At 40.9% G+C, this 64,646-nt stretch overlaps 1 protein-coding gene and 1 pseudogene across 2 annotated transcripts; one reads left to right on the plus strand and one right to left on the minus strand.

Moving 5' to 3' along the window:
* Window positions 1–28,738: 28,738 nt before the first annotated feature.
* Window positions 28,739–33,384, minus strand: LOC147452340 (F-box/kelch-repeat protein At1g16250-like). 2 transcript variants are annotated; one of them, XM_086518065.1, is made up of 5 exons: window positions 33,164–33,384; window positions 31,473–31,566; window positions 31,163–31,391; window positions 30,075–30,460; window positions 28,739–29,669 (listed from the first exon to the last, which is right to left on the minus strand). In XM_086518065.1, the coding sequence occupies exons 1-5, from the start codon at window positions 33,289–33,291 to the stop codon at window positions 29,304–29,306; spliced, it is 1,203 nt and encodes a 400-aa protein (XP_086374191.1). In that variant the 5' UTR covers window positions 33,292–33,384; the 3' UTR covers window positions 28,739–29,303. The 2 variants fall into 2 exon arrangements, with proteins under 2 accessions (XP_086374191.1, XP_086374190.1); XM_086518064.1 differs by having other exon boundaries at window positions 31,473–31,796; window positions 33,164–33,329.
* A 9,776-nt stretch (window positions 33,385–43,160) lies between these two features.
* LOC147452341 (uncharacterized) lies at window positions 43,161–48,665 on the plus strand (annotated as a pseudogene).
* The last annotated feature ends 15,981 nt before the right edge of the window (window positions 48,666–64,646 follow it).

Genomic DNA, 64,646 nt, shown 5'->3' on the forward strand with positions numbered 1-64,646 from the left:
ATAAAAAGTGGTATAGAAACATAATTTTGTAGCAGGAATATGAGTTGTAGCACCAATAAAAAGTGCTAAAAAAATTATCAATTACATGAGGCTCCTCAAGAAGGTGGATTGGATGCTTTACATATGAACATCTAGCTAGTCTCTTACTGCAAACATCTTTCTTGTTGGGGGACACCCTCGTGTCAACCGTCCAAAATTGAAAGACTATGTCTTTAACAGTTTGAGTGATGTGAGTTCTCCGTGCATCATCTCTATGACACGCAGATGCAGGGAACGAACCATCGGATTCACTTGACACTATTAAGTGATGTTTGGCTAAATATAAGTTTCTTTTGTGGATCCCCATAAGCTTGGCAGCTTGTGGTATGCTCATGTCAGTGTTTTGCTCCTTGCTTCCACCATTCACCAACATCATCATTGCTGATTTCTTCCCAAAAAACTCGTCTGAAGATCTTGGGACCTTCACATGATTCAAAGTGTTGCAGATGTTTCTCAGTATAATTGCTTCCAACTCTTTGGATTTACTCTGCATAGTAAGGAAGCAAGGATGTTGAAGAAGTTCATCAAAGACCACTTGCATCCATTCCCACGGTTAATGTATCAAAGTGTTGTACCATAGATTGACATATCCTTCGTTTCTTTCTTTCATCCATCTCCCCCGTATTGCTTTCCGTCACAAAGTTGACCGTTGCTTTCGTTTCTGAGCAGCCCAATATTCCCTCATTAATTTTCTACGCTGAAGTTGAGCTTCTCTACTTAATGAAGATGAGCTGATAGACAGTTCTTCACTGTGCTCCATTGTTGCAGTACTTTCAAAGGATTGCTCTACAAGAAATACAATACAAATCATAACTACACGCTATACTTTTAATTAATACATGGCACTTCTTGCACTAATTAGCAAGATACTAACAAAGCATAATAAGTGTTTACATACCTCAAGAATCATCAAGTAGAAGAGGAACCTATAGAGATAGAGTTCGTGAGAGAGAGAGAGAGAGAGAGAGAGAGAGATGAGCGCGAGCTCAGACACAAGAGGAGCCATGCTTAGAGAGAGAAAGAGAGAGAGAGGGGGGGCTGAGCGATACAAAAATCTCAGCAAGAGCTCTGTGAGAGAGAGACATAGAGGAGCTAGATAGAGCTCCAAGAGAGATCTCATAGACAAAGAAAGCTCAGACAGGTTGTAGCAGGAAAGAAGCGGCGGACAATAACCCAGCGTTCAGCAGTAAATTCCATTTAGTCTCATTAATTGTGGTACGTTGGGAGACTTAATTGACGTACCTTAGGAGAGTGATATTCTTTTTGAGATTTGAAGCACTTTTAAAACACCCACTTTTAAGCGCAAAAAATCAATGTCCTTGACATTACTTTCCAGGCCACCTATACATGCTTTCACCCTTTCCCATTTCACACAAGGTCAACCTTGCAAAGAAGGTCACAAATGAAGGCGTGCTCTTGCATTGGGGCATATCTGCACATTGATGACACAATGTCTGCTTCACGTTATGCTTCATGTATACAAAAGACAAGGGGAAAATCTAGGCAAAACTCCATAAGATCTTTGGAGAAGGGCTTTTCTTACACAATGTGGAATAATATATTTGTGGACCTCAAAAGGCTTTAGAAATCTATGCTTAGATTCTATGAGTTACCTGAAGAAGGTGACACACTATACTTATTACTTTTGGTTGTATTTTTGTTATCATAGACTGTGATGTCTAAGGTCTTGTCTCTACTTGTTTTGCAGTGCTTGGCACAAAGGTCTCTTTTGTGTTGAAACTCGATGAGTGCCAAATAGTGAAAGGTTGAAGGCTATAGAGGTTAAGTGTCACTCTAATGAATGAAGCCCTATTGCAAACAAAGTGAAGGGACTCAATCGAGCCATCTCCGTTGTTGTGGTTGCTTGAGCTGTATGTGTGGTGATGGGCGGCATCTCTTGTTTTAGTAGCAAAACTCGGTATTTTTCTTCACTTGTTTGTGTTTCTTGGTTGGCTCTTTGTAGAGATGAGAGTGTTGGGACATCCGATAGAGATGTGTGGTAAACATGACTTAATGGTGAAACATCACAAAAAAATTGGTGCATGGTGCTTTTATCCTCCCGATTCAAAGGTTGGGAAGGTTATTGGGCATTTGGAGCGGGTTGTAGTGTTGGGCTATCCACATGTAGTTGAGGTTGTGGATTTGAAGCGGTGGATTCAACATGAGCTTATGGTTATAGATTTACTATGGTGTGAGTGGTGATGGTGCCATTGGTGTGCATATTGGTTTGATATTGTGTATCATTCATCTGGTGCAAGATATGAGTGCGTACTCGTTTGTGCTTAAAAGGATCTCCTAGAACCTGTGTGAGAAATGGACTTCAAGTTGTAAGCATGAAGCACTCAAAGTTTTTAAAATTTTTAAAAAACTTGAATTTTTTTGAAAACTTAACAAAACTAAGTAAAAACTCAAAAAGCTTCAAAAGAGATGAAACTTCACGCTGTCAAAAAAATCACTTGGTATAACAATGCATGTTTACCATATTGAAATGATTAGTGTAAAATTTATCATTTTTCAATCCAATGCACATCATTTCATCACCTTTTCTAATCATTGCCAAAAACAATCTTTTGCATTCAAAGCATGATACGATTGTGATCGCCTCGTGTTAACCACTTTTGCTATCTTGCATTTCAAACTATTTTTCACTCTAGTCTTCTTCCTTTCTCTCTCCACCAAATTGTATAGAACCATTTGAACATCTCATGTCCCTAGGGCATTGCTCCTTTCCTTTCACCTCCATGACGTGTATTTTTGAAGTATAATTCTTTTTCTTGATAGTGTGAGTGCTCCATTCCTTGGCTACTCCAGATGCCCAATGAACCATATATGTCAAGAAAAAATGCACCATGTGAAAAAAGTATGTGCTACAAAAAAAAATGACTTTAGTTCAAACACAGAAGCAATTCAACTCTAGAGACTTAAGTGTTCAACCCACCATGTAATGTGTTATGTGAGTTTCCCCCCAAGCATCAACCGTTTGAGCTATGAAACTATTGATTGCAAATTTCAAGGTAGAGATCTCATTAAAGGTTAGCTTTTCCTTTTACAACAGATGAAAAATATTGTCAATAGGCTGCCTCACATGAGCGCGCTTAATTCCAAGGGTTTCTTCGTTACCTCTGTAGGTGGTTATGTCACACACATTTTTCCACAACTAAAACTTAGTGGGAATTTGGGAGTGAGAATGGACTGAAATCAAATGCCTCGCTTTACTACCACCCATATATATTTTTATTAGGGCAATCTTGTGTAGTTCCACATGCCTTCTTGTCCTTTGATAGCTCAATTGCACCGCCATGGAGACCAAAACTTGATAGAATAGCCTCAATTTTTCTTATACACTCTTTTGTTATTTTTGGAGGCTCCATATGTCAAGCATAATTAATAGCCTCAATTTCTCTTATACACTCTTTTGTTATTTTTGGAGGTTCCATATGTCAAGCATAATTAATATGGGGCATTAGCAACTTGTCAAGAATTTGTAGACAGGCATGAAGGGTGCACACATGCACATTCATTAGTGGAATTTATAGAATAGGATCCCAATTTGGATCATCCATGTCTCAATTAGGGGGTACACTTTGGTCACAACTAAGGATACCTTGAAACCATTTTTGTAGTGCTTTACTCACTATTTGTGTAGTGGATACACCTTTCACAAAGTTGGTTGCAACTTTGTCACCCTTTCCCTTGCCATCCTTTGACTTGCTAGCATTTTGCACCCTTGCCTTCAGTTCCCATCGAGACTTTATGTGGTAGCACTAAATGCATAGAAAGAGGGTCATTTCACCTTGCTTGCACTCTAACATACACTTAAAAGTTTTCAAGTCTCCTACCAAATTCCATTCAACTTGGGACATACCCAAACCTAAAACCTTTAATCTTTGTCCTTTCTATTGTTGACAAATGATGTCAACAATTGGCATGTGATTGAAATACCATTTTCAGGACTCATGTGTCTCATGTGGGGGATGAAGAGATAAAAAACACCTACATTCTTCTTTAACTAAATCTCTAAACACGTTTTCCTTCTTCTTAGCATCCTTCTTGTTAGCTCAACATCGATGCCCACCAAGGCCTTGTTCATCAATGTAATGCTTACTCTTTTGAGTCGTTGACCTTTGACAACTTGACACTCATCAAGCTTTATAACAAAGGTAACCTTACCATCACACTCCTCCTGTGTCACCTCATAGAACCTGATCATTGACTCACATAGTTTTAATAAGTCAACATACACATTGTTGAACTTGTTGTAGCGAAAGGATTTGTTGTCTTCCGAGGGCATGACATCCTCCACATATTGAAATCCACCTAACACGCTTGCAACATCATTTAGCCTTGCAACTTATTCCTACACTGTCACATACCTCCATCATCTCCTAAGGCGACACATTGTCTCTCAATTAACTGAAATATTTCTAGCATAAAACTTTGACAATGCTAGCATTGAATGGATCATCCAATAGCTCCACCAATTCCTTTGGCTTGATGATATGCTACAGTAAAATACGTCCTATTTTTTTAGCATTGAAATCAATTTCCACCTTAAACTACCAAATAAAGAGGCCTTCTTATATCCCATTCACTTCTTAATGATTTCCACATACATATTCAAACTAGCATGCATATAACCAAAATTAAGGAAAAGATTATTAATAGGATACGACACAAGATTGAGGCCGTATTTTTTATGTCCTACCTCCCCTCAAAGATTATTAATAGGATACGACACAAGATTGAGGCCGTATTTTTTATGTCTTACATGAGCCACATTCAAAGAACTTACATGAGCCTATGTAAGTTCTTTGAATGTGGCTCATTTAATACTCTTTGTCAGGATCCATACAAATTCCTTATTTAGAGATAATATGACCCAAGTATTGTATCTCATTGAGAAAGAATTCACTTTTCTTTCCATTTACATAGAGCTTGTCAGCAAGTACTTTTTCAAAAATCGCCTTTACATGCTCTTTGTGTTTATTCAAAGTTAAGGTAGATGATTATATCTCAAAGAATGTATTACTAGATATTCGTACAACCCACTTTGCATAAGAAACATGTAGACACTTTTAAGGTCAATTTTTTTTTCAAAACTAACAATTTGTGAGTGGATTGTATGAATCACAACATAGAATTTACAAAATAGCCTCAAGCTCAGACTGATCCTTGAGGCGCTAGAGATTACAAAATGGATGTCTACCACCTCTCATCTAGGCTAATACTTCTTGTAGGAGGTTGACAACATGGCATGGGTAGCCCTATACCAGTCTCGCAAATCTTGCTTGCTTTTGAACGTATATATCATCACTTTGCTTTCTTGTAGAATCTCTAAGAATATTTCTACATGAAGGTCTCCCTCAAATACATGACAATTCCTTGCTTTCCATATATGGTGTAAGAAGAAATACCTAATAGTTTTAGTGCAGATAAGCAAAGGAAAAAATCAGCCTTGAAGAACCTAATCTACCATGTCCTTTGGACCCACTTGCATATTTTCCCTGTTAGGCCTCCGATCGCCTGACATTCCATGAAAAGGTGGGCCAAATCTTCACTAGCTATGTACACCCCAAGCAACAATCGTACCCAATTCCTCTTTCTTGTATCTTTACCCCCTTTGATAGAGCACCCCACATCACCTTCCACAAAAATATCTTCATAAATTGCGGCCACTTTAGCTTCCAGATGTTCTCCATGGCTTCCCCCCATTGTTCTTCTGGCCATTGTCTCTTCCATATTTTGTTGAGGAGGCTAGACCACTTAGTCTCGTGCATTAATGCATGATAGATGCCTTTAGAATGGGGTTCCCAAAAACGACTACTTTCGGGCTAACTCCAAGTGCTCCACTCAAAACCGGATTCATAGATTGGAATTACAACCTTGTCCAACTCTTTTATTACTCCGTTGACTAACACTATCTCAAAGACATTTAGTTGAAACTAGGTTGCCAGTAAGTCAATGGTTTTCCAGCTCTTATTGTTACCGTCTCAAAATTAAGCAAGCCAGTTCATACCCTTATTATTCACTTTCCTAGCAGTTTCTATCCAATAGGGCTTTGTGGTGGTTCTAGAAATTTAGCAAGCCAAGGGGACCAATGCAAGATGGAGTTCTTGAAGCACCTGGTTTCTTCCCCCCACTCCAATTATACCCCAACTGCTCTTTTGCAGTTCCTCACTAGTTCCTCTAATATGCCACCTAGACTTAGGCTAGACTAGTGCAAGATGGAGTTCTTGAAGTACTTGGTTTCTTCCCCCCACTCCAATACCCCAGTTTCTCTTTTACACTTCCTCACTATTTCCCTTGAGTTGCCACCTAGACCTAGGTTAGACCACGTCGAGGCTAAGAGTTTGTCGTGGAAATCTACCCCTTTTCACTTCCCACTTTTGAACCAAGATTAGTTGAATCTAACATCTCCTTGGTCATTACATCCCAAATTTGGTCATGTTTAGCCAAGGAAATCATAAATTTGGCGCACAAGACCTCCGCATGGGTAGCTGGGTTAATAATTTAAAGACCTCCTGAACCACTGGTCGAGAGACTGATTTCCATTTGGCCCCCTGCTGCCATGGTCTGGAGGTTTTCGTGCTATTTTTTCATAAAAAGTTTTTTAATGGTTTTAAGAATTCTTTCCAGTGACACTTAGACATCTTAAGAAGTGAGCTATTGAAGGCAATATAAGGGAGCGTATATGAATTTATCACTTTAACCCAGCTCGGGAATGGAACAAGAGCATACGCCCACCTTCTCTTTTTTTTTTTTCAACAACCCGATGAAATCTTTGTTTGTGAGTTACATCCACCCCCAAGGGGGCTCCCAAGTGCCTGAAGATTTTCTTTTTTGCAACAATCCCCCCTGTCTAGTCAGAAGGGTCAAAGGAATTGTTTATTATTATTATTATTATTTTTTTAATGTCAATTCTATCAAAGTAGGAAGAACCTGTAGCTTTTCCTCTATGCAAGGTATTGGAAATCAATTCTGTATTGTGCTCTTATGTAGTGCACAATAGTCCACATACATATGATAGGACCTATCCTTCTTTTGCACTAAAAGCGCAAGTGAGCAAAAAGGAGATGACCCTGGACATACCATTGCCTTTTCTATGAGCTCAATCACTTAGGAGATAATCTCCTCTTGTTCTGTGAGAGAAACACAATAAGGAATTCTATTCAGAGGAGCAATTACAAGCACTAACTCGATCTTATGGCCCCATCATCCTCTCTTGAATGAGATAATTCACTTGGGATAGAGTCAAAGAAGCAATCACTATATGATTGAAAAAAATACATGTGATTCATTTCATCATTAGAGCATGAGTTGATATTAGATTCCACGATTTTTTACCTTCCATGACTTGTACATATGATCTCAGATTTGAGAAAATATTAGAGATTTGTAATCTACATAAGGAGCTCTTTCCATATATATATACATATATAGTAGTTGATATGGTTTTACTCGCTAAATTTTAACTTTTGTTGTGGGGGAAATTTTGACTTACAAATAAACTAGCCATTTTCTTTGTTTGAATTCAAGAGATGTCCTTTGATTTATTTCTTAATACTAAAGGTTTGACTCCCGTAAACTACCAAAATAAAGAGGCCCTCCCAGACATCATTTTCTTTCTAATGTAAAGTGTGCTCTTATCTGTAGAATAATATCTAAAAGATCATACGCATACTCCTTGCAAAGGGGTAAGAAAAAAAAGAGAGTTATGATGCTTTAATTGAGAGTTAACTCTTTTACTACAACATATATATGTTAGAATTTATCTCTAAATAAGATTGTATATATTCATTTGCCAAAAGTAGTAGCCGGTCTTTATTTGAAACTTTGAAAAGTATTCAATGTGTAAGCTTGTTATTTACTCTTTTATTATTGTATTTGGATGGTGTCTTTTATCTTTAGTACAACAAGTCAAATGATAAAAAAACCTTGCACATTGTATCCTTAACATGGGAAAAACTTTTTAGACCCCATTATACAATCAAAACAATACTTTATAATAGAGATATGCTTTGTCTATTAAATGTAATAACTTCTTTCACGAACAATTACAAAAGAAAACTTGCTTAGCAACCTTAAATGTTAAAAAAAATTATTACCATAATATCTGATTCTTGTGTCTTTGAAACAAAGAGAAGAAAAGTACCATGAATATTCACTCTCAAGCATATGGTTTTTCTTTGTGACGCTTCAAATATTGAGAAAATATTCAAGGATATGTCTTTTCCTCAAGTGTTATAAGTTGACATCTTGTCATCATACAGTAAATGGAGCTTAAATGGCATAGTGTTCTGTAGCAAGAGAGACATGTGCTTTAAGAATATACTTCTTTCTCATCATTCATGTGGCACAAAACCTTTTGTGTTAACTATAGGAGTAGTTAACTATTGTGTGCTAGCTATAGTAGCTCAATTGTAGCATCTCATGTATCATCCTAGGTAGCCATTGAGACATGGTACATAAATAATTTGAATCCTTGTGCATCATGAGAAAGTAGAATCGACACATCTTTGCTTGCCAAAAATGTAAGCAACACGAAAAACTAGATACATGATTAAAACAAATGAGCCTACATTTTTGGCCTTGCTAAAGGAGTTAGTATCATATGGGTGAAGGTCCTTCAATTCTAATTGTGAGACATGTGTCCCTAAAGAGAGCTTAAAAGTATTGAAGAAAAATAAATGGTCCCTTTAAATGCTATTTCCAAAGTTGCAATCATTTTTAAATGCTTTTTGTCAAATCAAAGCTGCATTCACTTATTTTTTGGCATATTAAGAAAAGCTTTAAAAAACAAAAGAATAAAGAGTGCATTCATAGGATGTGAAGTATTGATTCATTAAAAAATATACATATAATTTGTAAAGCATACTTTCATTTAAGGACTTTAAAAAAATAGTTTATTAAATTATTAATAATTTTTATACTTATCAAATCTATCTTTTTTGCCAAAGCATTAAAATATTTTTTTCTTCGATTTGTCAATATACTCCTTTATTTTATTTTTTTACTTTGTGTTTTATTTTATTCAGTTTTGAAATGCTAATGTGTAGCATGCACCTTTCAACTTATTGTTTTAGTGGGGCCCTTTGTAATATATAATCTATCTATGATTATGTATGTATATTGGATAATACAATTTATATTAAAACGCAAAAAAAAGGCATGTGATTGTGAACATTCATTTCAACTTACTCTTGAGAATTTTTATTCTCCCCTTAACATAGCAGGCCTTCGTGTCTCGTCACCTTGGTTTAGAGAAAGCAAATATGTTATCCCAAAAATTCTTTCTTCTTTAATAGAAGAGAAAATATGATTGTTTGAATTGTCTTTTTTATTTGTATCTTCATGCATAGAGAGCTCAAGTTGGTGCTTAGAGTTCCTTTTTTTGGATTCCATCTCATGACTTTTGTACTGCACTCTCTTGGTGTTTATGTTGCTACTCTTGTCTTTGACTGTTTACACAACATTCAAAGAGGTAAATGAAAGCTCTTTTTGGGAAGAAATTCATGACAACATACATGGTTTGAATCCATTTCATGCTTTGTAGCAACTCTTGGGAGCCCCAAGATGACTTCTTTCTTTAAGAGAAACCCATAGTTTTTTTTTAGCTACTCATGCTATTTAGATTACTTGACAAATCTAGCATTAAGAGCTCTCCTTATCTAATTAGAAACACTAGAGACCAGAATTTTGAATAACCAATAACAAGAAATGTTTGCACTCTTTGCCTTCAAAATAAAGACATCTCTTTTTTCTCTTTCTTACCTCAAATCCTCTCTTGTTTGAGAAAGAGAGAAACCTTGGACATATTTGAGTATTGGCTTGCAATGGTAAAGAGTCCCTTAGATCAAGCCAATCCATAGAAGGAGAGGCCATTCTTGTGATCTGATATCAATGAGACCTTGATTAGATTTAGCTTGCTTTATGCATAGACTCACCTCAACATAGATTACATTCTGGGGTGTACAACCACGCATCATTTCTACTACATATTCAAACTAACATGCTTCTAACAAAAATTAATTAGAAAATTAGTAATAGGAGATGACACAAGATCAAGGGCTAGATTTTATAAGGCCTACCCCCCTTGAAAGGATTTTGATTACTCGATAGGCTCCTGGTACAAAGGTCATCTTGGGGAGGAACCCTGGCTGGTGGGTAACCCTGGGCTCCCCTCCTGCTGCTCAATTGTGTCCCTTATTTTTTGCCTTTAAGTGGCTTTTCATCCCCCTCTCTTTGAGTGGAAATCCTTCGATGGCTTATGGCGGCAGGAGGCTATCATGCGATGTTGGACGGCATCATTGGGAGGGTGGAGGCCTCATCAATGGCACATACATCTTCCACATAGCAACATGGAAGGTTGTTGTAGGTCTCTCCTCCTTCGCCATGATCTTGTTTTGGACTGTGAGGTAGGGCTTGCCATATTCTGCATAAGGGATACGGGGTGGAAGAGCTGAATGGTGGGTGTATGGATCTTGATGATGGTGGTAGTTATTGGATTGTTGTGGTTTGATATGTGGCTGAAGGTACAATCTAAAGTGCATGGTGTTTTCCGGTGGTAGTGGATGCCCTTTGGTGGCACTCTCTTGGCTGTGGTTTTGGATCTTGGTGATGGCACGATGGAATTTTTCATGGTAGTGGTGCATCCGTTAGCTTCTGATCTCATGTGTTGGTTAGGCTTTGTGGGAGATGATTTCAATTTCTTGGTGTTGGTTTGATGTTGCTCTCAGGTTCTTTTTACCTCCCGGATGGTGGTTGTATTCTGTGTGGTGGTGGCTCATTGGGCCCTTGTCAGCTAGCTTTTTTGTGGCAAGGTTAACCTAGCTAGTGGCAACCAGGGTGTCTTTGGTCATATTTTTTGGCATTTATGTATCTGGAAAATTAGGTTTGGGCTCCCTCTAAAAGCTCGTGTAGGTTGTATGTTGGATGGTAGCACTCTTGGTTGTACTGTGTCATCCCTAGCTGAGTCAAAGCAAGGAGGTGTTGTATTTTTTTCTATTATGCTTTAATATATATCTCCACTCACAGTTGTGAGTTTGGCTATTAAAATTTTTATTAAAAAAATGAAAGGTGAAGCGTAAAAAATCTTGAACCTTTGGAATGCTAAGGCTTGGAGGCATTAAGCAATGTTAAACTTCAACCTTATGAAAAAAAAAATCATCTTTTTTTTTGCAATGCCCACATTATGTGGGATGTGCCCTATTTCAAGACCCCATAGTTACTTTCAATCTTAGAGAAATTTGAAGCTTGAAATGCTAATGCTTGGAGGAATTAGGCATATATGGAAATTACAAGGCACCTTTTCTTTACAAAGGTGAAAGTTGTGGGTGCACACACACACACATACATATGTCACTTTCATGTATGACTTACTGTTCTGAGAATGGATACTTGCTAATATTTAACACTACATGGATGGTAGGTATAAGTTAAAAAGTTTTGAAGTAGGACATGAATAACAACTAATAGGTCCGTTGACACCTGTAATACGTATTCAAGGCTTACAAACCTGTTGTCTTGTTTATATGGATGCAGGTGAGTTTGTGTAATACGTATTCAAGGCTAACAAACCTGTTGTCTTGTTTATATGGATGCAGGTGAGGACTCTATCTTTACTTAGGATCTTTTTGGCTTTGCTTCTGTCCATTACTATCGAACCTGGCCTCTTTCACTTTAGACTAAGTTGTTCTTGAATATCTTATATACAAAACAATAGAATGATGCCTCATTCTCACTATGATGTACAAAAATGAGTCAAAGACCGAGTTATTTTTGTGCTAATCATTATCCTTTGTTTAAATCCAACTCTCTTTTGAAGCATTATGTTCTTTTGTGTATAAGTCTAAAAACGGCAACACACACGTCCTAAACACAAGGTTCTTCTAGAAAGCTGGGAAATAAGGATGCTAGATTTGGAGATTTTTGTCTATAGGCTTTGATGGATCCACTTTCTATAATTCCTTGTTAGGTTGACAGGCATTAGGTGGGAGTTAGGTGGTCTTTCCTTGTCTATAGATTGGATTCCTGCTCAAAACTATTGTAATCTTTGACTCTGCTGGTTTAGGTTGCAGATTGATCCAAAATTACTTAGCCTTGTGTAATTATTTTGATTCTTATGATTTCAGGAACATTTTACCTATAAAGGAACTACTCTTGGATGGAAGGTTTGTTTGAGGACTATCCATAGAAACTAGTCAAAGCATGGAAAACTTCTACAACTAATTATGAATGGCACCCATACTATTCTCTATTGGCTAACAAAGCCTTAAAACTCCGACTGGAGTATAATCCTCTCTGCTAACGTTGTCACTTATAGCTCCAATGATACTCATGAATTTTTTGATATGATACAACTCTTTGGCTTCAAATTTGACTATTCTTCTCTCATCAACTTGATGAGGCAGTAGGCCCATACTCAATGGGACTACTGCCTATTGGAATTAGGGTTGCAGAGAAACACACACAACTTGGAGAAGATGAAGGAATCTCAAGGCACACAATGGAGAGTGTGTTACTTAGTGTGCAATGGAAAGATAGATAGCCCTAGAGTGATGGGCGTATATACAATGCTCCGGGGGAAAAACCTCCTAAAGAGGGAAAAAATGCCCCAGCGGTCCTAGTGTGTTCACACACATCACTACCACATGTATATGGTAACAAATCCCCCCTGGAGTGATGCGGTGAACAAGAGCTGGCACATGAGTAAAGGGAAGTGCCATGCCCTGAGGACATGATCACTCCACAAAGGAGAGTAAGCCCAAATCTTTACGGAAAGCTTCAAGCTTCTCACGAGATAATGCCTTTGTGAAAAGATCTGCAAGGTTGTCGTGTGTTGGCACATAAACCAAGCTGATCTCTCCTGTTGAGAGCCTCTCCTTGACATAGTGGTAATGCACCTCGATGTGCTTTGTGCGAGCATGAAAAACTGGGTTCCTCGTAACTGACAATGCACTCTGACTGTCAGTGTAGATAGTGTTGGCAGTGTCCTATCCAACACCCAAATCAGCCATAAGGCGTCTGAGCCATACACACTCAACCGTAGCTGTGAAGACTGCCCTGTACTCAGCCTCACAACTCGAAGTGGCCATAGTAGGTTGCTTCTTGCTCAACCATTATATACATGAACTGCCAAGCATGAAACAAAAACCACTTGTGGACACTCACGTGTCAAAACAACCAGCCCAATCTGAGTCCAAAAAAGCATGTAAGTCTGGTGGCAATGATCCCCCCTTGGGATAAAACAAGCCAAGATGTAAAGTGCCACTAAGGTAGCGGAAAATTCTCTTGAAATCCTGCCAATTCTTAGACCCTGGGCTATGCATAAATCTGTTGACCTATGAGACTGCAAACAGAATATCTAGCCTCGTGTTGCATACATAAATGAGGCAGCCAACAACAGTTTGATAAAGAGTGACATCAACAGGATCGCCAGCATCATGTAGACTCAACTTCAAACCTGTTTCCATGGGAGTGGCAATAGGTTTGCAATCCTCAAGTAAAAACTTACATAGCAATGTCTCTATGTAACTTTTCTGACAAAGGCAATACCACCATCACACTGCTTAAACTGTATACCCAAGTAATGATGCAACAGCCCCAAATCTTTCATCTTGAAAGTAGCATTCAAATCAGCCTTAAATTCAGCAATATGTCTCTCATTTGGTCCAGTGATCAGCAAATCATCAACATAAAGAACCACAATGAGAAGTACATCACCCTCACGCTTTACATACAATGTGCTTTTTGTTGGACTGTTACGAAAGCCTTGTTTAACCAAATGAGTGTCAGCTTTCTCATACCAAGCACGAGGAGATTGCTTCAACCCATACAAAGCCTTGTTACATTTCCACACTTTGTCCTCTTGTCCTTTTATGACAAAACAGCGAGGCTGCGTTACATAAACTTCCTCAAATATGTCACCATTCAAGAAAGCAGTAACAATGTCTGATTGATGTACATCCCAACCAAAATGAGCTGCCAATGCACATAGAAAACGCACAGTAGTCATAAGAAAAATGGGAGCAAAAGTCTCTTCATAATCTATGCCTTTTTGCTGTGCATAACCCTTTCCAACAAGTCGAGCCTTATGGCGATCAATCTTACCATCTGGCTTGCGTTTCAACTTGTAAACCCACTTTGTACCAATGGCCTTTTTGCCAGGAGGCAAATCATATAAAGTCCATGTGTCATTTTCTATGAGTGCATCATATTCTGATTGCATGGCAGCCATCCAATTTTCTGAATTCTGTGCTTCATCAAAAGCTCGGGGGGTTCACTATGTGTAAAACTACCATATCACGTGCGTTCAAGACATGTTTGTAAAACCCCTTGTCTGTGAATTTTGTTAAGAATATAATGTAGCCTTTTCTTTTAAAATCTGTAAGTTTTTTTAAAATTTGAAAAAATAAGTCCCTTCTGTATATATATTTCTGTAAGTTTCAAGAACTTTAAAAACCCTTCTGTTGAACTCACGTGATAGGTTACATTTTTATTAGGTGACCTCCTCGGGATCAAAAGACAGAGGCTCCTCAACATCATGTAAGCTTGACACAGCCAAAGCATAACAATCTGATGCATAAGATGCATGGCGAGAGCCTGAACGAGTACGACTAGACAAAGGTGCATCCAATTTACTACCATTTTGGCATACCTCTAGCCTGCTCATTTTCAGCCCTTTCTTCATCAAGTACATCATGTACATCTGCATCAGTAATAGGCTAATCTAAAACATTTTCAGAAACCCCCATAGGGTGTACATTTGCCTCATTGGAACTTACATTCATATTCCACCACTGAAAAGAGGCAACAAAGTGTCATAAATGTCCTGTGAGCTTACATTATTGTCTCTAGTACATGACAGCAAGGGCTGAACAGAATCTTCCACAAACACTACATCCCGTGAAACCAGAATACATTTTGTTTGTGGATGATACAACCTATAACCTTTGCTTTCAGCACTATAACCAACAAAAATACATTTGACAGCCTTATCATCCAATTTTCTGCGCTTCACTTGTGGCACCAAAGCATATGCCAAACAGCCAAAAACACGCATGTGCTCAATAGAAGGCTTTCTATCATGCCATGCTTCATATGGAGTAATAGACTGCAAAGCTTTCGTAGGACACCTGTTTAGTACATAAGTGGCACACATGATGGCCTCAAGCCAAAAAGAATGCGGCAAAGCTTGACTTTTGACCATACATCGTGCCATTTCCGTAAGTGAACTGTTTTTCCTCTCAGCAACACCATTTTTCTGAGGTGTATAAGGCACTGTACATTGGTGTTTTATCCCATGACTAGCCAAAAATGCATTAAATTCATGAGAATATACTCCCCTCCTCGATCGGAACGGAGGTGCCCATAGTACATTTCGATACATTTTCATCCCTTGCTGATGACCAAAATGTGCATGCCAAAGTTTTGCATCTGAAATAGCCCTTGAATCTGCAACAGCATTTGCAAAATTTTGTCCACACTTGTCATACAAAGTAATCTTATACAGCCCACGGCACAAAAGGCCAGATGCAACAATTTCATCACCAAAACTGAGATCATGAACTGTACATCTGTCATCCACAAATTTGACTACAAGTCCAAGTCTAGCAAGTGCGGATACACACAAGAGATTCTTCTTGATCCCAAGTACATAAAGTGAATCAACAAGTGTGAAGGAACTGCCATTTGCAGCGGTAAGCACAATCTTTCCAACTCCTTGAACCAGATAAGAAGCATTGGTTGCACAAGTGACTAAATTCCATGAGGGACAGACTCGAGAGAGGTGAACAATTCACGATGTGAGGTAATGTGCTTTGTAGCACCACTGTTGAAATACCACACATGTGAATCTATAGCAACTGACAAGCATGCATCATGGACAACAGGATTGTAAGTGCACTCTGCACTAAAATGCCATTCTGCATTAACATCACCATCACATTCTCCTTTCACAGAAGACTCAACAATGGCTGCATTTGTAGTGGAACCAGCATTTGCAGTGGAACCACCCTCTTTCTTCTTAGCCTCTTTGGCCTTCAACTTAGGACACGACTTGATCAAGTGATCATTAGCTTTACAATAATGGCAACACATCTTCTTTTTGCCCTTATCACCAAAATTTCTAGACAAATTGCTGCCAGCAGAAGCATTAGGAACATAATTTTTGCCACTCGCAGCAGAACCATAAGAAGTGGCTGCATTGCTGCTACCACCCTTTCTTTGAGAAGCAATAAAAGCATGTTCAACTACACGTTGCCTAGTCCTATTTTTTTTTGGAAAGTGACTCTTGCAAGAGCAATGTGCATAATGCATCAAACTTGACAACTTCATGATTTCCTTGGGTCATAAGTCTCCAAGTACTAGCAAAAGTCTGGTAAGAATCTGGTAAGGCATCAAGAACAGTCTGCACAAGGGAACTGTCTGAAATGACTTCACCTCCAGAAATAAGTTGCTCATTGATATCCTTGACGCCAGCAAGAAAAGTGTCCATATCATCTTCCTCATGCATAATCTTTGACTCCAGCTGTTTACGCAGCAAAGCAATTTTAGCCTCATTGCGGCTTGCATAAAGACCTGCTAGAATATCCCAAGCCTGTTTTGCAGATTTTGATGAACGAATGTGAGGAACAATGGTGCACTTCACAGACAACGCAATCAATGCATGAGCCTGCGCATCCTTTGCATCCCAACGAACTTGTTCTACCGTAGGCAAAACAACTCTAATAGCAGCAATCCTTGCAGCAAGACCTGCAACATCCTCAACATCTCCTGCATTCTCAGAACCAGGAGGTACATCAATGCCCTTCACAATATCCTAGACACCCTTTTACACAAGAACGTGTTGCATCATATAAGCCCACATAGGGTAACTGTCCCCATTCAACCTGTCCTCATCAGCAAACATCTTGAAGACATCTGTGTTGTTGTCAGCCATGGTAAATGTTGCACCTGATGTGAAAACTGCCCAAAAATAGGAGAAACAGAGTGGGAACAACACGTGCTATATAGCACAAACCGTAGAAGACTAAAAGGCAACTATTATGCAAAAAACAGCACTGACAAAAATTCTGCACAAAATGACGAAATTGCCTGTGCAAACCCACCTGTAGTGGAAACGGAGGCCGAAATGAGTCCGAATCAAAAATTTGAGCAGAGTGAGCTCAACGAGATCGCCTGAAATATTTGTCGACCTGCGAACACTCGCCAAACCTCACTGTAATCGAATAAAGTGAGTAGACGTGTGTTGGAGCAGCTGGCGACCAAGCCCGGGAGGACGTAACCTACTCTAATACCGATTGTTGGAATTAGGGTTGCAGAGAAACACACACAGCTTGGAGAAGACGAAGGAAGATCAAGGAACACAATGGAGAGTGTGTTACTTAGTGTGCAATGGAAAGATAGATAGCAGTAGAGTGATGGGTGTATATACAATGCTCGGGGGAAAAAACCTCCTAAAGAGGGAAAAATGCCCCGGCGGTCCTAGTGTGTTCACACACATCACTACTACATGTATATGGTAACACTGCCAACTCATTGAGTATGGTGCATGGGTTAGTGTGCAAACACACACACACACATACACACATATACATGTCACTTTCATGTGTGGCTTACTATTTTGAGAATGGATACTTGCTGATATTTAACACTACATGGATGTTAGGTATAAGTTAAAAAAGGTTCTAAGTAGGACATGGATAACAACTGATAGGTTTTCTGACACATGTAATACACACACACACATACAAAACCAAATGTCAATCTTTGACATCGGTTTGAAAGAGAGAGAGAGAGAGAGAGAGAGAGAGAGAGAGAGATGAGAGAGAGGATCAGACTCTCTCCTCCATCGGCTTCTTTGATTTTGACATTGACCTTAAGATGACTTTTTGGATTTTTGGCATTTTACACACACACACACACACACACACACACACATAGGGAGTCTTGGCTATAACATATCCTCATTTTTTAGCACCATCTTGGCCTCGACCTCCCTCGGTACCTTCAACATTGGCACCCAGTCTTGGTGTTTTCCTGGTGATAGAGGAAAAGTTTATCTCTAGCATCTAGATTCAAACACACATGTTTGACACCCTTGTTTGGTGCTTTTAGCACTCATTCGGTGAGTACATTAGCTTCAGCATTTTGATTTCAAGCATCAATGCTTATGGCACTTCTATCAGGTAGCGAAAGACAATAGCGACTTCTTACCTACACAAGCATATGGACTTTTCACAGGCTCTTAGCAAGCTTGCAAGGGGGCATATAGCATGAGCATACATCCATTTTTTAGTTCACATGTGTTTTCAAACTCTCTACATTTTTCAAAAGGTTACGATCTCGTTACAACTTGCCATTCTTGTATCGACAACATGTAGGACACTTGTGGTTGTTTCGGAGACATAAATCTTGATTTCCTCCAATTTGTTAGCTACTTTGGACGCAAGAATTACAGGTTTGCTAGATATAGGTACAATTCTTTCATAGGCACTTGTGGCAGCAATCTCACACCAAGATGTTATGCATTAATAGAAGCTTTTTTTTTAGCACTTTGAGAGAAAGTATCCTCGCAAGGATCTTGTCTACTACTTGCATCAACTTTTGGTGCCTGCTTGTGCATGGTTATTATTCATGTACGTTGAGTTGCGAGTACTGCCTCATTGTACTTCATGTGGAGTCATTTTTTTGGCATTTTTGGTAGTCTTAGCCATTTCTTAGATTCGGACCAAAAGAGCCCTTTCTGAGATTGTGGCTAGTGTATTGTATCTGCTTAGCCTTTTGTAGGGTCCTAGGTGAGGTTTTTTTTTAGCTGAAGTATTTTTGAATGTTTAGATACCTCGATAATACAGGTTGTTGGAGTTTCCTATTATAGTATCTTCACCATAGATTATGTATCTTATTGGATATTTTGCTTGATGCCATGTATGGCAATCTTTTTTCAGTGGACGTTGATAGTGTATGCCCATTTTTACTTTCTTGAGTTGATTTCATGGTTTTTTTATGCATCATTTGGATTGAGTTTTCACTCCCTATACAAAGGAGACTCTACCGGATTTGATACTTTGAGCACCATTTTGGCTTGATATTTTTATCTTGTTACAAAGGAGGTTGTGTCAAAATCTCATCAGGTTTTCTCACCATGGGTTTTGAAATTCTTGCCATAGTGGTTAAGTCTCGCAAAAATGGCCTCTTCTGCTGAGAAGAACATTTACAATATTAGAAAGTTTGATGGCACGAAGTTTTTTGTGGAAAGAGAAAATCCAAAATGTGCTAACACAAAAAGGTCAATTAGAGCCAATCTTTGAATGTGCAGAGGGAGATGGCTATAGGGAAGTGCAATGAAATATGCTAGACGCAAAATCCAGGTCCACTATTTTCTTACACTTAGTTGAATCTTCATATTTCACCATAGTGGGTGAAGCTACTGCTAAATCTTTATGGGGCAAGCTATGCAATACATACGAGAGGAAAAGTGAAAGTACTTGATGAAGAAGCTTTTTGAGCTTTGCATGAAACAAGATGACACAATTTTTGAGCACTTGAATGCGTTCAATGTTCTTTTCAATTAATTGACAACTTAGGGGATAGAGTTTGACGACCAAGTGTGGTCCATCTTCTTATTGTGCTCTTTACTCTCTTTATGGACATATTTTGCACATCAATTAGCAACTCTACACCTGAGGGAAAGTTGGCCTATGATGTTGTATTTTCCAATCTACTTAGTGAAGAGATACGCAGGTAGTCTATGGGGCTCGAAAACAAGGAGATGTGTATATTGCCATTGACAAAGTTCAGAGAGGTTGCACTCATTATTGTGCCAAAAGTAAACAATGCCTCATCAAACAAAACCTAAACCTAAAGTGCCTCAAAGTAATTATTAGACTATAAGATTTCATTTTCTTGAAATGCTATTTGTTAAATTGCATAAGTTAGCTTTTGAGTCCTCTTAACAACTAACTAGTTTGCAAAAGAAAATTCAAAATTTAATCAAAAAGAGGGTCTCCAAGAAATGGCTCCTTCTGTAAATATAAAAATGTAGCTAGATGTAGATCTCCTACTGTCCTTGCAGCCCGCTGTCGTGCTATGGCACGTATATAGTGGGAACGGGCATTAAACGATTTATCTTGTGACTTTTTGACGCATAAGTATACTTCATATAATACTCATATGCATAAATAAAATCTTTCTACCATACCTTAGTATTACCTTTGAAGTAATATAAATGCACATTACTATTAGAAAGTACTGCAAGAGAAGTATCAATGATTGTGCCTCTTTTTGTCTTGGGGAAAAGCATTTGTATATTTCTTCTAATATCTCAGCTCTACCCTACCATATATAAATTATTTTCTTCTTTTCACATTTATTTAATAATATAACCCTTCAATAATGCATACCTTCTTGGATACATACAAGAGGAAAGGGCCTACTAGAAGACTTTATGAAAAGGAAGATCCAAAGCTTCTTGGACAATCCCAATTTGAAAATCCCGAACTAAGGGCGTGGAGAAAAGGCCAAAACCAAGTCAATCTCTTTTAGTAGGCCAATTTTTCCTTTTGAATCATGTCAATCCGAGTTACAGGTCAAAAGTTACAGGGAAACCAGTGAAAAACCCTCTCACAACTACACTGCAAGAAGAGATGGTAAACAGGTGAATCAAGTGAAAAGAGGTAATCTTGGTCTTTTTCCATAAAATAATATATTTGGAGGATAAAAAACACAATCATGTGAATGTGACACCTCAAAGATGCCTTGAAGGACAAGACACACAAGTTGGAACCCCCTGCTGGAGCCACACAGAAGATGCCTAGGTGGGGCCCACATACATCATGCACCCACATGGAGCCTCAACGACCAAAGATGCTGAATTTCATGATATTTTGAGTCCTAATATTTCTCATTTTAAGAAATATCCAAAGAACATTTGATTTGGGTTAACTCTTTAGCCTAATCAAGTGATTATGTAAAACATGGCTCCCTCACCTATAAAAAGGGCAACCTTCTCTTCATTGGGGCAAGTTATGAGTGAATGAGAATAGCTCAATTCCATAGTGTCACACTCATCTTAGTGCCACACTTTCTCTTGAAGAAAGGCTGAAGTCTTGCCTCATCTTCTCTCTCCATTAAGGTGGTGGCGATTGCTCTCATGTAAGATATATGTTGCTAGTTTTACTTTCATTTGCATATCTAGTCCAATACTTGTCTCTAACTCTATCTCTATCTCTCATTATCTATCTTTAATACCACCACCACACTTAGATTTATCTCTAATTCTATCTTACTCCTCCTTCGATCTCTCTTGTTGTGTCCTAATTGTTTCATTGGAAGGTATTCAAGCAGCAACCTTGTCAATGTAATAGGTACAACCTTCTTGTGGGAAACAATTATGTGCACAAGGTTAGTAACCATATATTCATCTTCCACAAGCATCTCTCTCTCTTAAGGTTATCATTCTCTTCCACAAACTCTAGAATCTCCTTGCTACAGGTACTTCTCTCCCTGCGGTATCCTTATTGCCTAAGGGCAACAATAGGGCTTGGGAGGGAAACTCTTTTCTTCTTCTCCTTTCACTTCTTTCACACCTTTATCTTTGAACATACTAAGTATATCATTGATGAATAACCATAATCCACATAGAGGTAATTTCTTTCAATTTCATTCAGTGCAATCTATTAGGGTCAACATTTGGATTAGTCAAAAGATTCACTTTCAGCAACGCATAGTGTTTCTATTTGGTCCTGAAAGGCTCAACGAAATACTTCTCTCACCAGATCCCATCATACTACCTATTATTGACTATGACTTCTCTTTTGATGTGAATGTGGTTATTTTATTATGAATCAAGAGGATTTGTACTCACAACTAATCCCAATCGCTAGACAAAACATATACATTATAGTAAGCACAAAGCTACAGTTCCAAAGAGCAATCCGCAGCTTATTTGGACAACAAAGATTAAATATCATTAACTCATCCATTAACCCTTTTATTCTACCCATGATACTATATGATCGTAATCTTGATGTTTTCATTTTTGTTTTGTTCTGACTATCTTTCATGAGTTCTCTCCATCACATGTGTGTTTGTAAGGAAAAGTGAGCGGCTTCTTTGGCTACATTTCTTCTTTAGCTCCAGAAGCTATGTTATCTTCATCTTAGCTCTTTCTCATAACCCTTGAGCTTCCTCACAAACTCTCACAGCAAGAGGCCCGGTGCCTTCCTGGCAAGACCGCCTACTTCTTGACACCGCATAATCTGTATCCATGTAATCAAAGCAATAATACCTACTCATTGTACCCTTCAAGTATCTGAGGATGTGTTTCACCACTATCCAAGAGCCCCTTTTGAGATTATGGCTAATTGTGTCTACATAACATCTTGTGGGGGTCATTTTGTGAGGTTTTTGACTAACCACTCCACTACAAATGCAATGCCTGGCCTCGTAGCTACCATAGCATACACAAGACTGTCTACAATTGAAGAATATGACACACTTTCCATTTCTTCTCTCTCAACATCTAATTTGGTAGAATACACCTTGCTAATTTCAAATATAATAATACTGGGATACTCACTAACTTCCCCCCTTATATATTGAAATGTTGCAAGACCTTGTGGATATATGATTCCTGAGACAGCTCAAAAAATCCCTTTCCTATCTCTCTTGAATGCATACCAAGAAAATGATTTGCCTTCATCCAAATCCTTCATAGCAAAGTTTTTGCTCAATATTTGCTTCAATTTGGTAATCTCCTCAGTGGAATTCTTGCTATGCGCATGTAATCTACATATAAAATGAAAATGATCAAAGAACCATCAATGAGTTTCCATGTATATAAGCAAGTATCCTTTTGACTCCTTTTAAATCCCAAGGAATACATAAAAGTATGAAACTTTGGCAATTTTGCAAAGGATGATGAAGAAAGTATTAAAATAGTATGAAAAGAAGATAGTGGGAGATTTAGACATTCAATAAGTTTTACATTGTGATAGTAAGAGTGCCATCGCTTTGGCAAGAAATCCCATGTTTCACTTCAAGTCAAAACACATTGAGGTGAGGTGTCATCTCATTTGGGATGCATTGATAGATAAGTGATTGGAGCTTATCAAGGTCCACACTGATGACAACTCAGCAGATGCTCTTACAAAGAGCTTAGCTACGGAGCATTTTGCACATTGCGCCGAGTTAATGGGTGTAGAGTGAACACAGTTGTACAAGGGTGAAGCTCTCGCACTTCACGATGTACATATACTAGCTTTAGTCATAGCCATTTATGACCACATTGGCCTTTACGTCTATGATTTTTGGAGTAAAGTCCAGTGGCCGCTCGCCTATGACTGACACCCTCCACCTACTAACTCACTGACACTATTTTACCCTTCTCGTATGTACAAATAAAAGACAACACACACTCTCTCCTTCTAGTGTGTTGTTTCTCCCCATTAATCTTCTCTTCTTCTTCCCCTTCTTGCATGCATGCACACAAGCACACCACATCCCTCACACAAAATGCAATGCATCTACATCATTAGTCTTCTCAGCTATAAGAGGTATGCCGATACTTGGTTAAGTTTACAACATGATCTCTCACATAAGGAGCATATAATGGATTGAAATTGCCACACTAGAGTCCTCTGGCCAAGATCAATGAGCTCTTTTGTATCTTTATATTCCATTGCAGAAGCAATTGTGAAATCCACCACCATCTAATTATGCAACAAAATGGGGCTCTTTATGAGATTCGGCACATACCTCACATGGGTTAGGATAAATAAAGGACCATTGGTGGTAGTTTTTAGATGTATGTATCTCAAAAAAAAAACATCCTCATGCTTCAAGGGAGAAATAAAGAATTTTCTTCATCTGCATGCCCTTGAACATGTACTTTGTCTCTACACTTTGAAATTGCAGGCTCCTTCAAGCTATGTGAAAATCATCTTTAGCTTTTGTTGTGAGAAATTGCTTCATGATAACAACCAAACACTCTTTCCAAGTTTGGGTACCTCCCATTGAGACTTAAGGCTAGACCACCATGGCCTAGCAATATTTTGGAGGACATGGTTGCATGTCATAGCTTGGATTATTCAATTAAGTTCTCACCACCAAAAGTAACATCAAATTGATGAATGAAATTGTGAATTTTTTTGTGCTTTCATAGCGTCTGTCCTTGAATTTTTGCAATCTACGCACTCTTTTCTATGTAGGACAAGCATGCGTGCACCCTGGCTTATGACAAACCTTGGAAACATAGTATCCTCTTTGTGAAAACTTACACTCTGAAGTGTATGCTAGAGAAAAAGGTGAAGATTGTGTCCCCCTTCATGTACGATTGACTCTTCGTTTGGGAGATTACTTGGCATGTCATCTTCAAGGAGCCACTTCTTCATCAGAGTTTTCCTTGGGACCAGTCTAATTATCCTAAAATTCCTAAGAAGAATCGCCTCTCTCTCTCTCTCTCTCTCTCTCTCTCTCTCTCTCTCTCTCTCTCTCTCTCTCTCTCTCTCTCTCTCTCTCTCACACATCTGCATGGTCACTTGGGGCGACTCAATTGTCCAAGGAGACCTTCTTAGTGGAGATTTTGATTTCCTCTTCCTTGGTGATTTGAAAGATATCAAGAGAAGGTTCTCCATCTCATTTAGGAAGACTCTTTTGAATTGGATGCATCTTCCTAAAGATTGACTATAGTTTTCTAGCTAGCCACAACTAGATCTTCTCATGCAAGAGAAACCAAATTAGTAGACTCTAACTGAGATGACATCTCTTATATGTGGATTTCTTTGCACTTCGTTCACACACCATGCAAATTAACTAATTGTAAAAATTCTTTGTGTACATTGTGTTTCCTTATGTGACAAACATAGTAGAAATTTCTTAAAGCGTGAGAAGAGATCCAACTAATATACACACACTAATGAAGCTCTTCACTATCGGAAAATAGTGTAGAAGAGAGGGGTGTAACAATGTGGTTCTTCAAAGGAATGGTCCTTGAAGGTTTATCGGCACTAAAGCCAAGGCTATGGGTCAAAGAGGCATATTGCTAAATTACAAACTCCCACAATGGCCCCCATGCGATAGGAGATTGATAATACCTCCTAGTCTCTCCTATGCTAGATAATTGGACTCCCCTTTGGCCTACTCATTGATTGCCCCTTTCTTAAGAAGAATGTCATATTATGCTATGGTACCAATGACACCTTATTAGCCTAAATCTTTATGGACTCCCCTTTGGTCTACTCTTTGATTGCCCCCTTTCTTAAGAAGAAAGGCATATTGTGCTCTAATACCAATGGCACCTAATTAGCCTAATTACTAACTTACAATGGTTTCCACTGAGAAAATATGCATAATTTTTTAATTAAATGCATAAATATTACTCAAATTGTTAGATGTATAATATACAGGGTGGGATTATATTACTCTAGCCCCCTTAGAAGGGATTTTTCATTAATTTATGATTATAAATATGCAAAATTTAAGTCTATAGCTCTTAAGCACATGATCACAAAATTTAACTATAAAAGTCTTGAGCAATTACCTAAGGATTGTGAAGAATTAATCACTTCATGAGATATGTGCTTTATAGCTAATATTTGCCATTAGGATCGTATAGGCATAGCCTCACTCTCAAAGGTATTTGATTTATGAAATCAGGTTGGAGAGAGAGAGAGAGAGAGAGAGAGAGAGAGAGAGAGAGAGAGAGAGAGAGGGGGGGGGGGGGGGGGGGGGGGGGGGGGTGCGGGGTGCGGGGGGGTTATTAGGGATGAAAGGTAAGAAAATTGACTCTTGAGAAATTACAAAAAGCTTCAGATGTACAAAACCCCTCTTCTTTGTTGTGATGTTGTATGCTTGGAGATAGGTAGTAGTAAGAACAACAAATAGAGAAAGAAAGACTGCAAAAAGTACCCAAAGGACTATGGGAAAAATGTAGACAAATGAAAGCCATATAGTTATTTCATGTAGTTCTCGGACTGCAAACTAATCATGACCCAAAGGTAATTTTTATGCAGTTTGATTGTACTTGTCTGCAAAAAGATCCACAAAGTTGAGCTCCACCATGAGATGTTGGGACCTTGCACGTTTTTAAGGCTCTTCTAGAGACTTTGATGCAGTGGGTCCAAGCATATATTGAAACCACAGCCTTGTGAGTGATTAGATATGAGGAAGCACACACACATGTTAATCTTTAACTGGATGAGCACACATGTAATAATAATATTTTCCCAGAACATTTGGTGATAAGTATAGATGCCTACATGTTTAAGGTTCAATTACAAAAGAGCAATACATGAACGCTACACCTGCATTGCTTGATGGGATGGTGTAATTCTCTCTTAGGATACCCCACTCATGGAGCAAAATGAGTGCAATTGTTTTGAAAAAAATGTTGTGAGAACCGGACAAATCAAAGATTTTGTTGGTTTTCAAGGCATTGTCAGTATTCTCAAATTGTAATGCTACAATTATGATTATTATATTTTTAATTCACACTTGTAAAGAGCTCAAAATCCGGTAGGCTTTGCCAAATCTATTGAGAAATAGCACATTGAGACAAGGCTTAATTTAGCATGTCAAACCACCAATGTGGGTTTTTCAATTAGTTGGTAATAATGGACAAATTCAAGAACTTAATGGGCACGTCATGGTTGCTCCATGATGGGATGCATCAACTATGCATTTTGAATCAATTGTAGGTGCTTAGCGATGCAAAGCTTCTTAAAATTAAAGACAAAGCTATAAGTTGTTCACGACGGGAAAGAAACTTAATGGAGGCATATCAATTTGAACTAGGTTTTTGAAAAATAGGTTAATGTTATTTTTGTAGCTGGTAGAATTGTTTGTCACCAATCGGAAAGAAAATGGATGCAAGAAAGTGGATGCAAGTAAGTGCCATCTTTTCCCTATGAATGATTTTTGGCTTTCCAAAAGAAGCCTTAGATGAGAGTTGGGTTAGGCATACTTTCAATGTTTTCAGTGATGATTGAGACTTATTTTAAATGTTATTTCGGTTTTAAAATAGTAAATGGATCTTTTTATTTCACCTTTCATTTCACATCCTGACATGTCTTAGAATTTTCTTGCATTCTATCGTTTAAGAATGTTAAAGTGAAGCTTCACCTTGCATAATTCTACTAAATTCTAGAGAGAGAGACACACACACACACACATTGATGAGTTCTTTTTATTTCACATGTCATTCCACAATCTCACATGGCTTGACTTTTCTTGCATTCTGTAAATTAATTCTCATCAATATTTGAGAAAGTCTCTTTTATTAAAGCGGTCGCAGCTGAATTTCCTCCTCACAAAGAAGCGAACCGAAAATACTAGCATAAATTTGCAAGATTTTTGAACTATTTGCTCACATATTTCATTGTTTTTCTTCCCTTTATCATGGTTTGCAACCGGCTAGTCTCCATTGTCAACCGGCTCAAGGCTAAGCTGAGGCAATCCCTTCTCGAACACTGATTCGAGTTAAACTCAACCTAATGACTTTATAACTTTTTTTAAATATTTAGAAAGCCATTGTGACCCTTTCACTTGTTTTGGACTACATACGGAGTCCTTAGTAAAGTGTTGGTTTTTGGTGCAATTGTGGGCAGATAAAGCTTGTAGATTAGTGCTACATGGCAAAAAAACTTTCTTTTTTAATATTTCTTTTAGGTCTTTGTGAAATGTGTTGACATTTGTGTACCTCTCTTTTTAAAGAGGGCCATTGAATATTGGTTTAATCATTATTTTTTATGTTTTTGAAATATATTGTAACCTAAATAAGTCATTGTTACACTTGTTTCAAAAAATTGTAATTCTGTATTGTGACCCAAAAAAAATATGTTAGTATCACTTTCTCATTTTTTTCTGTCACAAAGAACCCTCTTATTATTAAATTCCTCTCAACAGCATTATATATAGGCCACAGTGAACTTTCTCATTGTTTTTTGGCTTTCTAAAAGAAGTATTTCGGATTTAAAATATTAAATGGATCTTTTTATTTCACCTTTCATTTCACATCCTCGCATGGCTTGACTTCTCTTGCATTCTACTAAAGTGCAGCTTCACCTTGCATGATTCTAGTAAAATCCACACACACACACACACACACACACACACACACACACACACACACATATATATATATATATATATATTAATGAGCAAACCATAATAAAGGGGAGAAAAATTTATGAAAGAACTGAGTTCAAAAATCCACAAAATTTAATGTTTTTGCAAGTATTTCTAGCTCGCTTCTTTGCAAGGAGGAAACTCCGTCGCTTAATAAAAGCGACACTCCTAAAAAGTGCTTCACCTCATATAATTCTAGTTGAAGTCAACATATTGATTCTACCATTTTCCTATTGGTTTAGAAAGCCACCGTGACCCTTTCACTTGTTTTTGAAATACGTTGGTGATATTTTTAATGTTGGTAGAATCATATTTGTACATCTCACATACAATTAATAGTGAATTATACAACTAAATTTCCATTGATGCTGCTGCTGCTTGTGTGTGTGTGTGTGTGTGTGTGTGTGAGAGAGAGAGAGAGTACAAAATTCCATAGCATATGGAGATCTCCACAACCAATAGCCACACACACACACACACACGGCCACACACATCTATAGATGTATACACTCAATGCACACAGCAAAGACTCACAACCACAAGGTTAGGAAGGAAGTTTTGGAACATCATCATCGATTCACAAGCTCGACACTTCAACCACAGTATTTGATTGACTTCTTCCTGATACAAAGCGAGTTTTATTTGAAATTTTTCCATAGAAGGGGAGGGTTATGGTTGCTTGATTAGTCTTCCTGGAAGGCTAGGGCTATGGCACTCAAGAAATGCGAGACAAAAATGTCACCCTTTAGAAAATGAAGGTCACCATGTAAGGAAACAAAAAATGAAAAAGAAGTCATATGGAAGGCTCTTAATAAAGGGACCCATTCACTGGCTAAAGAAGGGCACGCAAACGTATGCATGCCGTTCTTCCTTCCCCTCTAAGGCATGTTTAGCATGCCCCAAAAGAAAAAGAGATTTTGGCCAACATTATGCGGTAAGGATGTGGAAGAGATTGCATTCTGTATTAGCAATTGACCCTTTGCGCCAATTGGGTTACTTTTGAGGTTTCATAGCTCTTGCAGGCTGCCCATGAACAACACATACCACATGCCCAACAACTTGTTTTACGGAAGACGCACGTGAAACTTCAACTCGCAGATGAACACAAAAGGGCTTGTTGCCTGGAACTGGCCTTGTCATCACATGGTCATCACCGCTGATGCCACTATGGTACCCTCACATTTCCCCATAGATGAAAGATTCCGCCAGCTTGTGTACTTCGAGTCGCCTCCGCAGGACGGTGTCAACTTACATGCTTCATTTGTGTTCAAAAGCTGCACAGAGTGCCTGTAATGCCTTGACATACGCATCCCGCCAATGATGTAAAGCTCGTCATTGAGAGACTCGCATGCAAATCCATACCGAGAATTCTGATTACTAAACATTTCTGCACCAGATAGTTCACCGACATGGGACCAGCTATTTGTATCCCCTGCGTACATCATTAATTTACTTTGGTGCACACATAAAAGCCTCCCACAATGCACTGTGCTTGGTCCAGGTACCTGACCAAAAAAGAAACATGTCATCTCATTGAGCAAGCAAGCGTGCTGCACACACACAAGCACATACTTGAGTGCAACATGTGTGCACGCTTGTGTTTGTATGCATTCTTTGATATGTGAATATGGGGGCGAAGAGTAAGCAATGCGCTCTTGCCTCTGATATTTAATGGTGGAAATTCAAGAGGAACCCGAGCTTGTGCATGCACGCACGTGCATGTGTTTGTGTGTATAATGAACATCCCCTTTTAAAATGCTGTAAATTTAAATCGTACTATACACCATTTGCAAATTGGCAAGTCCGACAGCGGACTCTGCACACTTAAGGACTAAGAAACATGGGGCAAGACAGGAACCAGAATCTCAGAAAAAAATGGGGAAAGTAAGCAAAGAGCAACAGCACCGAACCTTTTCTGAATTTAACCACATCTCCGGAATCAAGCTCCATGAACCATTCTCAGAATTGTACACTTCTGCAGATCCTCTTCCTGGCTTGACCCTATGCTGGTTTCGCATGACCTCGCCTCCAATTATCCAAAGTTTTCCATTTAAGGTAAAGCCATAGCAGCTGGAACGCGCACAGTTCATGCTCGAAACATGTGACCATGAATTCTTCTTCAAGTCATACACCTCCACAGTGTCCAAAAACCGGTCATGCCCTTGGCCACCAGCCACATATACACAATCTCCAATAACACTTGCCGCAAACCAACTTCGAGGAGTACTCATACTCGCTCCTCTTGACCATTGGTTTGTGCACGCATTATAGATATGTACGTCCGCACAGACTACCCCTGCAATCATTCAGCTGATGTCATGTTAAATTGTTGCAACTTCTAAGAATGCCCAACTAGAACTAATTGTCAATTTAAGTAAAGAAGCCATGAAAAAGACCACATTGTTACACCCCTCACATTCAGCCATGTCATTTGATTTGTTCCAACAACCAGAGAATGTCCAACAGTGTTCGGGAAAAGTGGTCTCAGCTTTTACAATTGTGCCACTCTTATTTTAAAATATGCTGGATGAGAGCAAGAGGAAAAGGAAAACCCCTGCCTAGATTGAGAGGAAAATAGTGTAAAAATAAGTTTTCCCCAAACATTGATGCCCAATTTTCTTGTTCGCATCAAATGAAGTAAAGAATCCAGAAAGAGCCCAGAATTCACCTTTAAAGCAAAGTGCAAAAAATGTACTCATGGTGGTCATCCACAAGACAGTATAATGAGCCTCGCACTTAATAACGCATTGAATAGAGGTTCAACAGAGAGGTGATGTATGGCACACAAAATTGCAAGGTTCACCCCCACAACACTAAGCAATCATCAATGATGACACTGACTACAAGTCTGATTCTTCAAAAAGCTTTCCAAGAGAACGAATAAAGCCAGAGATCTTGATACACTACCAATCCATGAGAAAAATCATTGATGATGGTTGTGAATGGTAAAAAGGTTTTAAGCAAACTGAGGCAGTGTAAGAACTTTGGGAGAACACACCTGATGAGTATAAAGGAGTAGCTGCATTTGTGCTTTGATGAATGCCACCCATCAGAAGAAGATTTGGGCCCACAGCCACACATGCAAAGCCTTGCCAAATAGTGTCGTCATACAGTCTTGGGATTTGTGGTAGTGAGAACCATTTATTGGAGAAAGGATCAAAGGCTCTAAAAGGAGAACGACATGGTTTCTCGGCCAACACATACAACCAAGCTTCTGCAGACCCAACCTAAGAGCAATGAAAGGCGACAAAATTCAGTAAGCATGCACAAAAATGCCACATTTGGCAGAATTGTCCTTGCATGTATACCTTCAATCTCAAGTCCTGAAACTCTTTGCTCTCAAGAAGACACTTCCAGGACGTGCAGACCAAGCGCAATTTGAGCAGCTCTATTCGCTGCACTCTGGCCAGGCACAAGAGAGCTACATCATTCGGTAACCCTGGAATCAAGGTCAAATCCTCCCAAAATGCTGTATTGCCGACACTAACGTTCATTTTGATACTCTGTTGCATCTCCTGGTACAAATTTCCTTCTGATATGGTGTCCCTTTGTCCACCTTTTCCTCTGTACAAGACCTCCTAGCAGGTGTTTCAACCAATCGGATTACTTTCTTTTTATACAGCTTCACAACCCTGCATCCACGTTGGTAAGAGGTGTAAAATTTTGAGGCCTCTCTCTCTCTCTCTCTCTCTCTCTCTCTCTCTCTCTCTCGATAAAAAATTTGAAAAAAATGGGTGTGTACCCTTTCGAATACATAAGGCAATACGCCACAATGCGTCCACATCACAAAACACGGCTATCATTTCCACGTGATAGGAGAGAAGCCCAAGTCTAGAGACTAGGACACCAATCGAATGAGAGCCTAGAGCTCGGGCAGACATGGTGTGAGCCCCGCCAATGTGGTTGGTCACCTATAAAAGGATCCAGAGCCCTCATTTGGAGACAATAAACCACCCCACCATAGCTCCACAATTCAGCAGCACCCCCCTAGTTGGGACCCAACGTCAGAGGACAAACACACACACCTATAGGACAGAAGGGCCCATACCAACTGCCTCCCCTCCTCAAGGTGACCTTGAGCACGTCTAGCTTCACAGGGTCCACACTAGCACTTTACCATGGTGGTCGATGTAAAAAGTACTTGGCCTCCTTTTATAAGTGACCGACTACAAATAACTCCTTGGACTCCTTTTACAGACGACAAAAGCCAGTAGGCCATTAGGCCACAGGACGTACTAATAAACATGCATGATACACACCCAAAAGCCACACACAAAAGCAAACTGATAGATGTGCACACATATGCCCATATGGCATACGCTCACACTTAGCTAGCCATTGTATTGCCACAAGGACCCAACCTGGCCATCCAGGTTCAGTTTTTATTTGGTGCCGTGGTTTTCCATGTAGGCCCAACTATTGATGCATAAATCAATGGACAGCGATCCTACGAGAAGCCATGAGCACATACATACCCATATCTCGGTGGATTGAGTGAAGCCTTTCCATTCATTTAAGCTGTTCTAATTTTTTAGAGAGATTATTAAGCTTGGAACCTGGACAAATAAATTCAAACAAGTGAAGGGTGGTTGTGGATGCAAGTCCCCCCTGTGCTCTTAATCTTTATCACCGCTTTGGTGGGGACAATCAGGGAGAAGGATGGATACATGATCCTTCCATTGTCTGTCGAGCACTCCCAGCCGATCAATTTTTGCCCATGAGCAGTGCCTAGGCATGGCTCTTGCCTAATGGTATGTGGCACTTCCAAAACCAGGTTTTCGTGAATGCCATTCGGCAAGAGACCCCTTAACACGGTAATGAGAACGCATTATCTGGCCAGGTTTGCCACGCACAGAGCATATCAAAAGCAAGAAAAACTTACCTGCAAATGAGCAAACACTTGGTTGTCTGTATGTGCCCTAGGGTCCAAATGCATGCAGGGAAAAACTCAAAAGGATATGGCGAACTAAGTTATGTACGAGTAGATCAGAATTCTCACCTGAAAATCGGAAGACCGAACGTTTGGGCAGTGGAGAATCTACTAAAGCTGCCATCAAAGCTACCATATTTACCCCTGCCGCTTCGTGTGGAGGAGACGCAGAGCGCGACACGCATTTTTATAGGCATTTTGCGGTTTGGGCTTATGGCTACAAATGATGAGATCAGGATGGGTGACTCAACCCACACACAGCGGCACACCCACCCTCCGTCCTCCCCCTCCCCCCTTCTCTCTCTCTCTCTCTCTCTCTCGCTCGCTCGCGTGCGCGCGACCTCGTCGTGCCTAATTCGAGTGTGTTTAAAATAGTCTGCGTGTCAAGGATTACGTGAAGCAATAGGCCTCGTGCATGAAGTGTGAAACATATCCATTGCTTCATTTCTGTTTGGTCTCGATTGAGGCCCGAGGGGTCCTTGTTACCGACCATTAGAATATTAGCATGTTAAAACATGCCCTTGGAGGAGAAGGAGCTCACAAGACGATTTAGAAATTTTCTTATGTAGGAAAAGTGAGCCTTTTCCAGTATTTTTCATACAATGCATAACATCATGAGCTTATGCTAAGGAGCCACTTATACCTAGCTAGGTACCATTGGGGGCAGGGGACCGCCGGCCCGGTGGGAAGGAGCTCACAAGAAGATTTAGAAATTTTCTCATGTAAGAAAAGGGAGCCTTTTCCAGTATTTTTCATACAATGCATAACATCATGAGCTTCTGCTCGAGCGGCACCGCATACCTAGCTAGGTACGATTGGGGGCAGGGGACCACCGGCCCCCCCCTCGGGCCGGCGGTCCCCTGCCCCCAATCGTACCTAGCTAGCCTCACAAAAGCTCATGATGTTGAGGTAAGTCATAATGTGGGAATTATTGTGAGAATCTGTCCAAAACTTCTTGTGTATAATTAAGGCGTACAAATTTTTGAATGCCTCTTTTTTTTGGCTCTCTACAACAAGAAAAGAGTTAGGCAAAAACATTTGGAATTTAATTATTTTCAAATAGTGCAAACATTTGGAATTTTATTATTTCCAATAGTGATTTTACATGCTTTCTCATTATTTTTGGACATGTCTTTTCATGCTAAACTCAAGTAATTATTCACACAAGCAAGTTGCAGGCTTTAAAATTTTGTTGGTTTCTAATTTATCACTCACTTATTGTGAGTTTTGCCCAAAAATAAATAAAAATTATGCCTTAAAACCTTATATTCTTCTCTATCTCTCTCTCTCTCTCACACACACACCCCCCACAAAAACATTACACTCCATCGTCTTCTCCATATACATATATGAGCCCATAGCATGGCCTTGGCTATGGTAGTTATGTGAAGAGAGAGAATGTGTGTGTGTGTGTGTGTGTGTGTGAGAGAGAGAGAGAGAGAGAGAGAGTGCTTGTCTGTGTTGTAAAAGCTGCAGCGTTTTTAAAACAACCATTAATCATCCTTAGTTTTACTTGATAGATCTTAGGGGATCCACTTTATTATCAAGAGGCCCCTTCTTAGTAATTACAAAGGTCCAAGGGTTTCGTGGGGTGAGGCGTTCTCTTTCGCTTTGCTATCTGCGAGGCCTCAGAGCAGGAGACTCATAGGGGGTGCTGCGGCAAGGCGAGGTGAAGATCGGTCTCTGTGAGAGGATGTGTGACTTAGTGTTGATGGACAGCGGACCTAGTTTGAGAAGTTGGGCTAGGGATGCGCAGGGGATGCGTAATCACGACGCTCTCTTCAACGCACCTTTATTTTTGGCTTCAGTGGAGTTCACCCCTCTGATTTGCCTTTGCAATGCTACGACGCATGTGATGCTTGTGCAGGAAAGTTTTGGATCGTGGAGCCTTGGTGCCGAAGGGGAAGTGGTGTTGGTGATAGCAGTAGCTTCTTCGTGGCAATCTTGGGTACCTGTACCCCGTGGTTGGTTGGTGCAAGGCTTAACGTGCAACGTAATCTCTCGGGTTTCTCGGTCGGCTTGGGTGTGTGAGTTGTTCTATGTTCCTATTTGGGCATGCAATTTGCTGGTGGTAGTAGTGACGACATGGTGGCACCCCGAGAGGCTTTGTTTAGTGATAGGGACCATAGGCCCCACCTTATCGGCATATAAGTTTTTCTGTTGTGTCCATTTTGGAGGGTGGCTCCCTTGTCAACCTATGTTCTCGTCTCTGTAGCGGGTTAGGGCTCCTCGTAAAAGCCCACACTTTATGTGCGAACTTTACGGTTTCTTATGATCTTTGTAGCGGGTTAGGACTCTCTATTAAGCCATGAACTTTACGGTATGTCTTGTTCTCATGGCACAAACTTTGCAGGAGTTGTTGTAAATTTTTTGGAGTTTTTTTTAATATTAGTACAGACAACCGTCTTCGGCGGCCTCTCTCTTTCTCTCTCCCTCTTTATCGTGTGTCCAAGAGCTACTCTTAGTTTTGGAATTTAGCATTCATCTTACAGCTTGCGCCACATGTAAAGAACACTCCTTTCCGTCGTATTATGTTAGTTTAGATATTTTTGACTCACCTAAAGTGAGTTTTGAGAAAAGCAAAATGTAGTTACAAAAGTTCAAACTTCAAAGGAGCATCTTTCCAAGAAATAAACAAATATGCCCCTAGGGTTCACGAAGGGGTGCATATTCCTACACGTGTGAGCAATTGAATTCTTTTTTTATAGTTTGGCAAGGGGTCTTTTCATTTTCAAGCTTTAGATGACTTTAGTTCTTTCTCATTCTATTCTTTTAAAATGCCAATGTGAACCTTTATCTTGTTAAATTTTTAAAAGTGGGTCCTGGTTAGCGCCTCATACCTTTCTTTTCAACTTCTATCTTGTCTTATACTTACTAGTAAAACGGCGCAAGCTTCGTGCATAAGAGCTCATATCGTTGCACGGTATCGGTGTCTACCATGCCGACCCTTATGGATGCAATCTACACTTAGATAACGTAAGCACAGGCATAGGAAGCACCACAACAGCGTGACATAGCGGACATATGTAGAGACACACCTGCCTTTAATGTGTGCTACCAAGAGCACCTACAGCTCTCTCTCAACCATGGTGGTGAGAAACTTAGCCTCGTCGGGTTCTCACCACCATGCAATAGGGTTGGCTCTCTCTCTCTCTCTCTCTCTCTCTCTCTCTCTCTCTCTCTCTCTCTCTCTCTCTAAGTTCAGTGCCGGGGGTGCAAGGGTCCCAAGGTGAGGTGCAGGCATGAGGCCTTAGCCGTCATAAGAGGCCCGTCATCCACGCAACAGGGCCACCTCTCTCTCTCTCTCTCTCTCTCTCTCTCTCTCTCTCTCTCTCTCTCTCTCTAAGTTCAGTGCCGGGGGTGCAAGGGTCCCAAGGTGAGGTGCAGGCATGAGGCCTGAGCCGTCATAAGAGGCCCGTCATCCACGCAACAGGGCCACCTCTCTCTCTCTCTCTCTCTCTCTCTCTCTCTCTCTCTCTCTCTCTCTCTCTCTCCTTGGTGACGCAGGCTCATAGAATACACAGGTGCAGGCAACATGGAGCGAAAACATGAGAACATCTCGGGAGCTGACGGCGTGGGTCACATAGAAGTTCTCTCTCTCTCTCTCTCTCTCTCTCTCTCTCTCTCTCTCTCTCTCTCTCTCTCTCTCTCTCTCTCTCTCTCTTTGAAAAAAGTCAGGGCTGTATATTACTGAGTACAATATAATCCCCAGCGGATGCCAAAATAGCCTATCACGTGGGGTGTACAAGCTGAATGTAAGGAGGAGAGCCACTATAGTGACAACTCGACTAGAACTATCTCATGGTGGTCGGTGTGATGAGTGGAGGAGAAACCACCGAGGAGGGGCATAATGCCACGTAATCTGGCCACCTGTAAGTGTGAAGAAGAGTGGGGATCGAGCCCAACGCCGAAGGAAGGCAAATCGGCGTGCCTCGGCTGCTCGAGATGTACCTGAGGATGAATCCCACTGCCAAATCAGGGTATGAATGATGTCCAGCCAAATGGCAGTGAGGGTATCCTAAAGGAGCTGTGGAGCCGCACTTAGAATGTGGAGACAACAAGCTCTCCAAACATTCCATAGTGTAATACTAGTGATGACTGAAAAAACTTCATCACGTGTCTGAGAATCCCCCTGCCAAGCAATCTGTGGTAGCATAGCCAGAGTACCTCGTCGATAACCAGTCGATGTGAGCATAAAGGATGGATCTGTGTCTGAGCCCTCGTAAAAAAGATGGGGGCCGGGCATCGGCATCAACCATGAGACAGATCCCCAAGTAATAAATCCATGTTGCATACCTGCTCTGCTAAGTAGAAAGCAAACTGCAAGCCACAGTACATGGGAAGCTGAGCATAACCAAAGGCAGTGTGTAGGTGACTCAAGTAGTCGCAAAGGACAGCGAGTACATAACGGATCATGACCCATAGTAGCTAGCCAAGTCCCAACTGGAAGTCCCGCATGTGCAATCATCCACATGAAAAAAGAAATACGACGAGCCGCATGTAAATCCCAGATGGTGGACCAAAACTGCTGCAGATAGGCATGAGAGAGGCCTAAATGTAACCAGAAACGCATACGAGGGGGTTGCTCTGGTTGATGTCTCATCAGTGCTAACCGTCCAATCCTGACAGTGTACTCAAAGAAGGATACTGGTGCACCGGGGGGTCAGAGTGAGGCCAATGCCACTCGCCTGGGTCCCAATAAAGCTGAGATAGGGCACGACCCTCCCACACCCAAAGCCTCCAAAGTGCAGCATCGGCGGAAGCGAAACGAGGGTCTACACAACGACGCTTCCCGCGGGAGCCAACTACTCTGATGGCCTCCCATCGAGCTCCGGGAAGGGCAAGGTGCGGAGAGGTGGCATCATATGTCAATCTAGCATGAATCCCCTGAGACTGGTCAGTATCAACTGTGAATAGCATGGTGTCTAAACAAGCCAATAAGAGAGTGCTCTGAGCAAAGAGGCCAATCAATGTGAGTCCTCTCTCCAAGCTGACGGGGTGGATCAACCGAAGAATCAAGAACTACAGCATTCCAAATGAGAGGCTGGAGCTCAATCTCCTCACGACATGAGGGAGGTGAGCGTATGATAGCCCGTCGCATGGAAACCCAAATCTGAAGGAGCGATCGGATGAAGGGTGAGAGGGAGGCGGTGGACAAGGGGACATCAGTAAAGAGAAAACGATACCCTGTCTGCCAAGTATGACCATCTCTAGTGCCGAGTCGTGGAGTCACTGCACAAAGAGCGGCCTGAAGAAGCATCTTCCAAGGTTCTTGTCCAGGGAAAAGACCCCGAACAATAAGCTTGGTAAGAAGGGTGCGGCTCTGTAACTCTGATCAATAATGCCAAGGCCTCCCTCTGACCTAGGACGAATAATCGTGGACCAGTGAACTCGAGCACGGGTATCAGTAGTCCCATCTGTTCCACTCCATAAAAAGTTCCGCACTAAGCGGCGGAGCGGAGCTATCACACCAGAATGTAACATCCAGTAAGAAGCCGTATACCATACTGTAGCCAGAATGACCTGGTTGGCGACCAATGCACGGCCAGCCAACGACAGATGACGTGAAGACCAATGGCATAGCTTCCTGCGAATAGACTGTAGTACGGGTGCAAACTGCTGCTGTGAGGTAACATCCAATCCAACCTGAAAGCCCAGATATCTGCATGTCTGACCCGGTCGCAGCCATGTGAAACCATCAGCTACCCCCCAAGTAGGTATGTCATCACTGCCAACCAGTAACCCATAGGATTTATGCCAATTAATGCGAGCGCCACTAGCAATGCAAAAAACCTCTAGGGCCTCCCGCATAGCATCAAGAGCAGGTAGCAAATAGCGTAACATGAGCATAGTCTCATCAGCAAACTCCTGATCAATAAGGTCTGGAGCTGTAGGTACTGGCATGGTCAAGCCACAAAATGCATGACTCTGAGCACGAAGAAAGTCAGACATAGTCTCTCCTACAAACAGATATAGATATGCTGCTAGCGGACATCCCTGACGGACAGATCGAGAAAGCTCAAAACTGCGACTGACACGGCCACCAATAGTAATAGCACTGCTGGCAGTCCTAAAGAGAGCAGAAATGCCTGAGATCCATCTTGAAGGAAAACCCATCTGGCTAAAGTTCCTTCAAGAAAGTCCCACTCAACATGATCGTATGCTTTCTCGAAGTCAAGGATGAAAAAAGCGAGAGGCTCAGAAGACGATCTGGCCCACTCTACTACCTCATAAAAAGTGAAGATATTATCCAGGATGCATCGATCCATGACAAAGCCTGTCTGAGAAGTGTGAATAACATCTGGTAAGAACGGCCGCAAGCGATGGCTGATCATTAACGCTAATATCTTATAGACCGAAGGGAGTAGGGTAATAGGTCTCCACTGTCGGAGCTGAGTGGTGTCACCCCCCTTCGGAATAAGAGATATGAAACCTGAACAAAGATCTGGACGCATATATCCTGATGCAAAGATGTCCTGACAACCGCGAAGGAGTGGTATATGCAATACATCCCAATATGTCAAAAAGAAAGCTCTAGTGAGGCCATCCTTTCTTGGATAGGAGGATGGATCAAGACTCTCTATAGCAGCATGGAGCTCTGCAAGTGTGAAAGGTGCCAACAAGATCTCTGCCATAGTGTCTGTACAACGGTGTCTCATGTGATGCCAGATCTGCTCACGGGCAAGTAAAACCTCAGTAGTGCATACATCAGCAGTGAACAATGTCTCAAAATAATCTGCAGACATATCAAGTATAACATCAGGATGCATATGTAGTGTCCCCTGAGCATCTCACAAAGTCCGAAGGGTGGTGCCAGGAGGGCGCTCTTTATGCGTAGCGAAGAAGTCTTTATTTATTCGATCAGCTTTAGCTATCCAATGAGATACTGAAGAATGATGAGTGAACTCTTACCTAGCATCCTGTATGCGACGAATCTCCTCTGTGAGCTCTGTCTGTCTAGCAGCGAGGTATGCATCCTGAGGCCACTCCTCAAGCAAGCGCTGAGTGGAACCAAGAGGGATGTGGCGACTCCCGTACTCTCAACTGATGATGAATAATAGCGGTCTGATCATGGCAGTAAATACTAGACTGAGTAATGCAATGAGCAAGAAACTCTCCAGGGGGTCCACAATAAGAAGCATCCGAGGACCATAAGTCACGAATCTGTTGCTGCAATACTGGGGTGGTGAGAACACTGTCAGGGATGCGGCAACCTCGTCTCTGTGCAGAGGATCTAGTGAAGGAGATAAACAATGAGATGGGTAAATGATCTGAGAGGCTGGTCCCTCTCCATATAGTAGTGAATCTGCCTAGAGCTGCTGCCCAAGGCCCAACGTAAAAACGATCAAGTTGCTCTAATAATCTCCCCTGCTGTCTCTGAAACCCCCAAGAGTAATGAAGTGTAGCAAGGTGATGACCAAAAGAGGGTAAGTGCCAGGCGTCAACACAAATCGAGAAATGGTCTCTCTCTCTCTCTCTCTCTCTCTCTCTCTCACATGCATGCCAGGCGGCCTTCAGAATTGAAGTGCTTTCACCCATTGCAGAAGACGTATCTCTCTCTCTCTCTCTCTCTCTCTCTGTGGGCGAAGGGCTGCCCTGGGGGAGGCGTTAAGCCTTAGCTAATTAGCCCCCCTCAACAGCGAGATCTGTCCCTGCGAGGCTACGGCCCTGGCTCAGCCCTGCGTAGTACGGCCCTGGTTTTGTTGTCCTTGCGAAGCTCTGCCCTGCGAGGCTACGGCTCTGGTTCGGCCCTACGGTGTTTCAGCCCTGCGAAGTACAGCACTAGTTCGGCCTTGCGGTGTTTCAGCCCTGCGAAGTACAACACTGGTTCGGCAGGCAATATTCGACAGGGGACAGATTTGCAGGTCACAAAACCGGCTCTCGACAAGGTTGCGCGACTGTAGCAGCTCTCGACAGGGTTGCGTGATTGTAGCAGGCCATTTGCTTTGAGCATTTTCAAAGGTTGAAGTCTTGAGCAATCTCAAAGGTTTTTTCCTTTGGAACTTGCAAATCAGTGGTTGGTTCCTTTCTACCTCCTCAAGCACAGGGATGACTACCCCAAAGACCCCCGCCAAAACAAGACCGAGTTTTGCAATAGTGCTGGCAGTCCCTAGCAAACTTGATCGCATCACGTAGTTGCAAGCAACTCTTGATCGAGTCTTGGAAGAAAACTTTGAACTCAAAACTCTCGCCTCAACAAATTAGAAGAACAATTCAATTCTATGGTTGACCTCACCACCGACAAGGTAAAGGAGGTTGAGGCTAAGGTTAGCCAAGCTCACTCAACAACCATCACCCAAGTGAAGACGTGTGTAACAAAGGAAATCTCCGAACAAAAATTTCAAGAAGATAATGCCCTCAAGGTACGCATCGGTGGGCTCCCCTTGCAGTGATGCACTGTTGAGGAAACCCTTGAAGAGGCAATCATCAAACTCAACAACATTATTGTGCCAGTCAACATCAAGCCAGAGAATGTCGCTTGGATCAATGGTACACATCGCCATGTGTGTCCCGGGCATTGTGTCCTTACTTTCAAGAACAAAGAAGAGCGGGTGAAGCTTCTACGTCAATCCTGCCTTCTCAAAGAAACCAAGCTTTGGATTACAGAAGAATTGACCATGAATCAACTCAAGAGTAAAGCGATCGAGCTTAAGAAGGTGCATGAAGCGCGTAAGCAAGGCAAATGGGCAGTCTACCGAGGTGGCAAAGCGATCATCCAAGAATTTCGAAATCCCAAACCAGCTCTCCCCCAGACGACCCTTAGGTTTTTGTTTTCTCTTTTTTTCCTACTCTACCCCTCTTGATGGACCCTCAGCCCTTAACTGATATGTATCAGCCCACACTGAGAATGAATCGTTGTAATGTTGTGTTTTTGGTCCCATAGGTCATATATGACCTCCGTGGATGATAATCCAATCTATCTATCTATCTCTCTCTCTCTCTCTCTGGTCTTGAGTTCAACTCTGGCTAGATCTTTAAGGTCTCTTGGGATAGTTTCCTATGACGTTAACACTCTCTTCTTCTTCTTCTTCTCCTCTCTCTCTCTCTCTCTCTCTCTCTCTCTCTCTCTCTCTCTCTCTCTCTCTCGCCGGAGTTATCCAAGAGTGTCGGAGCACCTACACTCTCTCTCAGCCATGGTGGTGAGAACCTTAGCCTTGTCAGGTTCTGCACTACCCGTCATCCATGCAGCAGGGCCCCAGAATATAGAAAATTAATGTAAAAACTTGAAAAAAGTAACCTAATTTTCTAAAATTTCCTCTTGGCAAATTCAAGGAGGGGAACTTTTTATGTTTGGAAAAATGATTTTTCCAAACACTGCGTATGGTTGTGAAAGTGAGTGGGAAATCGAGGCGTCCTTGCTCATGTCCTGTGTGTGAAGGTTGAAGCAAGAGAGAGAAATGGTGCAGGCCCGTATTGAGTAAGAGACAGCGATCACCAAGCTGTGGTCGAGTGCGCCCTCGGGACTTGGAGAGTTGGGGACGATTCATCGAGATCCACTTGGCATTGCGTTACTACTCCCTCTGCTCCATATAGTTAGCCCCCAACATACCTCACATGCATAGAGCCTAACAACAGCCTCCACTGCTCGCCCTCGAAACCCCTCCGCCTTTGCACCGGCATTGCCCAACTCTACGTATGTTGTTTGCCACCCCGTGGTGTTGCGTCCACGTCCCCTACAGGCTATTTTGGCATTTTTGAAATTGAAAACGGCACGATAACAAAAAAGACGGTACTGAATTAGAACTTGTTAGAGGCATGAGCCTGAGCTTTTCTGTGTTAGAAACGTAGCCTCCTAAGCCCACAACCTTGGGACCAAATTTCAAACCTCAATGCAAAAAAGAGATTATAGTTTGCAATAACTCTCAATACAACGATGAAAATCAAAATTTTACACTCCTAAAGTAAATGATGGGATTCACCTTAAGTAAATGATGGGATCAATGGCACAAAGTTGACGGAGCTAAGGTTTGCATACCTGGTTGTACTTGCAATGTAAGAAGCGGGGACTTGGTGGGCGGAGAGGCGAGTGCACATCGGCAGGTTTGTGGGGAGTTTGAAGTTAGTGATGGTGGTGGAAACACCATTGCTAGGGTTGATAGGTATCGTACACAGCTTCAAATCTCGGGGTTGGATAGGGCTGCCAAGGACTGAATGTGGAAGCAACAGAAATGGAAATCTTGCCATGCCAAGCGAGCTGGATCAAAGCAAGAGTTGCCACCGATCAATCACGACATTGGACTTGTTGTTGTTGTCGCCATTGCTTTCGTGGAGTGCTGGAGTGACAGAAGATGAGGTAGGCACATGCTGACCCCCTCGGAACGCACCCAGGTGGACATTTCCGGTTGTAGCTTGCAACTATTCGAAAGGCCGTAGGGGAGCTGATGTAGATAAGAGAGACGGGGTGCTGCTCCCTAATGAGGTAACTACATAGGTGCCGCATGCCAAAGATGACATCCACCCTCTCTCTCTCTCTCTCTCTCTCTCTCTCTCTCTCTCTCTCTTCAATTTGGAATGCCCAAGTTCATTGCCGTTGAAGACCAAGTAGAGCCCCATCGAGGGTAGATGATTGTAGGTCTGTAGCGACGGCTTTGAGAAAATGAGTGAGTGCAGGCTTAGCTAGAGGGATGAATGGCGTCAGGACCTGGTCGCTCTCTGAGTGTAGATGAGGCAAGGCAGGGAGGCGTAGCCCCTACTGTTTGCAAGAAAGTAAATGGTAGCCTCTACCACCCTAACGCCACCCTCAACGGGTACCTCATGAGTTTGTGTGCAATGGTGAAAGCCACCGAAAGGTGATCTGTGACTGTAAAGTGTGAAAGCAAGAGCTTCAAACCTGCGGCTACTATCCAGGGGATTTGGTCTTCTTCGCTCGCTCTCGCGACAGTCGGAGGTGGAGTCGGCATACCTCTGTGTGTGTGTGTGTGTGTGTGTGTGTGTGTGTGTGTGTGTGTGTTGTAGGCTAGCACTGGCTATAGGCTGTGCCACTTGCGTAGGACACACTGGCATGATTGCTCCCGGATCAAAGTCGTGCTGACATGTGTGGCGGGGGGGCGGAATCCCTCCCCCTTTTATTATAGTATAGATAGTATAGATATATATAAGATTATCTAATATCTCTAATATTTAAAGTTTAGACTTAGATTGGAAATTGCATGCGTTGCTCAATACTCGGAGGATTGGTCTAGGACTACTTGTGCCTTGTTGTCAGCAGATGGAACACCTAGGATGGGGGGAAATCTTGGCCATCGGTAAATAAAAGATCTCGGAAGAACATGATAATGTATCTTGTGTATCAAGGATAAGGGGGGGTGGTTTTGGGGGGGGGGGGGGGGGCTGCCCTAATAGCCGATGTAATTATGGTCCCTAGATGATGTCATGGCTCATCACGAGCATGACAAGACCTTGTAATTTTTTGGGTGGATCAATATAAGTCACTCACAATTGTGAGTTTTGCAAAAAAAAAAAAAAAAAAACTTTAGTGCATCCATAACTGGCTGAACAAAGAAGTTTGAATAGTGAAGGGGTCGAAGTAGACAATTTCAAATCTCTCCATTTTGCCTACCTAAGGGCATAGTCACACGAGCCTTAATTATCCATAACTAAGGCTACAGATTTTGCAAAGTCAATTGTGCCCTTTGTCATGGTCATGCAAGGTTAAGTAATATCATGGTGACGGGCACATGCAGTGACACAAGCAATGCATTGTGTTATCCCATGGAGAGAGAGAGAGAGAGAGAGAGAATGGTGCCGGCTAAATATGCCTCGTATGATCGTGGCTCAGGCATAGTTATCTGTCAAAGTTATAAATATCTATGCACCATGTGACCACGAACTAAAACTTTTGCCACTGCCCAAGGCTAGTAGTAGGCAATGGACATCACAAATGAGGAGGAAGGAAGACTAAAGAGGCGTTATCAACTTGTCCTTCTTGAATGGGTAAAAAACAGGAAGTAAGAACTGGGTCGACTACATATTAATGATATTAGGGCTCGTTTGGACTGTGCATGGGTAAAAGAAAACTTGATGCCCTTTCCACTTCCATCCCATTCACATGAAGGCTCCAAAACAACAATGCATAAGTTGTGACGATAAAGTTTCAGTGAATAAGCTTTGACTTCAGAATTTGCTCTTTGGTCACTTGTTGTGGGGTTTGATGCTCACAATGCAATCCATTTTTCTCGTTGAAAATTACATGTAGGATGTCACCCAATTTTAGGTAGGTCCTCATAACTAATTGGCTTTTGTCATCAAGAAGTACGTCCCTTCTTCCTTTCTCTCGTTAACCCACGTATGAACCCACGCACTTGATGGGAGGTGTCTAAACCCTCCAACTTGAGAATCATATCACGATTATGTAAGATATACTCTAACAATCTCTTATGTTGACGCATAAAACACTTGTCCCATGTAGACCAATTTTGGTCCGCTTCATTTTTGGATAGAAATTTCTTTCTGAAGGCCACCCAAGTCTATGATATGATGCCCTTTTCATTCAGCAACATCCACCATTTATAGGCCTTACCCTCTAGTGTTAGACTTGTTTGCAGTGCCTTGACTGCATTTGGAGTGCACCTAAGATCGTGAAGACCATCCCATTTGCTCAGGAATGTACTCATAGTATCTTTGTTGCACTCATTTTCCTCTCCTCGAAAAATTGGTGGCTTGGTATTCTTTAACAAGTCATCCACCTCTTTTTGGGAGAGAAGGTGCAACCCCTCCATATTGGAGCCTTGTTACTGCAGACCGGGGGTGCTCCTACCAGGCATGGGGATCAGAGAAACCCTACTCTGCTCATTAACTTGGCCTTGATTGTTGCATGAATTGCACAAGCATATTGGACATCCGCACTCTTAAACATGGGGAAAAAGGCGTTGCTTATGGATTCTAAATATGTCAATGGGATTTCATCTTTATGTTAGGGAACATCATTCATTAGAGTCCTTGATTTATCGACCTGGCTTGTGATGTATGACCCTTATAACCACAAAAATGATGGATGGAGTACTTCCTCTCTTCTGTTGCTTGTATCTCTACTTTGTGGAAATAGAGTAGGGTGTCGTCAACGGAAAAGGAGAATAAAGGAAGGCCATCTATCAAGTCGTCCCAATCTTCTCGGGGTTGGGGACTTCACAAAAGTGCAATAGCTCCATCTTTTTCTCCAAGCTTGTTAAGAAGTGGAGGGCCAACACCAACCCTCTTGGCTATGGAATGCAAACCCAACCAAGAGCTATGATTCAATGCTTAAGCTTACCCTCGAGGGGTTCACTATGTGTAAAACTACCATATCGCGTGCATTCAAGACATGTTTGTAAAACCCCTTATCTGTGAATTTTGTTAAGAATATAACGTATCCTTTTCTTTTAAAATATGTAAGTTTTTTTCAAATTTGAAAAAATAATGCCCTTTTGTATATATATTTCTGTAAGTCTCAAGAACTTTAAATACCCTTCTGTTGAACTCACGTGATAGGTTACATTTTTATTAGGTGACCTACCCGGGAGCTTACCATCTTCTTCATCTTCATTACTATGTTATGATGTTATGCTAAGCAAGAAGAGTGATTGATAAGTGAGGAACTATTTCTTTCTCCTATGGATGATTCTTCTTTCTCTTCCCTATGCTCATTCTCTACTAGCTCTCTCCACCTTTGAAGGTGTTTGAGGCCTTGGGATTGAGGCTTGGGATAGTTAATGCATTTTGCAAAGTTTATGTTATGATCGTGTACATGAAGCTTTCCATATTCATAGCATCACCAAGGTCACAAGAAACACAAATATTTTATTGTAACAAGTCTCTCTTGGTGAGTGAATCTATAATACAAACGCCTTTTGGAAGGGGGACTAACTCAAGTAAATCCGATCCTCAACTATTGTCATGTTCTCTAATACTCTCTCTCTTGAAAAATTATTGTTCATGCAAACTTAATTAATTACTATGTTCATGTTGCTACCATCAATTAAGTTCACCCTCTATGTTCTCAAAGTAATCTCACAAAAATGCTCACTTTAATTCTCTTAATTCCACTATTCTCAAAGTTCATAGGCCATTTCCATTACTCATGGCACTGCAAAAAAAGAAAATGGTGGTACTCTTGCTTTGAAAGCTTCAATCATAGAGATAATACTTATATTTTGACCTTTCTTTCTTATGTTAAATATATATGCCATGTGCTTACGTACTTATGTGTTTTTATAGGTGTCTAGCATTGAGCTAGTAGACATAAACCCTAAATTATGCGATGATGTGGGAGAGAAGACTCATGTGGATTGTGTACCATTGGTGACACAAAATCAAGCTGAGGACACATCCGGATTAATTGGTTAATTGAAAATGGTGAGTCTTTTCATAACTTCATGAATTGATTGTTTTACAAGAATTATGAACAAAATTTAGTACTTTCATGTTCCTAAGTTTAAAATTGAAGTCTTATGAAATGGTTTATCCATTATAGAGACAAGATTTACTCTCCATGTGGAAGAAAACCAAAAGTATGGAATCTTCATTGTAGGAGCAGGTAGATATTTTTCTCAAGTAATATAGATACATAAAAATTAAACGATCAAAGGTTTTGTGTACTTTTTTTGTCTTCTATAGGAATTTCAGTTTCAAGACATCAATTTAGATAATGTGGATGGATCTTTTCCATCTTTTGGAGCATTGTTATCAAATGCCAATGTAAAAAGAGTCAAAGCCATGCAAGAGCAAAGAGAGAGTCTTTTGAGTGACATGCCATTGAATGTAATGCCACTAATGGCATATGTGTTTTGTTTTTACACATAAAGATTTTCATTTTTGTTTCATCATCATGTCAAGCAAATAATCATGAGGCTTCACAAAAAAGTACTAGAGAGAGAAAGGTGACAATCTCTACTTCAATAAAGTTTTAAATGTTCTTTCTTTGACTTGTACTCGATGTAATAAGGTGCATAGTTTTTGTTAAAGTTCTTCAAGAAGATTACATATTTTGTTCTTAGGATTATTGAACAGATTAGTGCAAAGCTTAAAGAGTCTCTTGCTACTAAGCTTGGAAACGAATCTTCCAAGAAGATAAAAAGAAAACAAAGGTAGTATTAAAAGTTAACTTACATGTGTAAGAAATAATCCAAATTTGTTAATACTAAGCTCTTTTTGTTGATTTTTTTAGGATGAGAAATGCATTGCAGGTGACATATTGAATGTGTATATTTCAAATTTTGATGAAGTAATTCTCATCTTTTTTATATTTATTCTTTGTTATCATATATATAAAATGTGTTTTCATAAAACCCTTTGTTTATAGTAGTAAGTTACGTGTTTATATAGGTTTCATCTTTAAATGTGGAGGAGGAGGAGACTATTCTCCTTAAATAATTTGACCTGCATACAATTGATGACATGTATCTAGTTTTAAAAGCTAGTTACTACAAAATTAAAAGGGAGGAGAGCTCATTTTTTGAGCAAAAAGAGAGGTTTGAGTTTGGAGGAAATGAGAGTGAATTTGGTGAGGTGGTTGGTTGATAGTGGGAGGGTTATCATTGAAAGGCAACTTGATCATGAGTTGACTTTTGATGAAGTGAAAGTCATTTTCATGTAAGGTCTCAAGTGCAGCACAAGCACAGACCATGTTGAACATCATATTTCATGTTATTTGTCGTTCGCTTGGTGATTGAACATTTTATTGTTTTAGAAACAAATGATATCTCTTTGAGATGATGATGTTATTTTTTATTTGCAAAGAGATTAAAGTTCAATGTTTAAATGTAGTCACTTTAAATCATAGATTTGACAAGAGTTTAAAGAGAAATCTACTTGTTGATTATGAGTAGTTTTATTGTTACTTTGGATTGTATGTGATAGAAATGTTAAAAAAGACTTGATCTTCTTTTAGTCAAAGTTGTTAGTTTATTGATTAGTGTAATGTGTGTTATAGTGGATGATCCAAAAGTGACGCAAAGATGATACATTGGTTAGTTTGAAGGATAAAAAATGATTAATATTTATCTGTAGATCAATCAGTTTTTTTATTTTTGTAAAAATAAAATTAAACGTCCATTCAATTTTCTATAAGTAAAATTTTGTAAGACGTCCCTCCAATTTTCTATATAACAATTTTTTATGGACTTCCATCTAATCTTCTATATGTAAAATTTTGTAGGACGTCCCTCCAATTTTCTATATAGCATTTTTTTATGGACATCTATCTAATTTTCTATATGTAAAAGTTCCAATTGAAGCCTCATCTAATTTTCTAGATACACTACCTAGGAAATGTTCCATTTTTTCTACATTGCACTTTTTCTAGTTTTGATTGTATCAATCTAGAAAAGTATATAAAAAATTCTCTTTTTATATATATATATATATATATAAGAAAACATTTCAAAAGTCCTTGTGGAAACACTTCCTTTTCCCAATAAGATATGGGGAGGGTGAGTCCTCCTCATAGCTTGTTGTACCCATGAAACACTTCCTTTGCCCAACAAGCTATGGGGATGGTGTGTCCTCCTGTAGAGGAACTTTTTTCTAAAGGGTGCCTCCTCCTTCGGCACCTTGTGTGAACAAAGAAGCTCCAAGCGATGGCTGCAGCTAAATGCGAGAGAGAGAGAGAGAGAGAGAGAGAGAGAGAGAGAGAGAGAGAGAAGATGCCTTATCGTGCAAACCAAGGCCCAAGGGAGGGGGGGGGGCGCTCAAGAAACGTATTATACTCCAAACGGCGGCATGATCAAAGAGAGAGAGAGAGAGAGAGAGAGAGAGAGAGAGAGAGAGAGAGAGAGAGAGAGAGAGAGAGAGAGAGAGAGAGAGAGAGAGAGAGAGAGACTCGACACCGCCAGCATCTCCCCTTGTAAGTGGTCATTTCCGCAGTCCTTTTCGATCGAGCGCTTTGCCTTCTTCTCCACGAGTTCTCTCCACATGCAAAAATGTGCTTAGAATATACCACGCCTTGCTAAGAATAGCTCTGATACCAATGTGAGACAAGGTTGTCTGAAACTTGTCTCTCCTCCCAGTCTCTTTTCCTTTATAGGCAAAATCCCTGAGCTTGGTCCAGACAGGTCTGTGACCTGTAGACCCTTCGCTTGACATTATATTGATTATGCACTTGTCAAGGCTTGGCCTAGCCACCAATGTAGGGATGTAGTAGTTTGGGGTACCATGGGCAAGTTATGCTACTTCAAAAGTATGAATTACCTTCATTGAATGTTGTATATGCACTACTTTACCTTTGATTCAATATTTATGCACCATGTGTACCTAAGTGAACACCTTGATGGAGCAAAAGACGTCGTGCGCACACTCACACACCCAGACAACTCAACACCACACAAGGAATTTACTTAAATTCCAACCCACACACACCACCACTCAAGAGCTCAATAAAAATGCTACACACAAGCTCAATTCAAACTCCAAACGCCTCGACCTACAAGCCCTTGCCTGCCGACACTACAAGGTGAGTCGAGTCGATCAACACTTGAAATCACACTTGATGGTGACCAAAATATACAAGAAAAACCATCAAACTCAAAAATTCCAGCCACAAAAGGCCTCCCTCAAACCATTGCAAAGTCTTCACCAAACTCCACTATGTTGGACTCTTTGGAGTAGCGCCAACCCTAATGGCACCGATACAGGGTCACATAGTCTTGCAGAAAGCCGCACCTTATTCCCTCAATTCCTTGCACATACACATCCATGGAAACCTCAAAACTTCCATAGACTCTCCTGTGAAAAATTAAAGAGAGAAAGCTCTCATTCACTCCTCCACACACTCGAAAACAGGACGCAAACGCGACGGGACTGCACTAGACCACCTGTAGGAATCCTGCTTCCTCCCACACACACAGAGGTGAGTGTCAGCTTCAAAAATTATCGCTCAGCTGGAACACTCACGGCATCGTGACTGATGTAGAAATTTGAAGCATATCCATACCATTTTTGGCCATTTCTTGACCTTTAACCCAGTTTTGGCCAGTTTTGACCCCCGACGGGCATTGTTCGCGGGAAAAACCCCAAACGGACTCCAAAATTCTCCATATTTTGTACCCTTGATCCTTGATAACCAAAGCACCTTTCCACATCCTCACATTTCATTTTTGACCACTTCTAGGGTGGTGCACGCATCACCGCAGGTCAGGCACCGCAAATAGACAGTTATAGCATGTGTCAAACTTCTCAGGCGGGTCAAGGGTGTCCACACCTCCCACTTGCATTATTCACATTCTAGAAAGCTCAAACACATTTCCTAAAGCCAAAAGGAGCCACTCGGGATCACACCCAAGATTTTGATATCGTCCCCGTTGCTTGCACAGCCTTCAAGCCACAGCCACTCTAGTGATGACGAAGATCCTTTTCCAGGACTGGCAATAGTCGTTGCTTTACTTGGGTGCTTGGAGCTTGCAATTGCCACGGCCCACACAAACGTACCTATGAGCAACAACATCTCTCTCTCTCTCTCTCTCACTCACTCACTCACTCACTCTCACACACACACACACACACACACACACACACACACACACACACACACACACACACACACACACACACACACACACACACACACACACACACACACACACACACACACACACACACACACACACACACACACACACACACAACAGCAGCTGGAGCACTTGCTGAAGAAGCCGGCCTCCGACATTAGGAGCTATAGCGACTTTGAGAACCAAGACTGTTGTTTGCGTGGGCATGAGTGCACACAGAGAGAGAGAGAGAGAGAGAGAGAGAGAGAGAGAGAGAGAGAGAGAGAGAGAGAGAGAGAGAGAGAGAGAGAGAGAGAGAGAGAGAGAGAGAGAGAGAGAGAGAGAGAGAGAGAGAGAGAGAGAGAGAGAGAGAGAGAGAGAGAGAGCTGCCTGTGACTTCTCCTGCATCACCTGACTTAAGAGAGGTAGAAGTAGAGATGACCATCAGCTACACTAGCATCATTGAAAATCCATCAAGCATGCTCGCCGGACATGAAGCCATCACATGCATTCTCTCTGTCTCTCTCATACACACATCCTGACCCAGACATGTGGTGTAACCTCTTTGCTCTGGCATGTGTGGACTACAGCTCGCCAACACATGCGACTAGCAAACACACACACACACACACACACACACACACACATAGAGAGAGAGAGAGAGAGAGAGAGAGAGAGAGAGAGAGAGAGAGAGAGAGAGAGAGAGAGAGAGAGAGAGAGAGAGAGAGAGAGAGAGAGAGAGAGAGAGAGAGAGAGAGAGAGAGATTTGTGGCATTTTCCTGACGTGGCATCGTTGGCGGCCGCAATAGCTGAGCAGCACCAATATCAGGTAGGACTCAGGAGTCTCCATCAAAGGTTGTCTCGATAAAGAGGATCAATCGCATCCTTTGGAAATTGAAAGTCTTCTTTATAACTGTGTTAGACCATAGGAAATACCAACTGATTATGAGGCTGAGGAATCGAGGATGACTAGCTGCATGAACAACCTTTGACCTACAGGACTGAGAGGACTTGTCTTGGTCGTAGCAAGTTGTAACTTGCTAAGTTGCTACGACTCACGAGTACCTCATGATGTTGCCCATCAATACCATGATGTAGAGCACGAGCAGTGTAACCAAGATGGTCAATGGTGAATGTCTACTGCAACTCACACATTTGGCAAGGCATGAGTGATTTGAGGAGATGAGATTATGTGAATGGATGTTGAAATAGGATTCTACGGTGGTGGCACCAAGGTTAGACAAATACATTTTCTCAATGAATTAAGGGCAAACTTGAAATTTCTCGATCAACATTTGAAGATTTTGCCAGTAATTCCACTAATACTTTAGTAAATTTCCCAGTTTTCTTTAGAGTTTGCTCAAAATCTACCTGGGATTTTACAATTTTAGTCGGTCAAAAATACATTCAATTTGGACCCCGTTTTTTTTCAACACTAATCTACACCAAGCACAAGTGTGTAAGGGTATTGTTGAGTGGGTAGGGGTGGCGCGACCATAAGCGGGCATAACTGTTCAGAAAAAATGATTTTTCTAAACATACAAAATTTATTTTCTTGAATTTACCAAGAGAAAATTTCAGAAAATTAGGTTCGTTTTTTGGGTTTTTACACTTTCTCTTTATTTTGGGGTGGAATTTCTCCTTTTTCCCTTGTCCTCAACTGTCATTTTTGGAATTAACAACGGCACAATATTAAGCTGAGACACATTTTTCCGTAGCATTGAAGGGCATTGATGGTTTGATGAGCTCCATCAAAAGTGGACGTCGCAAGAAGACATAGAGATATTCATTTTAAGGAGATTTTCTTACTTTAAACTCATATATCACATATGAGACTAAATTCATATCTATATTTAGGATTTCCACATGGCAAAAGAAGACCCGTTGCAAAGGACTAGGTTGGTAAATGAGGAAGCGTCACGGACATGGTGACTACTGAGCACACCTAGTAGAGGAACAAAAATGAATCATGTAGAGTAGTTGTGCCGTGCGGGGAGAGGGGGATGGAGAGATATGAGAAGCCAGCTACCTTCACAAGATGGCAGAGTCAATCCCAAGCAGGCGGGCTCAAACAGGCACGATCCAAGTGCCAACTTCTCGCAAGCATTGAAGGAATGTTGAAACAATACACACACACACACACACACACACACACACACACACACACACACACACACACATAGAGAGAGAGAGAGAGAGAGAGAGAGAGAGAGAGAGAGAGAGAGAGAGAGAGAGAGAGAGAGAGAGAGAGAGAGAGAGAGAGAGAGAGGGTCCTTCATTGGAAAATGAGGGTTGAAAATGATATTTGTGGATGCACCACTGTCTAGCTTGGACAACAGATAGTAGTTCTAAAAAGTAATACAACAAACTGTCGTGCAACACACTGGAAGTTTTGCTTAACTGCTCCATTGTGCAACCTATTATTGGCCACATCTTCACCTACCTATGACCCCACCTACTAGCATCCACATCCACGCCGCCTCAAATATGCACAATGGTGCCAGCCAATCCATGAGCCACATTTTCCCCAGCTACTCCTTGACCTCCTTCCATTGTAGAGATCACTCTCTCTTTCTCTCTCCTCTAACACTGCATCAAGATTTAGCCTGCATTGTACACACACGGGCTTGCTCTTTGTACCTTCCCTACTATCATATTCAGTGGCAAGAGCACAATGTACCTTTGATCAAAACTGTGCAGAAGTGATAGAGTAGGTTGGACTATAAAGAGATTAGTATAATTCAAGCAATTGCTCGGCTGCAACTAGCCTAACTGCCTCTACCATTTGTGCAGAAAGCCTGAATGTGCACAAAAGCAAGCAATAGGGAAAAGATAGCTAGAGACAAGATATGTGTGTGTGTGTGTGTGTGTGTGTGTGTGTGTGTGTGTGTGTGTGTGTGTGTGTGTGTGTGTGTGTGAGAGAGAGAGAGAGAGAGAGAGAGAGAGAGAGAGAGAGAGAGAGAGAGAGAGAGAGAGAGAGAGAGAGAGAGAGATGAAATGATATGTTTAACGTCTTCAAAAGGCCAACATGACATATGAGACCAAACCATTACAAACTATTGAATCTGATACCATGTCTGGGTACATAAAATAAAGTCAAATAAAATGAAAGTAGAACAATTACTAGGGTAGCTGTTAAAATGACCTATGAAAGCAGACCGTTACAAAGTGATGAAATGGAGATATAGATAGAGAGAGGGGGGGAGAAATTGACAAATGAGAGAAAAAAGGTAATCAGAGGAAAATACAAAGAATAGGGGGGATAGTATAAATAATAAATAAATAAATAAATATAAATATAAATATATATATATGTAGGTAGGTAGGTAGAGAGAGAGAGAGAGAGAGAGAGAGAGAGATGAAATGATATATTTAACATCTTCACAAGGCCAAAATGACATATGACACCAAACCATTACAAACTATTGAATCTAATACCATGTCTGGGTACATAAAATAAAGTAAAATAAAATGAAAAGAACAAATACTAGGGTGGTTGTTAAAATTACCTATGAAAGCACACCATTACAAAGTGATGAAATGGAGATATGGATAGAGAGAGGGGGGGAGAAATTGACAAATGAGAGAAAAAAGGTAATCATAGGGAAATACAAAGAAGAGGGGGGATAGTGTATATATATATATATATATATATATATATATATATATATATATGTAGGTAGGTAGAGAGAGAGAGAAGCAGCGATACAAAGAGAAGTAGAGAGAGAAGAGACAAAACTAGAGAGATAGGATAGATATGGTGAGATAGGAAGAGATGAAGAGATACAAGGATAGAGAGAGAGAGAGAGAGAGAGAGAGAGAGAGAGAGAGAGAGAGAGAGATGAAATCAAATGATGTGATATATTAACGTCTAGAGGGTACGAGCGAGGGGTTTGAGGGTAAGAGGGGCCATGCCGCCGCCGAAGGTAGTGCCGTTTTACTAGTGTGTATTAACGGAGGTGATGCAAACTATAGGTGTTTGTATGACGATAGCCATGATTTTTTTTTTGTCTAAAGGACCAAAATCCCTCCTCGTAAAGATGGACAACCAAAAATTCTAGCTGGTTTTTGTGATTTTGTAAGAATTGCAAAGTTTTTTTTAAGTGGGTTGTGTTGGTCTTCCTTACCTTTGCCTTGGTTTTAAATTGGGTAAGGTAGGTTCCGGATGGGCTTAAACATTTTGTTACTGGTCTATCTCATTGGTTGTGTGTGGGACACTGTTAAGCTGCTTTAGTTAATGTGAGCGTAGTACTACGCATTAACTGATGGGTTACTTTGGTTGGATGTGAAATGGTATAGGTTGGGAAACCCCAAATATGAGAAGGGTCAGCCATTTTCAATTACCCCCCTCGTTGGTAGTGACGGGAGCAAAGCAAACCCCGAACCCCGACGGCCTCTAAAACACCGGGGACCAAATGGCGCGCCTCGAGCCTGTCATGGTAAAGAAAACAGGGGCACCACCTAGCTTCAGCGGCTAGGACGCAAACAACACACCACCATAACAAATTTTTCATCCAAGAGAGATGGATGCTTGGGAGTAATGATGAAGAGGAAAGGGAATGAGATCAAGAGAGAGAGAGAGAGAGAGAGAGAGAGAGAGAGAGAGAGAGAGAGAGAGAGAGAGAGAGAGGGAGGGGGTATAGCGGTTTAGTACTTAGGCACCACAAAAGGATGGCGAATTCGCACACCCTTCACACATACACAAGCTCACTCCAAACACAAGACTAGGTGGCGATTCCGCACACCTCACATGGGCAAAACATTGCAAGAAAACATACTCACAAAACCTCAAGCTTTATTTAGAGAATAAGGCGATGAAATGGGGAGCATAGGGTAGGGGAATGAGAAGGGAGAGAGTGGTAGAGCACATGGCGGATAGGTGGGAGTTGATGGCGAAGACTCGCACGAGGGTTATGGCCATCATCCTTCATTTAGTTGCCCTTCATCTTCCATAGCCAAGGGTGTAGAGGTCATGCTCAAGACAAGCATGGTGATTGCGGTGATGGTGATGGTGTGGGTGTGTGTGTGTGCACTAGGCACACACAGTGCATAGTGTGTTCTTTGGTGATGTTGTGTGTGTCTTTAGTGTGATGGTGACCCCTCTTTATATAGGGGAGGAGGGGGGAGGAATTCTAGAATTTAGAAATGAAGAAATCATTATCTACATAGGCCATGTGACTGTGGACCCCACTTGTCTGGCTGTGTGTATATGTGCCAGAACAACAGTCTCATGAGAGAGAGACTAAGAGAGAGAGATGGGTTGATGAAAAAAAGTGAGAGGTGACATGGAGAATAAAGTAATTACAAGAGGGGAGTGTGTTCAGAGGTGAATCTGTGTGCAGATGTGTGTGAACACAAGAAAAATCAGGTAACCACTGGGTGGGGATGGGTCTGTGGGCACCTTTTTCAGTGAAACTGAGTGTGTGTGAGTGTGGGGAAGGTTATTTAGCTACAAGACAAGAGATATGGCGCCCTTTAGAGAGAGAGGGGGGGTATTTGGGTCATAGGATATGATAGGAGAGAGAAAGAGGGGGTGGGGTATACTATTTTGGACGATAGGGTAAGTTGCATGTGAGTTAGGGTGCATTATTGGTGAGAGGTGGGGTAGCTTGAGGGGAGAGAGAAAGGAGAAAGGACAAGGGGAAGAGAGAGGGGGTTGACCTTTTGAGTGGAGGAGAGGAAAAGGGACACACGGCGGGGCAACAGTGAAGAAAAAGGAGGCAAGGTGGGGATGGGCTACCCCGCAGGCATGAGGTGGCCTATTTTACCTTTCTTATATATTTACATAATCATACTTTATTTTTTTTCTTACTTTTTCCAATGCCTTTTATCACTAGTCCCTCCCTAAGAGGGGGTTTTCATGGGGTGGGGACGAGAGAAGAGGGGTATGGGAGCTTGGCTTGTGAAAAGCCCCCATCAGCAGAACTGGCGCTCTGTTGCCCCTTTGATATACCACCATGCTAGGTTCAGAATGCTCTACCTCTTGTAAGAAGTTTCTAAGTAGTAGGTCTGTCCCACCCCTTACCTATGGGAAGTTCCTCCCTTTGTAAATTTTTTTTCTAATACAATTCTACTCTTCTCAAAAATAAAAAATAAAAAATAAAATTATCCCCCTCTAGTAACGTGCTCCAATAATAACATCCAGACTCAATTTTCCAATGCAACCACACGCTGATGAGCAGTAATATATATATATATATATATATATATATATATATATATATATATAATTTAAAGGAAATCTTTCAAAAGAAATCCTTCATCTGGTAGCTTGCCTAGTATGTTTGTAGTACCAAGGTCCCTACATTAGATTTGAAAAAAAAAATGTTTTGAATAAACTATTCTCTTTTGGATGATCAATAAAAAGGGAAACTGTGGGGTCATCATGAGGTTGAAGGGGACTTTCATCTCTTTAAAATTGTACTTGTATGTGACCTGCTCATTGCTTCAACCAAAGAAACACTATTAATACTCTCTTCCTACATGTATAGTCTATTGCATTTCTAAAAGTGATGCCTCTCGATTTGTGGGTCTTCAATTGGGGCAAATGAGTCATCCAATGCAAGTAGTTGGTTCTCATCGTCTTGCTCCATTCTCACACTGCAAAGATCAACACCAATCATTACTTTGAATCTTTTGAAACACAATAAAAAAGAACTACAAGATACACAACCAATGTAATCCACTAAGCAACTGTTGTGACACTGCTGTGATGCACTAGTGGGATGTAGAAGTCTCCTATCTCTGCATCTCTCGTTTCAATATCAAAATGTTGGTTGTCAACAAATGTTGCTGATGGGCTGCAAAAAATGTTTGCTCCAATAAAATTTTAAAAAGTCAATTCTTGGCTACAAATGCTAAGCGGCATACGTCTCTCTTCTTGCCAACGGGAGTGGAACCAATCTGCTCGTGGATGTGTGGTCACATACATGTCATTGTTAACAAAAATGCTACAAATGTCTTGGTTGCTTGTAGTTGATGGATATATCATGCATCTCCAAAGGGATTTTATTTTTCCCATATTCATTCCCCACCCTTGATGTGGCGTTATCCATGAGGACGACAGATAGTACTTTCTAGTCTTCAACATTCTATGCAAGGTTGATAGAAAATCATTATCTACAGGGTGTAACAACTTAAATTTCCAGAATATCAATGTTTTGTCAAAAATGTTTGTTGGCATCAAGCACACCCTATTACTCAGCTCATCAACTCTGCACAAGCTATATAGCTATATTCCTTTATTCACATCATTAGTAGTCACAATGTGTACTACTTTTTGAAAGTATGGCTCACCTTGCTCTTTCAGGCAATACCCTACCATGCCCTTTGTTTTAACCCTTTACACAAAAGCATTCCCCTTGGAGGAGTTGATTGGTCCCATCCTAAGCTTGGGAGTTTCTTATAGACATTATTTTTCATGAGGTGCTAGCCCTTGTTCAAAAACCTTAGGAGTGCTCTACCGTGTGTGTGTGTGTGTGTGTGTGTGTTTGTGTTTGAAAACCCAACAATAGATTGAAATGTACAGTCTCTTGAACTATACAGTGGATAAGACGAGAGACAATAAGACTACACTACAAATGATACATTATACTGAATCATAAATTCATATATCAGTTATATGGTTACAAATTGGATTCAAAATTATTCATTGAGCATGGCTAATTGTGAATCTTCCAAAATCTGTGCATAATTATGTTATCATCCATATGGATCTATTGTTACATCTACCATATCTGTAGTAATCCCCGAGGAAGAGACCTGTTACCTGTGAGAGAGTAGCACCAGGTAGACAATCTTGAAGGGGCGAGGTCTTGATGCCTTCGTAATCGATACAACTAGGTTAGGTTGGTAGATCAAGTTCGTAACCAAGTGGTGATCAAAAGAGATAAAATGAACTGGCATGGCTCTCGCTTACCTGGTGCAAAGAAAATCGTAGAAAATAAACAAGGCCCTGATTCCAAGCATGGTCTCTCTATGCACTTCATATGATATCCGCATAGGCAAGCCTTCAAAAGCTGTGGGTTGCAAGAGAGAAAGAAAGAGATGATGTTCCACTGGTGAATGAATGAAGCTCTTGCAAGCTAGAGAGAGAGAGAGAGAGAGAGAGAGAGAGAGAGAGAGAGAGAGAGAGAGAGAGAGAGAGAGAGAGAGAGAGAGAGAGAGAGAGAGAGAGTCCTCCCTTTGGTCTATCTTGGTCCAATAATGCTAGCAAGCTTGATTATATAGATTAAATAAGTTAGCATGGTGTGAAGAGATGCAAGCTAAGAGAATTCAATGTTATAATAAAACCTTTTTTTGAAAATTGAGTGGAATCTGAAATCGGTTTCAACAATGGGAACACAATTGGATTCAATTCATTTGCTCCACTCTCTTATTTTCTTCTATCCTTGTCTCTTTCTTGTGAGCAAGACATGGTCATAGTGCACATCATAACCTCCTATATAGTAGAAATCAAGCCCTTGGTCTACCTAGGGTTGACAAAAGTGCAACCAAGTTTAGAAGTACAAACTGGGTAAGTCAACGAGTTTTTAAACATAAACGCCCATAACTGCTACATTGTTGAATCATAAAAAATTTCATGTCTAAGAGTGGAGTTGTGAAAAGATTAGGTCTCATAATTTCCAATGTACCAAGAGAGCTTCAAGTTTCAAAGAGATGAGTTGGCTTTCATTCATATCAAAAATGTTATTGACCCTTCCATCTATGTTGCTCTCTAGATGCCTCACTTGCTTGCATCTCTATCTATATTTTTTACACAAGCATGGTAATAGTGCATGACATCACCTAATCACAACAATGCATAAGTAGCTTAGTATATGACAAGGTGCACACTATTTGTTCATTATACTTTCACGCCGTTTGCACCTTACAATGTGATAGAAATGGAAGAAAAATAAGGTCACTCAATTGTTATTTTTATAGGAGGTTTGGCCATCATGCTAAACTGAAGGACATGGTGCAAACTTCAAGCTGTGACTTGAAATCATGTATGTCATTGATATCTCTCTTCCTCTCTCCCCATAGTACAAAGCATGTTCCTCTTTGAGAGAGGAGATTGTATTCAACCATTTACGTGCTTGAACCTATTCCCTTATGCACAATTTATACCATAAAAATAATTGCTTAGCTCCTACTCCCTTAAATGTGAGACCAAACATTGAGGCAATAGAGAGGCAGTGTAGAAGATCCTCTTTTTGTATACACATTATGTCCCTTGAAAATTTGAGAGTATGAGCATCATACCCCACTTAAGTGCTTAGCCTTTGATCACATCAAACTTGCTTTTCTTACATTTTATAATAGACCTTGGCCTACATTTCTTCCTCCTCTAGAGACTTCAAATGCCACCATTATATCCATAGTCTTCAAGAATGCTACATGTTGTATTTGGTCCCATAACTCAATCTAGCTTTTAAGGACGACTCTCTCTCTCTCTCTCTCTCTCTCTCAGGTCATTGTGAATATTTCTATGATTTTAAAAGCCCCATCCCCATCTCCCTGCTTGAGACAATATGGAGGCATGTAAGAACTTATGTTCAAGAATCAAAACTCTCAGCTACACATTTTAGGTCTCATGTGTATTTCTTCTTCTTCTTCCTCTTCTCTCTCTCTCTCTCTCTCTCTCTCTCTCTCTCTCTCTCTCTCTCTCTCTCTCTCTCTCTCAAGCTATGCAACACGATGACTTCTTGCTAGTAGTGTTTTGAGAAGGTTTTCCAAAGCTTAACGGTTGAGAGTGGGAAAAAAAGGTCTAAAATTATAAAATATTAGTACTTTTAATGTGCATCTTAATGGGGAGGGAATGTGAATTTCAAATACTTCAACAAAGTTAAGGTCGTTTCGGCTACAAATGGCAAGTGCAAGAAGGTCTCAATGGCCTGGGCTGAGAGAGAGAGAGAGAGAGAGAGAGAGAGAGAGAGAGAGAGAGAGAGAGAGAGAGAGAGAGAGAGAGAGAGAGAGAGAGAGAGAGAGAGAGAGAGAGAGAGAGAGAGAGAGAGAGAGATACACATGGGGCTGTTGCTCTTTGTTGATATTATGGGCCAGCATCCTCTCTCATCATCACACTGTGTAGGGGTAGAAGGGGAGGGTTACGTGTGGACAAGTCAAGAGTTTATGAAACATTTAATGTCAATTAAGAAGTTATAGAATATTCTAATATAATAGAAAGAATCCAAAATACTTTCGATATTTGAAGCATCTGATGAACATCCTTCAAGTACAAGATGTGTTTGTGTGTGGAGGTAACTGTAAACACCCACTGACATGAGTGAGAGGGACCCTCATTAACCTTGCTCCACATGGGATAAAGTGAACTCCTTGAGTTCCTAGGCCATGTTGTATCCCATGTGACAACATGTGCCAAAGAAAACCCTATATATAGGTCCATAACTGCGTGCAAAAATGTATTTGGGACAGTGTGGCCCAAAATTCTTTGCTCTTACATGACCTTGTCATGTATTTGAAGAGCAAAATGGATGAACGCATTCAAGCTTATTCATCCAACTTGTTAAAGTCAAGCAAAAAATATAAAAAAATGGAATAAAACCAAATCAAACGCATACCTATATTGAACATAATGTTCACTTACCTGTAGCCATGTGCACTTTGCAAACCTGAAAGAAACAACTGAAAAAACAAGCAACAGAAGCTGGTAACCCCTTGGTGAGCTTCATGTTCAAAAATGTTTGGAATCAACTAAGAAAGTTGAACTTGTCCACTACTCCATGGAAGATTGCGGACTTCTTTTCTTGAAAGTACCATTGTGTTGAGCTCAAAGCATGACTCTCAACATCCGTCTCCCAAACCACACAAAACTGATTTGTATATATTGGCATCAAGTTTGGGAGGACATATCACTTTCCCCCAGGTAAGAAGCAAGCATAGGGAAAATGCCTCTAGGTGTGTGAAATGTTAACTATTTCCATCCGTGCTAGACAATTGTGGTAAATGAGGCTTTGTTGATAGTCTTTGGCAAGAGCCTAGGGAAATGCATGTGTCATCTACATTCCAAAAAACATTGGCGATAATTCAAACAACATATTGCTAGTGTCACTGTCTGCCAACAAGACTTCATAGAATCCTCTTGCGTCATACCCCTAAAAATGCCACTTATGGACGACTAATTAGTGTTTCAACTAAGCAACAACTCTTCTTCAGTTGGAATCTTAATCACAACTAAGTCGTGACAGTATCTTCTCCCTCCATGACAGAGGAGAAAGATGGCAAATACTCTCAAAGAAAATAGTCATACTAGATTTTCTCAGGTGTTCACAGAAGAGACTACCTGCGTGGAGGCTCTTGTAATGTATTTGTTTCTTCCCTTGAATCAGCTCCTTGATAGATAGGCCATGCCAACTTGCTACCCATAAAAACCGTCAGTGGGATTGGCTACACCTTGTGCATAAAGCCAATTATGGGAAGTGCTCACCGCTATATTGTTATACGTGTGTCGCAAAATTACACTAGCATGGATACATCACAATGCATAATTGCTAGACTCAAACTGTGAGCTTATATGCACTTAATGTCAAATTGTGTGCCATTATACTTGATCTAAAGTCCAGTGACAGTTCCTTGGCACATAAGAGAAGCCTTGCTTTGTATGAAGTCTAGCAAAGCACTTTGCAGTGCACATTAGAGAAATCTTTTTCAAATCCAATCAAGCTTAAAAAACCTTTGATGACACATTTCTCTACGTGGAAAAACTGGCACCAACTCGACCCCTAGCAAAAATTTATCTGCTCATATCTCTCTAATCCTGGCTCTAATTGCCAATCTGAAAAGATCAACATCCTCCACAAATCCAACACTATACACTTGTAACTTCAAACTGGCTTGAACTCCATGGCTCCACTTGCCCTATCCATCTTGGATCTGCAATCACTTCCAACTTCAAAGCCCCATATCTTGCACATCATGGCCCCCTTTGATAAGCTGTCTAGACCTGCTCCTTCATCACTTCAAGATCTACATATCTGGGCCAAAAATTAGCACCTTGGACATCTTCACTTGCCACTAGGCCAAGCCCCATCTGGAGTCCATATGTTCTAAAAAACCACATTATACATACACATCCATCGCCACTTGTCTGCCAGGCTCTTCCCATCTGCTCTAGCCCTCCACCATGCATCTGTAAGCATACACATACCTGCGTATGCCCTCTGCTAGGGTCGACACACTTTGGCTGCACCATCATTGCCCCACTCCCTTGTTGAACAATCATGTTCAGCCAAAAATCATCTTTATTCTTCTACCAACTACAAAAATTGGGAAACACTATCCAAAACTATGAGCAAATGACAAAAAGCCTACCATATGTACACTACTACCAAACCTCAAGCGGGTTGCCCCACCCCCTGCATCACATAGCTTCCACCAGGATCAAAAACCTTGGAACAATTTCCTCTATCCATCTGCAACACCCTCCAATAGTGCTTCACCCACATCCGCAACCATCCATGCACACAATATGCCCATAGCACTTTAGCATCTCTTTGCACATTTACCTGCCTCATCAACACACCTGCTCGCACACCTGGCCCTGTAACCACATCATCTGCACCGACCAACAATTCTGACCCTCCCTCCCAACCATGTAAAGCAGAGATCCTCTCAATGGAACTCCATATCTGATACATAACAAGCATCACTAATGCAGTTACACGCATACACCTTAACCATGTATGCATACCTGTTTTGACAACTTGGACTCACTCTCAACATCTCTTTCTTTCTCCATAAAACATGTTTGATGCACTCACTCTCCACCTGTAGAGGGACTAACCCTCGCATCACCTATACCCTGGTCAAAGCTTTATCCACGTACAAGCACTTGCATCTCTTCATCCATGGCATCCTCGACATCATCAAAGACCCAATCAACTTCACTTTCAAGGCATACTTGATCCAAAAAACCAGTTCCCATAGCATCACCTTGGTAATCCATAGGCACCTCCATCTACTCTTCTCTTTGGTCAACATCCATCACATCATGAGCATTAGAAATATGCTCAACCCCCTTGTTTTCTACCTCATCACCATCACCTTGTTGACTTGGTAGTCCAGCTTGGCAAGCCTTATCTTTACTTTTACCA

This window comes from Adiantum capillus-veneris, chromosome 8, assembly GCF_014529385.1.
Source record: "Adiantum capillus-veneris isolate H3 chromosome 8, ASM1452938v2, whole genome shotgun sequence".
NCBI classification, from domain to species: domain Eukaryota; kingdom Viridiplantae; phylum Streptophyta; class Polypodiopsida; order Polypodiales; family Pteridaceae; genus Adiantum; species Adiantum capillus-veneris.

What these genes read in the sequence shown, in the direction of transcription:
- LOC147452340 (XM_086518065.1), bottom strand. Translation starts at nt 33,291, where the DNA reads ATGCCTATAAAAATGCGTGTCGCGCTCTGCGTCTCCTCCACACGAAGC. An exon ending in TACTCCTTTATACTCATCAG is followed by an intron (nt 30,461 to 31,162) that starts GTGTGTTCTCCC and finishes GAATGATTGCAG; the next exon opens with GGGTAGTCTGTGCGGACGTA. An exon ending in TGTGGTTAAATTCAGAAAAG is followed by an intron (nt 29,670 to 30,074) that starts GTTCGGTGCTGT and finishes TTTTTTGGTCAG; the next exon opens with GTACCTGGACCAAGCACAGT.